At 37.4% G+C, this 72,089-nt stretch overlaps 2 protein-coding genes and 1 pseudogene across 3 annotated transcripts; 2 read left to right on the forward strand and 1 right to left on the reverse strand.

The window, feature by feature from the left end:
• Positions 1 to 24,575: 24,575 nt before the first annotated feature.
• On the forward strand, positions 24,576 to 26,812 carry LOC126603865 (uncharacterized). Its single transcript, XM_050270905.1, has 4 exons — positions 24,576 to 24,855; positions 25,265 to 25,525; positions 26,115 to 26,274; positions 26,375 to 26,812. Exons 1-4 carry the CDS (start codon positions 24,646 to 24,648, stop codon positions 26,551 to 26,553), a joined length of 810 nt encoding a protein of 269 aa, XP_050126862.1. The 5' UTR covers positions 24,576 to 24,645; the 3' UTR covers positions 26,554 to 26,812.
• A 3,054-nt stretch (positions 26,813 to 29,866) lies between these two features.
• LOC126603668 (vegetative cell wall protein gp1-like) lies at positions 29,867 to 31,918 on the forward strand. Of its 2 annotated transcripts, XM_050270693.1 has the most exons (2): positions 29,867 to 30,354; positions 30,409 to 31,918. In XM_050270693.1, the coding sequence occupies exons 1-2, from the start codon at positions 30,042 to 30,044 to the stop codon at positions 31,617 to 31,619; spliced, it is 1,524 nt and encodes a 507-aa protein (XP_050126650.1). In that variant the 5' UTR covers positions 29,867 to 30,041; the 3' UTR covers positions 31,620 to 31,918. The 2 variants fall into 2 exon arrangements, with proteins under 2 accessions (XP_050126650.1, XP_050126591.1); XM_050270634.1 differs by having other exon boundaries at positions 29,868 to 31,918.
• A 22,937-nt stretch (positions 31,919 to 54,855) lies between these two features.
• LOC126604016 (uncharacterized) lies at positions 54,856 to 61,637 on the reverse strand (annotated as a pseudogene).
• Between the last annotated feature and the right edge of the window lie 10,452 nt (positions 61,638 to 72,089).

A 72,089-nucleotide genomic window follows, 5' to 3' on the forward strand; every position in this document is an offset into this window, starting at 1 on the left:
CACACAAATTTGATTTAAAATTTTCATTTTTGTAATAATGTGCGGGTGTGGATCTCTCTCGTCTCTACCATGTATTTAGTACCAGCAATGAAACCACAATCTGTCTCTATTATAATAGCCTATTGCCACACACGTGTTTTTATATTGTTTTAATTTTATTAATTTTGGATTTTCTTGTTTTTTATTAAAATATATTTTAAAAATAATGCACTTACTAACCACCTTATATGTTTGTTTTTAATTTTATTTTTTTTGAAATTTTACTGGGAGATGGATAATTTGGGTATTATAAAAGCTTTATCTTTTGTACCTTCTTCCTTTATATATATAGATATAGAGAATAACTTTTATTAGTCCACAAATTTATTAAATTCCAACTCAGACTATGTACTGAATAATACAACATCTTATTCGGATTCGATTTGTAATTAAAAAAATGATTTGAGATGCTAATCACCCCTAAAGAAAAAGTCTTAATGATAATATAATGATTTTTCTCATCTTCTAGGAAAATTGATTGGATTAATTAGTCTTTATTTTTAATTTTGATTTGTGTATAATTGTCGCATATCTCTTTCTCACTTCTTTCCTTTCTTATCTCTCATTTCATACTCATCTTTACTTGAAAAGGAGAGACATTATTGCTGCTTACCCAAGTTTTCAACCAACAATGCATTCAATTAATAAATGGTAATTTTAGTAAATAACTATAAAAATCGAAACATTTCGGAATGTATTTTTATTGGAATAAGTTTCGAAAAATTTGAAACGGAAATTTGTAATCTATAAAGGCATGCCAGTTTCATTCTAAGTTTTCAAATGTATTTGGATTCAGAAATTCCCAGGTTTCGATTGAAAATTTTAATGGTGAAATCGAACTGCATTCCAATTTGCAGCCACAACCCTAAAGCCATGCGATGCAAACTCTTAGTGGGTAATAACAGGGCAATCCTCGTTGTTCAACATAAAACGACAAAAGAGATATTTTAGTACTCCATAGTAGCGAGCAATGTATCACGCTGCTTTTTATCTACATAAACAAAGAAATGGAAAATCAAAATCTAACGGCTAAAGATATTTTAGTAATACAAAGTTCACATTTTTTTTAAATTTTTTATATTTTTGTAAAAAATCAAATCTAACAGCTAAATCACATGTAGCTTTTAGTGTTACGTAGTATTGAAACCATGCCCCAAACCCAAAGTGCATTCAAATTTATGGTATATATATACATATATGTATATGTATATATATTCGTATATTCTTTTATTGTTCTTTTACCAGCTAACCACATTATCTAACATACTTATGCCACCTTTGAATTTTGTTTTTTTGGGTTAATCGATTCGTACTATGCAAAGCAACAGCCAAGTGTCCGTCGATAGCTACTTGTAATGTGTATGTGACGTACCAAGTCACCAACAAACAAACAAGTATCTAACTGCTAATGGTCGTCAACTGGCCCTAATTTTCTCTCCATATGGAAGGGCAAACCAATTAGCCGACTAGCTTGCCTTCACGAGTTTTTTTTCGATTTGATGGCTTTATTATTTTCAACGCCAAAAAATTCCATCAGCTTTGAAATTCTTACGTGTACGTTGTCTAAGTGACAGATTCAAACAAAACAATGACACACAAAAAGGTATCTTCTTTTAAGTTCTACGCACCTCCCTACTCTTGCAATTTCAACTTTCAGAGTCGAACGAGCGTCAGCACTTATACTTACCCACTTTGAAGCGTTCCAAAAGCCAACTTAGCCCAACTTTCCTGTTCATTTTGCCTAATTTTTCTTCTTCTTCTTCTTTTTCTTTTTCTTCTTCTTATATATATATATATATATATATATATATATATATATATATATATTGAGCTTCAGTTGAAGAATCTCATAATCTTATTTGAGAGGCACCTTTGCAGGGACTATGTCAATTGTATTTTAACGATCTATCAATCTCTCTTTTAAGTATTCTCTAAAATATTGTCTTTAAAAATCACCTAACTCAAAAACCAAAGAAATGATTTTTATAGAGTGATTTATATAATGATCCGGGACTTGGCTATTCAATGACGAGTAGGAGTTGGTACTACTCTTTGTGGCCGATTCACATCACTTTTTGCTTATGATCGGAACTAATCATTTTATCAGTACTATAAGGATAATCATTGCAAAACAATCAATTCAAACTAAAATTGTTTAGTTAATCAATTATAGTAAGTAGATAATGTAAAACTCATTGTGAATATCAATTGCTTACCTTTTAGATCTTGCTTCTCAAGTCAAGTTACTTTGCATGCATGTTATTGTTTAATCCTAATAGAGTAAGAATCTTAGAATCTTGGAATCCTAATTCAGTAAGACAAATATATTGTGTCATATTGTGTTAGAATCATAGAATCGTAAATATAAAGTTATGTGAATTGATGTGAAGAGTTTTGAGTAGAACGTCTTACTCATTCTTTTGAGTAGCAAAGTAGAGTATTGTTCCAGTATATTCTATTAGATATAGGTGGTGTTTGGCTTATTTTTTTTTTCTTAAGGGATACTTTAATTAACACAATTTTCCCATAATTTTATTTATATATTTGACCCCAACATGACCAAAATCAAAAGCCAGTGCAAGTTTTACGACTCGTGAAAATCATTATGACGGCAAACCCTAAAAGAACTCCTATTGGCGGGATGCTGTTGAAATACTTGCTGGTATGGTGTTCTCATTTCTCCTTACGTAAAGAAAAACTCCTCCTTGAGCTTTTTATGCGTGAAAATGTTCAAGGATTAATATTTTTAATTGAGTTTGATCACGGTCCCTCTTGTCATTTGACACTATAAGGAAAAACAAATCATTACGACAAAAATTTGACTCTACCTTGTTTGTTTTATGACGTTTGAGAACGAATTTTAAGCTGGTATTCCACACGGCACATCTTCGGTTAAATTCTTGATGCTCATGAATCACACGATGGTGCCCAGGAGGGGTTGATATGTCTCTGTGAGTCTTTTCAATCCAAAAAAAAATGGACTGTCGTGGCGAAACATCAATTTTTCTCTTCTGTTTTTTTTAAAGAAAAAAGAGAAATAAAAAACTATTTACATAACTCCACGAGCTCGACACCATATAGTAAAATAATTCTAACAGTGTATTACTTTTTTGGGTAAATTACACAAAACTACCTCAATTATGGGTCGAACCACAATCTCATATCTCATATTTTAAAAATTACAATGTCATACCTCATCTTACGAATTTGTTACAATGTCATACCTCCGTCAAATTTTTGGTCAATTTATCTGTTAAATGCTGACGTAGCTTGAGTCGGAGCCCACTCCCTAATCCAACTAGAATAAAAAATTAATTAAACATTTTTACAAAAGAAAAAGTGGAACCCACCCTTACAAACCCATTCCCCTCACCTTCTTCCCCAGCTTACATGTCCCCCAACCTCCCTCATTCACCACCAAAACTAGAACCATTTCCCCATCGGCGTCCTCTCCTCCATCTCCGCCACCAAGTTTTCATCAACCCGCCCAACTTAAAATATTAAAAAAGGGCACCTCCTTCTTCTCAAGCAAGTAGCCGCACACGTCAATTCCGTCAAGGACCTTCGTGAGCACCACCCCAAAAACCCTCGCTTGCAATCTGAAACCATTTGTCCCAAAAACCCTCGCTTGCAATCTGAAACCATTTGTAGGATTTGGGTATTTCAAGGACCTTCTTGAGGCTTGTGGAAGGTGAGGACGGGCAGAGGAAGAATATAAAATCTGACAACGGCAAGAAGAGGCAGAATTCGTGTCACATACCGGCCCGGGGTGCGCCATATCCCGGGCCCGCTCCACCACCGTAGCACGATATTGTCCGCTTTGGGCCCCGACCACACCCTCACGGTTTTGTTTCTGGGAACTCACATGAGAACTTCCCAGTGGGTCACCCATCATGGGATTGCTCTCTCGTGAACTCGCTTAACTTCGGAGTTCCGATGGAACCCGAAGCCAGTGAGCTCCCAAAAGGCCTCGTGCTAGGTAGGGATGAAAATATACATATAAGGATCACTCCTCTGGGTGATGTGGGATCTTACAATCCACCCCCTAGGGGCCCGACGACCTCGTCGGCACACCACGGCCAAGGTTAGGCTTTGATACCAAATTGTCACATCTCAAGCCCGCTCCACCACCGTAGCACGATATTGTCCGCTTTGGGCCCCGATCACATCCTCACGGTTTTGTTTCTGGGAACTCACACAAGAACTTCCCAGTGGGTCACCCATCATGGGATTGCTCTTGCACGAACTCGCTTAACTTCGGAGTTCCAATGGAACCCGAAGCCAATGAGCTCCCAAAAGGCCTCGTGCTAGGTAGGGATGAGAATATACATATAAGGATCACTCCCCTGAGTGATGTGGGATCTTACAATTTGAGTTAGGATCTCGGGCCCGAAAAACTGATTTCGTTCAAGAGAATCTAGGCAAAAATCCACATTGGAAATTCCCCAAATTGAAATGCATATTATTGCAAACAATGGTAAACCCCATTTAATGAAAAACCATTTTTTTTTTCAAAATCAGAAACCAATTTCCAAGCTATCCTTTTGAAAGCAGAAAACCTTGGGAATTGAGATGCCTATAAAAAGGACCATGTCGTGGTAGAGCAGCACCTGTTCTAAGATTGCTGGAGAAGTGAAGGAGCGCCATTGGGAGGGAGGTGGAGCTGAGTTATGGTTTTGGAGTAAAAGGAGGAAGGGTGGGGGGAGATGGGTAGGATAGGAAGAAGGTGAGGGTTTGTAGGGGTGGGTCCCACATTTTAAAAATAAAAATATTTAAATGATTGTATTTTTAATTTTTTTAATCCAGTTGGATTAGGGACTGGGCTCATCCTTAAGTTACGTTAGCATTTAACAGAGAAATTGACAAAAAAAATGACAGAGGTACGATATTATAACAAATTCGTAAGATGATATATAATATTATAATTTTTAAAACATGAAGTATGAGATTGTGGTTCGACCTATAGTTAAAGTAGTTTTGTGTAATTTAGACCGACATGGCATATGACTAAGGGGATATATTATTTAGACCGACATATGCTTAAACAACTAAGCATGAGCTCTATTTTTCAAAGCTAGGAGTAGGGCCCGACTTGATAGAGCGTTGATTAGTGCATCTCATTGATTATCTTAATTAGACGCGGATTAGACACGGGTTTAGGTTAAGCAGATATTTGTTTGGCTCTCCCTTAAGAAGAACAGTCAAGACGTTGTTCATGGGGTACAAACAAGGCACAAGCTTTCAGCGCAAAAAATTGCAAACAACTATATCTTTACGGCATTTGGTTTTGAATGTAATTTGAATATCAATACTCCTTGTTTGTCAACTTCCTATACTTTTAAAGTTCCCTTTTTTTTTTGGTGGTAAACTATACTTTTTGTTTTACCTTATTTTTCAAACACAACTGTTCTCCTACTTTAGTTGTCGAATTATTGACCTATTTTTTGTGATTGTAATACAGACAATAGTACTGTGCATGACACGTAAGTCACTTTCATGTGACGGTTTGTCCTATAATTTATCTAGAAAATTTACCTTATAAGGGAATATAGGTCCGCATGATAAGTTATGCAAATACAAAGAATTTTCTCCACCTTCATGTATATATAACTTCCAGTACACACCAATACAAAACTCTTACATACAATGTTGTATAAGAGATATATTCAAATAGCGGGTACTATAGATAGTGTGATTTAGTCTTGAGTATTAGGTTGGAGATGGACTTTCGAAGCGTCTTGAACACTTGCATTATTGGACGAATTCATGAAAATTAATTAATTGAGCCGATATTAGTGTAGTTAGTTAATCACATACTCCACGAAAAACAAATCATGTGTTCTGAACTTGGCATCTTGTTATAATATATGCTGAAAGGGAGTGAAAGGGTGCAGATGGAGGGAGTAAGCTTGTCGCTTTCCAGTGGTTGTGGCTGTGGAATGATCACCTACTATCTGACCATTAGAATTTAGGAACAAAGAAACAGAAACAAGAAAGAAACAACATATAAATACAAATCAAAGATGATTTTATTTCTTGTATATTAAGTTTTAGGTTGTATATATACCTACCACGTATATGTAACGAGGAACACACAATTTGGTGGCTTACACTATGTTTGGAGGACAGAAATAAACTTGGAAAATGGATAAAAGTCAGAATTTATAAATTGACATGCACCAATTCCCTTGTTTGGATTTATAACATAGAAATTTAGAATTTCCGCGTGGAAAAAAAAAAACTTGGAATTTGGGGCCTCCAATTTCCAAGTTTAAATTCCATGTAAATAGGTGTTATTTCCCAATTTCTATGATTGAGAGTTTAAAACTAACAAATTCCGTTTTCAATTCCATTGTTCTTTTAAGTTAACCAAACAACAAAATTCACAAATTCTAGAAAATAAAATCCCTTCATTTCAATTTCTGTCATTTTAAAATTGCTTAGTAATCTTAAATTTCTTCATCCGAACATAGTGTTAAGGTTTCGTGCTGCAGCAATCACATTGTAGGCTTCATGAACGAACAACCATACGTGTTTTCTATGAGAAAAAAAATTCTATCACTACTATAAAACCATTTATTAGTGTTGCTATGATAACCACCAAGAAACGTATATTACTGTAGGATTTTAAGCAAAATTCGATAGAAAATAGATGCAGTGGCGGATATAATAAGCGACAGAATTGCCAGCGTCAGGAAATGAATTTTCCGACAGACAATACTCTAAAACCGACAGAAATTGTGTTGGATATAACCAACAGAGAATATATTAATAATGAATAAATAAGAGCATTTCTGTCGGCTAAAACCAACAGAAAATACTAAATCCGACAGAAGTCCTATCGATTTTAACCGACAGAGAATTTATTAATAAAATAAATAAAAACATTCTTGTCGGTTAAAACCTACAGAAAATATATTAATAATAAATTAAAAAAAATATATAAACAACCACTTTCTCCATATTCACTCTGTTTGTACCATACTTGACCAATCCCGAAATTACTGAGCACTGGTCAACGTTATACCGTCAAGGACCCAGAAGAGTTTCCCTACAACCAGGATGCCAATCACAGCGCGACACGTGTCGACATCAGAAGCCAATCATAGCGCGACACGTGTCAACATTAGAAGCCAATCACAACACGACACGTGTCAATGTCAGAATGAAACTAGAAACTCTCTTCTATAAATAGAGATCATTCTCTCACAATATTTCCTAATGTCATTTGTACTAAATCATTCATTAGTGCTCACTAAAGGAGAGCTTGAACTTATGTACTTGTGTAAACCCTTCACAATTAATGAGAACTCATCCACTCCGTGGACGTAGTCAATCTGGGTGAACCACGTACATCTTGTGTTTGCTTCCCTGTTCCTATCAATTTACTTACTTATCCACACTAGTGACCGGAGCAATTTAGCGAAGGTCACAAACTTAACACTTTCTGTTGTACCAAAGTCCTCGCTGATTTTGTGCATCAACATTTGGCGCCATTTGTGGGAACGACACTTATTCCTAGTCTCTTCATCTTTGTCAAGCTGGTTTCCACCATTCGTACACTCTCTTTTGACTAGGCATCCCTCTCTAACATGGGGAGCGAAGGAAGCCACAGCACACAGAATGACACCCCTCTTGCACTTAGTGCGAAGCAACGAAAGAAGAAAGGAAAAAAGGTTGCTCTTCAAGCTAAAGTTGATGAGCTAGAAGCTCAGAACAACAAGATAGCAATGAAGAATGAAGTCCTCTATGAGCAGTATGAGAAACTATTTGAGACGTTCCACGAAACTAGGCGTACTCAAACATGTGAGCTCGTTGCCCCTGTGGATATTAACCATCATCTGGGTGCCCCCCAACACGGAGGGTCACCTTCCTTCGATATGGGTATCCCTGATGAGGAGCGAGCTAATCATCAAAACATTGATCAACGTGAGACTTCTCTCAACCTAGATGCTTCGACCCGAAGCAGGAGAAGTGGAGGAAGACACCTCATTGCAGAAGGGTTGGAAGGATCGAAAGTTGTTTATCGTGACTGCCGAGACTTTCTAAAGCAACGTCGAGAGAATCCCCTCCACATATGCTTGAAGATCAATGACCCAAGGGTTTCTAAAAGACTCGGTCCCCTTCCACGACCCAGGCCAGCTGCCAATTTAGGGAAGGAACGACAGGTCCCAGAGGAACATGAAGGTACATGGGACTCTGAGGTATTCCGATAGACTAGCCCTAAAAGTCAGTACGGCGAGTCCAAGGAAAAATCACACGCCCTTGCTCAAACTTTCCTGCTTCCAAGATGCGATGGAAACTTACGAAAGAAAATCCTAGTGGTACATGACTCCACTCAGGACCCTCTTGTCTTACGGCTCCTTGAGGAAGTAAACAAGTTGAAGGCTGAACGTCAAGCTGAGATACCTGACTGGAACCAACTCAGGCATGGCCCTCTCACAAGGAGGATCCTCGACACCCCCTTCAAGCAAAGACAAAACAAAAGCTTGGTTTACTACTCTATATTGAAAGGGAAGACCCAATTGAACACCTTAACCTCTTTGAGTCCACCATGGCATATCAGATGCATACCGACGAAGAGCGATGTCTTCTCTTCCCTTCCACCCTCTCTGACGGAGCTCTAAACTGGTATTGCCGTCTTCCACCTGAGACAGTAGACTCATTTGAGGAACTGAGGAAATTGTTTGTCTCTTAACACATCTTCCAGACCGATCGCTTGCATTTTACAGATGACTTGTACACTATTCGCCAGAAGCCAGACGAGTCACTACGAAAGTATGCCGGTCGTTTCAGCCATGAGTATTCTCGTTGCGCTGAGGCAGATGACAAGACCGCCCTCAAAGCCTTCACGACAGGCCTACGTGATTGTTTTTTCAAGTACATGATCAATGCCAACACTTGGAAGACTTACTCTGAGGTGATGGCACAGACTTACAAACATGCATCCGCCGAGGCAAGGACATATCAAGGGAAACCCCCCCACATCCACCCCTTATCAGCAAGTAGGGAGTAGAAGCCAGATCCAACCAAATGAGAATACCTCGACCTTCCAAACGGTAGCGGTGCCTCCCCCTGCCTTACTTAATACTTTGCCAAATCAACAGACATATCAATCTCAGGGTAAAAGGAAAGATTTTCATCCTCACCAGTCTCATTTTAGTAAAGGAGTAAGGGACACTACCGCGATAACCAAGGGTATCGCCATGATAATCCTCGACCTCAGGCAGTCAACACAGTAGGTCAAGCACGTGTCAGGACAGCCCTTACCCCAAGGTATGAGGCATTCACACCTTTGAACGCCATATGCGTGGCCATTTACCCCAACATATCACACCTGATACCGAAGCCAAAGCCAAGGCACCTGGATTACAAGCCCACGAAGAACACGGGCACGTTTTGCTGTTACCACGAGCATAACGGCCATGATGGCGAGAAGTGTATCACCCTTCGTGATCATATTGAAGCTTTGGCACGTGAAGGAAAAATTGATCAATTCCTCCTTCACTCTCCAAGGGGTAACTATAACCAACGACATGTGAATGTGATATATTCCATAAGTGGTGGCATAACCATATCTAAATCTTCCAACAAGGCCATGAAAAATAGTGAACGAGCTTTAAGGTCTAGCCACCAAGTGTTTCACATGGAAGACATCAGGGGAGGTAAGCATCAAAAGCCTAACTGGGATCCAATATGTTTCTACCCTGAGGAAGAAAGAGGTATCATCTACCCTCACAACGACCCACTGATCGTGGAAGCTCACATAGCCAACTTTGAAGTACGACGAATCCTGTTAGACACGGGGGCTTTGGTCAATATCATGTTTGCTGAAGCTTTCAGGGCACTTAATGAAGCTGAACACTTGCTCGATCGCTCGATTTCTCCTCAGATAAACTTCTCTGGTGATATCGTGCAACCTTTGGGGAGCATACACTTACCTTTCACCATTGGTACATACCCTTACACAGCTACCATTACCACTAACTTCTTGGTGGTTGATTACCCAACGACATACAATGTCATCTTCGGACGCACATGCATCAATGATCTCAAGGCCATGGTATCCACACATATGTTGTTGATGAAATTTCCAACCCCCTATGGCAATGGTTACATCAGAGGAGATCAACTTAGTGCACGATCATGTTACAACACTTCGGTCAAGCAACAACACCTACTTGTGCTCAAGGAAACCCATTCTATACATGACCAAGTCATAAAGACCAGCCCAGACGAAGCCCACTTGGATCTTCACGGTGGCAACAGTCAACCCGACGATCCTCGAGATGACTCTTTCATCCAGCAAGCACAACCTGCTGAAGAGTTGGAGAAGATCTCTATCTCAAAAGATTATCCGGATCGCATGGTGAAGATTGGCACCACTTTGTCACCACCCATTCGGTTGACATTGATCTCTTTTTTGTAAGATAACACTGAGGTCTTCGCCTGGTCATACGAGGATATGCCAGACATCTCTCCCGATATCATCAGTCATCGCTTAAGTATTGACCCCAAGACCAAGCCAGTGAGACAGAAGCAAAGATCTTATGATGCTGAACAGTACGAGGCAATGAAGGCAGACGTTGAAAAACTCAAAGGCATAGGCTTCGTCCGCGAAGTCAATTATCCAACGTGGATATCAAATGTTGTCTTTGTTAAGAAGAATCCGACCAAGGAAAGTCTCCTGTTCCAAAAGGTCTTGTTGAGAATGTGTGTCGATTACACCGACCTAAACAAAGGATGCCTGAAGGATAGTTTTCCTCTTCTTCTCATAGACAGACTTATAGACTCTACGGCAGGGTATGAACTTCTAAGCTTTATGGATGCTTACTCAGGATACAACCAAATCCTCATGAACCCTCCGGACCAAGAACACACAACCTTCAGTACTGACAGAGGACTAAATTGCTATAAAGTCATGCCTTTCGGCCTAAAGAATGTAGGATCGACTTATCAGAGACTGGTCAATTCAATATTCGCCGAACGGATTGGGAAGAGCATGGAAGTTTACGTTGATGATATGCTAGTCAAGAGCAAACATGCTGACTAACACATCACTAACCTATCTGAAACTTTCACCATTCTGAAGAGGTATCAAATGAGGTTGAACCTCTACAAATGTGCATTCGACGTAGGCTCTGACAAATTCTTAGGTTTCATGATAAGCTAACAAGGCATTGAGGCTAATCCCGAGAAGATCAAAGCAATCATCGACATGAAGGAACCGGTAACTTCAAAAGACATCAAGAGCCTTACTGGCAAGGTGACAGCCTTAACTAGGTTCATCTCTAAGGCCACAGACAGATGTGCTCCTTTCTTCAAAGCATTTAAGGGAAGTAAGAAGTACATTACATGGACTGATGAATGTGCTGAGGCATTCAAGAACCTCAAAGACTACATGAGTAAAGCCCCTCTGCTCTTCAAACCTGAGGTTGGTGACACTCTCATTATCTATCTGTCGGTATCGACTTCAGTACTAAGTTCCGTTCTCATTCGAAATGATGGTAATGTCGAACGGCCTGTTTACTACGTTAGCAAGGCCTTACAAGATGCAGAGACACGATACTCCAACATTGAGAAATTGGCTCTAGCATTGGTCATGTCTGCTCGAAAACTTCGCCTTACTTCCAAGCACACTCCATCATCGTTCTTACCAATCATCCTATTCGATAGATACTCCAAAGTCCTGACACTTCCGGGCGAATGATCAAATGGGCGATAGCATTGGGTGAGTTTGACATCTTTTACCAACCGAAGCCAGCCGAGAAGGGCAAAACAGTGGCAGACTTCATCGCCGACTTCATATATCCTGTTGACATTGTTTGTACGCCTAAAGAAGTGGTTTCATTACCCTCAGAAGCTCAAAAAATAGAACCAACAGCCCCATCATGGAGTCTATATGTTGATGGCTTGTCCAACCAACAGGGTTGTGGAGCAGGACTAATCCTTACGACCCCTGACAAAATGGTGATGGAATATGCTATTCATTTCAAATTCAAGGAGTCGAACAATGAGGCCGAATATGAAGCCCTCCTAGCAGGTTTACGTTTGGCCAAACACCTTGGGGTTAAATGAATTGATATCTTCAGTGACTCCCAATTGGTGGTTAATCAGGTCACCAACAACTTTGATGCTAAAGATAGCTCTATGGCAGCACATCTGGCACAAACACAATTGTTGCTCCAGCACTTCCACTACCAGATCACCCGAAGTCCTCGAGCGGCAAACAGTCATACAGATGCTTTGGCTCGCCTCGCCTCAGCGGTGGAAGACAAGATTGGGAGAAAAATTCAAGTCGAATTGTTGGCAGCACCAAGCACCATGGCTGCGGAAGTGTGCAACTTACAACAGGATGATAATTGGATTACCCCGATTTATAGATTCTTTACTCATGGCACCCTTCCAAATGACAAAGTCCAAGCTAAGCAGATTCGATACAAGGCTACCCGTTACTTGATCATTAATGACCAACTCTACAAACGAGGTTTTAACCTATCATACCTAAGATGCTTTACGCCCGCAGAGGCGGAAACTGTCCTTCAGGAAATACATGAAGGAGTCTGCAGAGATCATGTTGGATCTCGATCATTGGCACACAAGGCTTTTCGCTAAAGATATTACTGGCCAACACTCCACCAAGATGCCATCAGAATATCCCGCTTATGTGATAAGTGTCAACGCTATGCAACTATTCCTCACTCCCCTCCTGAGCCGCTCACTCCCATGATTAGCCATTGGCCCTTCGCCCAATGGGGACTTGATTTGATCGGCCCAATGCCTGCAGGGAAGGGCAATGTCTGCTATGCAATCGTTGCAGTTGACTACTTCACAAAATGGGCCGAAGTAGAACCCTTGGCAACCATTACGGAGGCAAAAATAGAAGACTTCGTATGGAAGAACATCCTTTGCAGATTCAGCATTCCCAATGTGATAGTCACTGACAACGGGCGACAGTTCGACGACAATAAGTTCAGGATGTTCTGCTCTAAGTTCAACATCAACTTATGTTTTGCCTCCCCAGCTCATCCCCAGTCTAATGGACAAGTTGAAGCCATCAACAAAATAATCAAGCGAACTTCGAAAACCAGCTTGGACAAGGCTAAAGGTTGTTGGCCAGAATTTGTACCCCAAGTTCTTTGGTCATACTGCATTTCGTATCGGACATCAATAGGAGAAACCGCATTCTCACTTGTCTTTGGTACAGAGGCAGTTGTCCCAGTTGAGCTTAAGCAAGTAACGTTCCGAGTCCAGAACTACGTGCAAAGTGAAAATGACAAACAACTTACCCTCAACTTAGATCTAGTCGAGGAACACAGAAACCAAGCTCACTTGAGGAATGTCACCTATAAGCAACGCATCTCCAACTACTATGACTTAAGGGTCAAGCTTTGTTCTTTCAAAGTGAGGGACTGGGTATTGAAGAAAAGATTACTCTACGACAGAGTCCCGAGTGAAGGAACACTTAGTCCAAACTGGGATGGACCGTTTGAAGTTGTTGGCATCAGTTGCCCTGGCTCCTACAAGCTTAGAAGCTCTGATTGCAAGACCTTTAGCCATCCATGGAACGCTGATCACTTGAAGTACTATTACAAGTAAACTCACATTGTACAAGTGTTAAGCTTCAGTCGTTCGGCATCCTATGTAACGAAGACTATTTGGCATGAATTCAATAAAGAGGTTATTTAGACAACTCGATCTTAATCCTCTTACATTCCTAGCAATGAAACACTCGGGTTCAAAGCTTCAACATGAATGCTTCCAACATGAAACAAAGTCTAAGTATATGTCAACAAGACTATACAAATAAACGAACAGCTTTACAGTATATTCGTTCAATCATACATTCCAACACATTCATACATAAGCCAACTGTGCTTTGAAAGGGTTCAACATATTTTGTGTCATTCGACACTTGTTACAATGTGCCTAGACACCTTGCCCTTATTCTCACCAACCAGGTGATGAAATGTGAAGAATGAACTTATCTTCATGCCACCAACCAGGTGATGAAATGTACAACCCGTACTCTCCTTCATGCCACCAACCAGGTGATGAAATGTACAACTCGTACTCTAATATCATTTGGCAACTTGCCACTCATGCCACCAACCAGGTGAAAAAGGAACTCATCTTCATGCGACCAACCAGGTGATGAAATGTACAACCCGTACTCTCCTTCATGCCACCAACCAGGTGATGAAATGTACAACTCGTACTCTAATATCATTTGGAAACTTGCCATTCATGCCATTAACCAGGTGATGAAATGTACAACCTATACTCTAATATCATTTGGCAACTTGCCACTCATGCCACCAACCAGGTGAAGAAGGAACTCATCTTCATGCCACCAACCAGGTGATGAAATGTACAACCCGTACTCTAATATCATTTGGCAACTTGCCATTCATGCCACCAACCAGGGGAATAAGGAACTTACCTTCGTACCACCAACCAAGTGATGAAAGCAACTCACCATTCATTCTACCTACCAGAAGACGAGTGGTACAACTTGTACATGTGAACTCCTAGCATTCACAAATAATCAAAAACCCTCAAGCTTGACAACTCAACTAGAGGAGCACTTATGCCCAATAAGAGTTATAGTCACCAACAAAGTCTTATTGCAAGCCAACAACAACTTCAGTGCATGGCATACGAAGATCAAGCTATTCAGCCCTCTTGCATCTGCTTCAAACATTTCCCCTCTATAACAATGTAAACACTACAAGTCGTAGAAAGCTTCACACATTCTTAATCAAGACATTGTGAAGCAAAACCAATTTATGGTGCCAACAAGAGCTTCATCAAAGGAGTTTAACCACAATTCTCAAAAGCTTCACACACTCTTGATCAAGACAGTGTGAAGCAAAACCAATTTATGGTACCAACAAGAGCTTCATCAATGGAGGGCAACCACAATTCTCAAAAGCTTCACACACTCTTGATCAATACAGTGTGAAGCAAAACCAATTTATGGTGCTAAGAAGAGTTTCATCAAAGGAGTTCAAACACAATTCTCAAAAGCTTCACACACTCTTTATCAAGACAGTGTGAAGCAAAACCAATTTATGGTGCCAACAAGAGCTTCATCAATGGAGGGCAACCACAATTCTCAAAAGCTTCACACACTCTTGATCAAGACAGTGTGAAGCAAAACAATTTATGGTGCCAACAAGAGCTTCATCAAAGGAGTTCAACCACAATTTTTAAAAGCTTTGCACACTTTTGATCAAGACAGTGTGAAGCAAAACCAATTTATGGTGCTAATAAGAGCTTCATCAATAGAGGGCAACCACAATTCTCAAAAGCTTCACACACTCTTGATCAAGACAGTATGAAGCAAAACCAATTTATGGTGCCAACAATAAGAGCTTCATCAATGGAGGGCAACCATAATTCTCAAAAGTTTCACACACTCTTGATTAAGACAGTGTGAAGCAAAACCAATTTATGGTGCCAACAAAAGCTTTATCAAAGGAGTTCAACCACAATTCTTAAAAGCTTCACACACTTTTGATCAAGACAGTGTGAATCAAAACCAATTTATGGTGCCAACAAGAGCTTTATCAATGGAGGGCAACCACAATTCTCAAAAGCTTCACACACTCTTGATCAAGACAGTGTAAAGCAAAACCAATTTATGGTGCCAACAAAAGCTTCATCAAAGAAGTTTAACCACAATTCTCAAAAGCTTCACACACTCTTGATCAAGACAATGTGAAGCAAAACCAATTTATTGTGCCAACAAAAGCTTCATCAATGGAGGGCAACTACAATTCTCAAACCTTCGAAGCAAATTCAATTTATATGGTTCATCCAAACCTTCGACTACTACAAGGTGTGGCTTGCATCACAATCTCTTGCTCAACAGTGTGGAAGAAAAATTTGTATATGTTGTCTCTCCCACATTTTCAAAAGTTTCACCCACAAAAGCTTCAACACAAAAGCTTGACCCACAAAAACTTGACCCACAAAAGCTTGACCTACAAAAGCTTGACCTACAAAAGCTTCACCCACAAAAGCTTCACCTGAAAAAGCTTCACCCGCAAAAGCTTGACCCACAAAAGCTTGACCTACAAAAACTTCACCCACAAAAGCTTCACCTACAAAAGTTTCACCCACAAAAGCTTGACCCACAAAAGCTTCACCTACAAAAGCTTGACCCATAAAAGCTTCATCTACAAAAGCTTCACCCACAAAAGATTCACCCACAAAAGCTTCACCCGCAAAAGCTTCACCTATAAAGCTTCAACACAAAAGCTTCACCTACAAAAGTTTCACACTATCTTGATCAAGATAGTGTGAAGCAAAATCAATTCATGGTGCCCAACAAAGCTTCACCTACAAAGCTTCAACACCAAAGCTTCACCTACAAAGCTTTTAATATATATATATATATATTATGTTTTTTTGGAAATTCGAAAATTAAAAAATTCGGAAATTTGAAAATTCAAAAATTTGGAAATTAAAAAATTCGAAAATTTGAAAAAAAAAAATTAAAAAAAAAATTTCGAAAAAAAAAAAATTGCCTAGGCCTCATCTTCTTTGGGCATAACAACTTTCATAACAAATATATATGAAGAAGGAGTTTTGGGCTACCACTTAGAAGGGAAATGCCTCATTCGTCAACTCCCTCGACCGGAGACTTTGGGGACTCCTACCATATGCTGCTGCACCTTGATACTCGGAAGTCTCACGACCACTCAGTGACTTGGATTTTTCAAGTCTCCAAACGAGAAGTTTTTCTCACTCGGGAAATTAAGGGAGCACTACCTCAACCTACATGCTTCACTCACAAAGCTTCAACATATAAGTTTCAACAAAAGGAAAAATTCAAAGAACTTAGTGAAGAAGGCCTTGGTGTATTTAACACAATATGTTGAAATGAAACAAAGCCTGTTTATTGATATCTCCGATAAGTTACAAATATGTACATATACATGAATCAAAATAAACAAACAAAAGGGAGTCTTCACAAGGGTTGCTCAGGAGAAGTTTCAGCAGTCGGCAGAGCCCCAAAAAGAGGTGGCACCAGAGGGTGATTATTCGGAGCCTCAGTACTAGGCAGAACCCCAGAAGGAGGAGGCACCGAAGGTTGATCATTTGGAGCTTCATTACGCGGTACAGCCCCAGAAGACGAAGGTAATAAATGCCTTTGGAACAAACCCATAAACCTCTGATGATCAAGTAAAATCTGACCATCAAATTTCTACAGCTGTTCGAGCTTCCTCTTCATGTTTGTAGCATAGTCATGTGCGAGCCTGTGCAACTGTTTATTCTCATGCTTGAGCCCTCTGATATCTTGTTTGAGACTTATCACTTCAGCTGCCAAAGATTCTACTTGGCGGGTTCGAGAAAATAGGTGTTGAGCCATATTAGACACATAACATGCACACTGAACACTGAGAGCCAGAGAATCCTTAACAGCTAACTCATCAGACCGTTTCGAAAGTAGTCTGTTATCTTTGGGAGTTTAAAAGTTCCTGGCCACCACCGCAGCGGTCATATCATTCTTCATCACAGAGTCCCCAACGGTAAAAGGACCAGTAGGGGATAAGAACAATGGACGCCATATGTTGTCTTGAGAAGGCATGACTGCCTTTTCACCAAAGTTCAAGTCAAAACGACGGTCGGATGGGCCAGACATTCTCAGAAATGATGAAGGAGAAATGAAGTGCAATAAATCTCTGAAGTAAGGGGAAAATTCCTACAAGCAATAACTCTCTGAATGTACTCCTTACACACAATTGGTGCCCTGATAAAAGAAAGGGCAACAAAGCCGTTGGTCTAAAAATCGAAGAGGCACCACTTTCCACACGCAACATCAGCTCTTCGGGTACCACAGATAACTTTGCCAAAGATCATCGACAAAGTTTAGACACATAAATTTTAAAGGTCCAGCTACCCTACTATTACCCACAAGGGTAAAAGAACAGCACCACTGCTTGATAACTAGAAAGTCCCAATGTGTGTCAACCTTCGTGCTCCGTGGCAAGGCAGACTGACAAAAATGTCCAACCTTTATTCACATTCGAGAAAACACTTCCAACAAGATTGCTTGCTCAAAAATTGAAGAGGAACCACTCTCCGAATCTCGAGAGCCAGACTCCCAACAGGATTACTTTCTCAAAAATCGAAGAGACACTGCTCTCCGAATCTCAAGAGTCAGACTCCCAATAGGATTGCTTTCTTAAAAATTGAAAAGGCACCGTTCTCTGAATCTCGAGAGCCAGATTCCCGACAGGATTTCTTGTTCGAAAACTGAAGAGGCACCGTTCTCCGAACTTCGAGAGCCAGATTTCCTTGGATAAAGCTTGTTTGCAATCTTCAGACGCAATATCAGCTTTCCAGATACCACAGACCACTTTTTCAAAGCGCTCTGACAAAGTTAAAACATGTGAAGCTTGCAGCTCCCACTACATTGCTATGGCCAAGAAGGGTAAATGAATAACATTATTACTTACTAAAAAATCGAAGAGGCACTGCCCTCCGAATCTCAAGAGCCAGACTCCCAACAGGATTGCTTTCTCAAAAATCGAAGAGGCACCGCTCTCCGAATCTCAAGAGTCAAATCCCCGACATGATTGCTTGTTCTAAAACCGAAGAGGCATCACTCTCCGAACTGCGAGAGCTAGATTTCCTTGGATAAAGCTTGTCTGCAATCTTCACACGCAACATCAGCATTCCAGATACCACATACCACTTTTTCAAAGTGTTCTGACAAAGTTAAAACACGTGAAACTTGCAGCTCCCACTACATTGTCACGACCAAGAAGGGTAAAGGAATAGCATTACTACTTGTTGTTAGGGAGACTCCTATATATGTCAACCTCCATCCTCCACGGACAGGCAGACCTGCAAAAATGCTCAACCCTTCTTCATATTTGAGAGGGCACTCCCAACGAAGCCTCTCGAAATACTCAACTTTCTTCCCCCCCCCCAATAATACCTATGCAAACCAGTCACACCAGAGCAAGAGTATCTCATATCATCAGGGTCAAAAGCAAGAGTATCCCATATCATGTTTTTTCCCTATCTTTTCCTTTGCCATTGTTCTTACTTGCAAGACAAGGAGAAAAAGAGCAATCAATCAGCACTTAGAATCAAGCTTCCAGTCAAGAATTTACTGCCTGGAACCCATTGCCTGATTACTTACCTGGCATTGCTCTCGAGTACTCATCTTCAACATCTTATGCTTCCAGAAAAGATACCACATCTGCTTGAGGAACAGATAGGGCAAGTGAGAAGGATACAAGGAAGCATGTGGAGACAAGCGTAACAGAACACATGCCGATTCATCTATTACTTCGTCAACAGCAAAAGTATCCCATATCATCAAGGTTGAACGCACTCTTGATTTGATGGACTTGTTTTGACTCTCAAATTCTTGAGTCAGCCTTATACTCTGGAGGAAACCAGAAAACCCTCCAGCCCAGTTCAAGAATAAGCTTGAGGAAAGTTACTTCTTCAAAAGCAAAAATGTCTCATATCATCTCTGCTCCATTTGCTTCTCCTTATCCTTGTTGCTGTTTACGACACAAGGAGCAGGAGAACAATCAACCGGAAGCCGAAGTCGAACCTCCGATCCAGGTTGCTTGCTTGGAAATCTGATTGCTTACCTTGTCTATTACCTATTTCGGCAAATCTCCTAACTCGGCGACTTGGGGGACTCCTACTATAAGGTTTTGTATCACACTTGACCAAGCCCGAAACTACAAGTAAGCTTCAAGTGAAATTCATACATTACCTTGTGCATTTTCATTGGTTAAAGATACCACCCCTGGATGGAGGAAAAGTACTTCTAAAGAAGATGCCACATCTATGTTTGAGACAGATAAGGCAAGTGAAAATGATGCCACACTTCGGTACTTAGAAGTTTTGTGATTACTCAATGGCTTGGATCTTGCAAGTCCCCAACCGAGGAGCTTCCCTCACTCGGGAACTTAGAGGAGCATTGTTTGTACCATACTTGACCAATCCTGAAACTACTGAGCACCAGTCAACGTTACACCGTCAGGGACCCAGAAGAGTTTCCCTACAACTAGGAGGCCAATCACAGCGCGACACGTGTCGACATCAGAAGCCAATCATAGCGCGACATGTGTCAACATCAGAAGCCAATCACAACACGACATGTGTCAATGTTAGAATGAAACTAGAAACTCTCTTCTATAAATAGAGATCATTCTCTCACAATATTTCCTAATGTCATTTGTACTAAATCATTCACTAGTACTCACTAAACGAGAGCTTGAACCTATGTACTTGTGTAAACCCTTCACAATTAATGAGAACTCCTCTACTCCGTGGACGTAGCCAATCTAGGTGAACCACGTACACCTTGTGTTTGCTTCCCTGTCCCTATCCATTTACTTACTTATCTACACTAGTGACCGGATCAATCTAGCGAAGGTCACAAACTTAACACTTTCTGTTGTACCAAAGTCCTCGCTGATTTTGTGCATCAACACACTGCACTTTCTGCATTTTCCATATCCCCTGCATTCACTACATTTTCCATATTTGTATTCTCAATGCTACCTGATGCGACATGGCTAGCACAGGTGTAAAGAAGCTGGATCAGGCATAAACCTTTCTCCTCATATTTTAGCCCCCTGAGCCATGGTGAGTATGGAGATCCTATCCCATGAGATAGCTAGGGAAAGAACTGCAGTGCTGATGAAATAATAGATCGTGTATCATTATCATCACTATCTTCAAAAGCATGGAGAGTACCTAAGAAACTAAATCTTGAGTCGAAAGCTGATCCAGTAGAGCTTTCTCCTACATTGCTGACAGTATGATTTGAATCAACTCCAGGTGAATAATTAATATTTTCCTTGTCTTCCCCATTACTGGGTGGTTCACTAGCGACGTAAGTAGCACCATTCTCTCGAGGGTGTTTGGGATTTTTAGGTTGTCAGAGGGAGAGATAGCATAAGAAAGGAGTCAAAGTGATAAAAAAAAAAAGAAAAAAAAAAGACTTAGTATAGAAATTGTGTGAGAGAGGGGATGGGGAAAGAGCACACCATTGTGATAATTCCATATGGTGGCACTAACAAAGAAGACGGAACTTGATCCTTGTTGAATGAAGCATCTTTTACTTCAGCAGACGGTGGAGAATAAGATTTATGCTCACCATTCCCTATTTTAACCTCTTCCGTAATTTCACCGGATACATTGTCAAGCTCTTCGGGGCACCTTGGTTTGGAACCAGGCCTTCGTCTGCCAAATATAGGATCATTTTTTCAATTAACAATGAAAACAATGAGGGGATGAAGAAGATCAGATTGCTAGAACTATTTCAAAACAGCAAGAATTAGACCAGGAAGAAAGCAGCTGAGGAAATAAACTAATTAGAATTTGATTTCAGTGTTTTATTCCCTAGGTTTGCTTTCCAAATAATGAATCACTTAGATTCGACCAGAAATTTTCAACCTGAAATTTCAAACTATCATACCTATAATACAAAGTATCATACCTTTAATTTCACACAGACCTGACTTTGGTATATCAGACATTCACATGCTTGTTTGGTTGCCGAGAAAATAAAATCAGACAAAAAGAGGATAAATCGAGGTAGCGCAAGAGCTTCAGCCTCCCAATTGAATTTGGCGGTGTGACAACTGTGCTTGAACTCATGTTGGGTTAAAAGTGTTGAACCCATCAGAAGGAGGGGAGGGGAGAAAATGGGGAAGAAAGGAGGAAAGAGGAAGTGAGAAGGAAATGAGGAGAGAAGAGAAGAGAAGGAAATGCGGAGAGGAGAAAATGGGGAAGGAAGGGGAAATGAAGAAGGCACCGGCACAAGGAAGAGATGGAGTGGTATTATGTTGAAAATTTTTCATTACTGCTGGTTAAAACCCATATAAACATTTTTTTAAAATATAAACCGACAGAAAAAAAATGGCTGAAAAATTCCCCCAAAATTCCCTCCCAAAATTTTAAATCCCCCCCCCCCCCCCCGAAATTTTTTGTTACAATTTTAAAAAATAAAATAATAATAATTTGGTTTAATAAATAAATAAATAATATGTATTTAAATAGAATAAGTTTTTAAAAAATAAATAAATATTAATTTTTTTGTCGAAAATAAATAATTGTTTGGTTTAATAGATAATAACCCATGTAAAATATGCAGTAAAGAAACAAAAAGATAATTGTACAATCAAAATGTCATCATACAAACTAAATATTGTCTAATCAATACTTAAAAAACATAAATAAAAATTTAGCACAAATTACTTTTCACACTTCAAAATTTAAGCAAATTTAATGGAGATATGCATTATACAAAACTAGTTTCAATGATCTAACCGTCAAACTTGTTTGTAGATACTACAAGATGGCATACGTAAAAAATCGCAAAAAGAACAACATTCAGAGATTAGGTAACATAACAAAATTTTTCGACCGTTATAAACGAAAAATCACAATTTAACGGTTATTTTAGCTCTGGTTTTGATGATTTTTTTACTACACTCCTCGACCCTATAAGAATGCAATGAAGGAATTCGATCTTCAATATAAAATATTTACACTAGTGGATACCACAAAATTTTATTTTATACTTGATGGGAAAGTATAACATTAACTCTAATTGTTGGTTTAATCTACTGTTTTGATGCGATACGCATTCTACGAAACGTTTTTCAACGATCAAACCGTCAAACATGTTTGTACACGCTCCAAGATCGCATACGTAAAAAATCGCAAAAAACAAACATTCAAAAATTAGTTAACGGAATAAAAGTTTTCGATGGTTATAAACGAAAAATCACTATTTAACGGTTATTTTAGCTCCGATTTTGATGATTTTTTGTAGCTACACTCCTTGATCCTATAAGAATGCAATGAATGAATTCGATCTTTAATTTAAAATATTTACACTAGTGGATAAATCTTATTTTATACTTAATGAAAGTATGACATAAACTCTTAGGTGTATGTTAAATCTATCAATTTGATAGGATATGCATTCTACGAAACTAGTTTCAACGATCAAACCGTCAAATATGTTTGTACATACTCCGAGATAGCATGTGTAAAAAATCGCAAAAAAAAAAAAACATTCAAAGATTATTCTGGAGGCCGTCCAAAATTTTGCTTTGTTCGTATCGGTTATATCCGACAGGGCCATGTGTGAAAAAAAATATATTTAAAACATGTGTTTATTTATTTATTTATAATCAATATAACATTTTTAAATAATAAAATCAGAACATGATAGAGTACACCAGATGTTCATGTGTGTTTATGTGCCAGACAATGTGCTTTGTGACGCATTGAAAAAAATTGTTTGAATTTCTTTGTATCTTGTTGCTTGCCAGTGAGGGAGCGTAATCCTTATTACAAAAATGATAGAGCTTCAGATTGTAGTATGTTGTTATTATTCTCTCAGAAAATTTATGGCTCGTGGGAATTGGGTTCATTAGACTTTAGGGTCAGGAGTGAAAAAAAAAATATTTAAAATATGTGTTTATTTATTTGTTTTTAATCAATATAAAATTTTAAAATAATAAAATTTTCATTTCTGTTGGTTATAACTGCCAGAATACTAAAATAATAATCACCAAAAAGTAAAATAATAAAATAGTTAATTTCTATCGGTTATAACGGTCACCATTAACTTAAAAACCGCCAAAATCAGTAAAAAATATTTAAAAAAAAGATTAAAAAATACTGTCGGTTATAACCACAAGATTTTTTTGATATCTGCCAGGAATTTATGTCGGATATAACCGACAAGATTTTTCTAATATCCGCTACTAATTAAATGATGTGTCGGATATAATTTATCCTACATGATTTTTCTAATATCCGCCACCATCATCCGTCACCTAAAGCTAATATTGTAGTAGTGTATTTCTAACATTCTCAGTTAGTATAATCTTGGATTTTCATTTTGTTTTTCTTTCTGGTGAAGAATTTTTGTTCGTCATTGCAGACCTAGAGTTGGAAAGTAAGAAGGGTTGGTCCTGCATTTTCAAGCCTCACACTGCTCGGTCCCTAGGCTTTTCAACCCATCAAGGTGGCCCAATATAGCCTTGTTCAATTTCATTGGGTTCTTGATTCTGTCCCTCTCACATATTTTGCGACCTATGAATATATAAGTATGATTTTATGAAAAAACAGTTGTCGATGTTATCAAATTGAAATATAATTACAATACTGTTACTGTTCCAAACCTCAAGTTACTCACAACAAACATATGTTGTAATGCTAGTCGAACTTGAAACTTTTTCTAACAGTTAAGACCAAATGCTGCTAGACCAACTAGTCATAGCTCAAAATTTGTAACCAAGAAGATGAAGATGAGAGTCGATTATAACCATACAAGTAAAAAGTAAACAAAATAGGAACTTGGGAGTTAATAATGCCAAGAACACATCCCAGTTAAATTTTTCTTCCGTAGGCCGTGGATCGATCATACTCGTTCCTTCTGTAAAAGTGAAAGAGGGCCCCATTCTACACAATCAGCAAAGCACAGCAAACCAAATGGACACAATCCCCATCTTGCAATCTCACTTCCTTATCTTCCCACCCCACAAGACACTTTAGAACCCTGGTGTCCTCACTCTGCCCAGTAATCAGAGAAGAAGCATGGCAGCCACACTCAGCCTCCTCAGACTCCCAACGCTTCCCCAAAAGCCCACTCATTGTCTCTCAAAAATCCAACGAAGTTCATCAATCCCAACAAAACCCAGCAATGGCAAGGACTCAACTAAAGTCCTCATAACCACCATCGACCGCCTTAAGCCAACTTCTCTCCCTCTCACAGCTCTCACATTGCCATTTTTGCTGGACACCAAGGCAAGTACAATTTAGCAATTAATTTCATTAATCTCACTCTCTATTTTCTGCAGCATTCATATCAAGAATCATTACTTTACCAATGTTTGATCATATATAAGGTATAGATTTTGGGTTTTTCTTTTCCACTGTTTCACATGTAAGTGGATGATAACATTGTATTTAAAAGAAAAACGCTTCAAACCTAATACTAGATAACTTTAGATGTACACCAAAATATTTCCAACTAAGAATCAATTAGAGCATGTCACGTGGATAGATGAAAGAGCTTTTTGCCATAGTGAACTCTTGCCGCTTTTGTATAACATAGTGAACTCTTGCCGTGCTTTTGTATAAAACTTATAGTTGTTGGAATGATTTTTTCCAATTTACTATTCTTTTTTCTTCTGATTTTATGTGTGTGGATTAGGATGCACTTGCTGCAGGTGGGGAGTTTGGGATATTAGAGGGAAGGACATTTGCTCTGATACACCCAATTGTGATGGGAGGGCTGTTTGTGTACACATTGTGGGCAGGTTACTTGGGTTGGCAGTGGAGGAGAGTGAGGACAATCCAGGAAGAAATTAATGAGCTCAAGAAGCAGGTGAAGCCTACCCCTGTCACACCTGAGGGGACTCCAGTGGAAGCTCCCCCATCCCCTTTTGCACTCAAAATTCAGCAGCTTACTGAGGTTGTCTTCTAACCCAAAATATGTGCTGAATGCAATGTATGCTTCCTTTAAGTATTCCATGAATGAAATTGGCCTCCTTCTTGTGGATTGGAAAAGATACACTATTGTTATACTTGTTTAGGTCAGGCATAAGTTCTTTGTGTAGGACGTCTTATCTTTTTTATAATTGGGACACTTTGAGAAAATCTCACTTCCGCTCATTTTTCTTGAACTTTGCTCCCATTTAGTGTCATAGTTTGATAATTTAGTGTACAAAATGCACCCATAGGGCTTCAATTTTAGATTTGAAAGTATCAAATTAGGGCGGTTTAACCTAAATCTAAGCAATGAACCAGCTAGAGACAAGAACATATAGGATAAGCTCTAAGTGATTGTTTTACCCTAAAAGAATCAACCAGTCAACAAATGAGATCAAAGTTGAAGAAAACTGAGTATAATACTTAATATATAATTTTAAATTAACTTCAACTATTATGTGTGTGGCATTCATTTTTGTGTAAAGCCTCTCCCAGACCCTGCGTAAAGCGGGAGCCTTGTGCACTGGGTACGACCTTTTAAAGTTTCTGATGTATCAGTGTTTCCTTATCAGGAAAGGAAGGAGTTGGTGAAAGGATCTTACCGGGATAAACATTACAATGCAGGATCAATATTGTTAGCTTTCGGGGTTTTTGAGTCAGTTGGTGGAGGACTTAACACATGGTTGAGGACAGGAAAGCTATTTCCAGGTCCCCATTTGTTTGCCGGGGCAGGTAAAGTTTGGATTTCAGTTTGAAATTAAAACAAAATAACATAAAATAGATGCTAGTGAAGCCTTAATTGAATTGAGTTGATTTTTCTTATTCTGAGCAGCTATCACGGTGCTATGGGCAGCAGCGGCAGCTCTTACGCCTGCAATGCAAAAGGGAAGTGAGACAGCCAGAAACCTGCACATTGCGCTGAATGTGATAAACGTTCTTCTTTTCGTGTGGCAAATACCTACTGGATGGGAGATAGTTCTGAAGGTGTTCGAGTTCACTAAATGGCCTTGAATTGCAGACATTCCAAAGGGTGAGGATATTAGTTTAGCTACCATCTGCAATTTCAAACCTATGTTCTTTCCCTTTTTTCCTCTGCTAATTTTGATAGCCTTGTACCCAAAATTATCTTCATTAAGCGCTAAGAATTACTTTTAAGCATCGGATGCTTTGTCCATTCCAGTTAAATATTTGTATATGTTAAAGAGAATTTAATTCTATGCTGTACAGTGCCAGAAAATACATACTAAGATATATTTCCTTTGCCTAGTAACGATTTATGTTGGAGAGCATTGGCTGACTACCGTAACAACATTATTCTTCTTTTCGATTTATTTATGTTCAACCCTCATTTGAAATCATCAACGATCAAATGAACGTGCAGTGTGTTTCCTTTAATATCTGCAGCATTGGGAATGGCTTAAAGACTTAAAGTTGGTCTTTGTCATGCAATTGTTTACGTTCTTGTTTCTTCCTAGTATCCAAAGAAATTCCGGAACCAATGTAATTTTCTGCATTGATGTTCATAGTTCACTTCATTTCCACCGGACACGCTTCTTGTTCTGAATCTGCTATCAATCGAGTCCAAACTGATTCCGTAGTAGCACATTGGTAATCAGTTTTACTCTTATTGCTTGATATATAGATTTCAATTATGAGCATATTTACATCTTTTTTTCTACCTTCAATAACTAGGCTATGAATGTTTATGAACGAGAGTTTATAATCTTGCAATGTAAGAGCAACAAATAGCTAGAGATATGGAAAGGGGTGTGATATCCACACACCCCTTTTTACTTCTCACACACCCTTCTAATTTTCGGCCATCGAATCGGATGAAATGAAAAAGATCTAACGGATAGAAATTAACAAGGGTGTGTGAGAAGTAAAAAGGGGTGTGTGGATAGCACACCCCTATTGAAATATGACATCTGAACTTCGGCGTTTCTTCAAGTAGGTTTACCGGATACATAAATGAGTAGGCTAAAGGTATTGGGGTATAACGTACAAGGTATTCCTAGCATGCACATGAAGTTTGTGCTTTCCCTCAGATCCAAGGCAAGGATATGATGTCATATTTCGAATTTCCAAAACAATGCAGTATCTGAGAAGTTCCTAACGAATATTGGCTTAAAATACTCTTATTAATTGATCAAACTTTAGCCACAGTATCAGTTCGAATTTGTAGGTCTTATATTCCATTTCTATGAAGGGCAGGGTGCATTGCATTGTGACTGTCTCATATGAAGAGCATGGTGCATTGCATTGTGACTGTCTCACTAAGTGTTTTCCTCATCTAATTAGACAATGGAGCTTGATAGAATTGTCTTCCAAAGTACCAGTTAAAAGAAAAAGGAAGGAAAAGGCAGATATTCTTAGGGCCACATCTCAACCTTTATTTGTTGCTCCCTACTTTTTCGATATTGGGAATCGAGTAATACTAGGGAGACTAAATTTAAAGACTGAAATTACAAACTAAATAATGTGTCACAAATAAAAATGAGTATGTCTATCAACGCTTAAGTAATAAACCAATCATTAACATCCATGTCCTTTAGTTTCCAAAATTTAGTTTCCCTAGCATTACTCTCGAGAATCAGTCACTCGTTGATTTTTGCTTTTGGAACAACAAGATTGCTGCCTTCCTTCATCTTCCCCCATGCTCCATAGTCTATAGTTAAAAAAGAAAATTGTGGAGGTCCTTACAGTTAATGAGTCAATTTCGTTTATATCCAAATAACAGTCTAACATGTGTGTAAAAATGACTAAATAAAGATACGAAACTAAAAGTTCAACACACGTGTTAAACTATGATTTGTAGGTAACAAAAATGACTCTAAACAAGAAAATAAGATGCCTCATACTTTCCGCTCAAGGAAATTAACCAAAGCGGTCATCCATACAGTGATGAAGGCCCCTTGATGAGTTGAAGAATCTGATGGACCTGAAGATAGATGAAAAGTGAAAGTAAAAGCAGCTAACAATAGCATCACAAGCAAGGTCAAGAGCAAGCCGCAGACGTAGGTTAATTAGTGCATGGGACATTAAATCCTCAGACGATTTGAAGAATCGAATTACAGTGAGAGGTGAGAATAGTAGTAATGTTTTAGTTTGTTTTGTGATCGTTAAGAATGTGGAAGAATCCCAACAACTAGCACCTAGTGTTTCTTTATACTGTTAGCTAACATAGTAAACTCAGAAGAACCGCATCATATGCTACTTCAATTGCTAGCCAGCCAATTTTACAGTATAAGCAACAAAGTGAGCCGCCAATTTGTAAATTCGACAAGCTACGTCTATGAAAATGACAATTAAGGTTGACATTAGAAGGCCAGATTTAAATTGTCAGAATACGTATCTGATAATAAATTTAGGATACAGATCAACATGATAAATATATTAGATTCTATTGATGTTATACAGATTAAGAAGCTACTTTTATTTTATTTAGAAAATGATATAATCATGTTCAAAATTAGATTCACTTTTTTATTCTTTAACAGGAGTGTGTGATAGTTTTTTTAAAAGTGAAAATAAGAGTTTTTCATGAGCATTGCTAATATTTAAACAGAAGAGCGCTTGAACTCCACGTAATATTGTTATTTGCATTCTCCTAGAGAAATGCACAAGGTGTTTGAGGAATGCAATTATAGCACTTTATTGAACAATATTGCATGTTAGAACATCTCCAATGAGAAAACCTGAATTTGATGAACTAAAACTAGTTTTAATCCCCTATGCGTCTCTAGATAGAAAAATGGGGAAGGTCGGGAAAAAAAAAAAGACAAAAGAAAAAAATAACTAGCATTCCTCTTTGTATTCCAAATTAAAAATGAAAATGTATGTGACCTTAGACAAACAAATAATTAAAAAATAAAACGGTTGGACTGAAAGAGACTCAAGCACTGAAGACATGTATCCCAAGAAGAGAAGAACATAATAGAAATTGATGGGGTAATTTATGTTTCCAATTAGCTGTCTATTAATATTGTTATCAAGTAGTGTATCAATAGTTTCTCTATTAAAATTGTCTACTAACATTGTTGCAGATATTGCCTTTAGTTCAAAGAATCCCCCAATAACAAAGAAGGAGGTCATCCACACAAAAAAATATCACTCTTCTAATTTACACCATTTGATACCAATCTTGCATCGTCAAATTTAATTTTTGGTACTTTGTCCCTCCCCCAAATAGCTCAACTTCAAGTGCTTTTCTGCATCTGATGCTTTTCTTTCTTCTCTCAGCATGTTTCTCACGACTTCCTTCTTTTTTTATTTCAGACTTCTCCCCTAACATTTTGTGTCAAACCCTAAAGTTTCTTGTACTTAAAACTTGTCCAAACTATAAATAGCAACACACCTATGAACCTATGTCTCATCGTTTCCAATTCCTATGTTTCTTCCTTTGTTCTAAGTTCAATTTTCTTTGTGTTATATATTACTAAACTAGAACTACAATTACAAATACAACTCCCTCCAATTGATTTTCCTTGTCATCACCTATGGCATCCCAGCCTTCTCGTCCATGGTTCCGGCTAGGCTCCATTGTCCGACCAGCCCCAGCCCCAGCCCCAACCCCCGCCCCTGCTCCTGCCCCCGCCCTAATGGTTATACCTACAATGAGGCCAATTGTTTCTCCTCCTGAGCCTACTCCCCCACCACCTCCACCGCTCACCACCACTGCTCTGCCATCACCACCTCCTCCTCCCGCGGTGGCACCACCACCGTCTCCTCCTGCTGCAGTGACACCACCAACACCTCCTCCTTCCGTGGTGGCACCACCACCGCCTCCTCCTGCTGCAGTGGCACCACCACCTCGTCCTGCCACGGTGGCAGCACCACCTCGTCTTGCCACAGTGGCACCACCACCTCGTCCTGCCACGGTGGCACCACCACCTGTCACCACTGCTCCACCACCACCACCTGCAGCCACAAAATCACCTCCTCCTCCTGTGACTACTGCATCAGTTCCATCATCACCAGTTAAGAACGCTGCATCTTCTTCCGTACCATCATCTCCTGCATCCAGAGTTTCTGCAGCCCCATCATATTCAGGGGCACCTTCTCCCAGTAGAACCAAGGCCACTACTTCTTCTACTACTGATTCAGTGTCACATTCTCCAGCCTACAAACCACAAACTACCACCACCTCTCCGCCAAAACCCGTCATCTCAGCCGCTGCAATTTCTCCTTCATCATCTAAACCACTGCCACCACAAACTTATTCTCCACCAAAACCCACCAGCATTTCATCCACTGCTAGGGAGGCTAATAATTACAACCACCAATCTCCCAAAACCATCAGGCCCGCCGTGACTCAAACCCCACCTCAGTCACCAAAACTCAAACCAACCGCCCCACCGCCCTCTCCTCTCACTCTTCCACCATCTCAGCTAAGGCCAAACACTTCAGATAATCAAACTGACCAACCCAAGTTTCCCATTGAGGCAGAGCAGAAGACAGTGCTGGTCCAACAGAAAACCATTGATCAACAAAAACCCAATTCATGGTTTGGCAGCTTCACCTCCGGAAACTCAAAAGGTGCGGACTTTCACGAGTCCCCAAAGCCTATCAGCAACTCCCACAACGCAAAGCATGAAGGAGAAACAAAAGAGAGACTCATATCTCGGAAGAAGTCGCCACCTAGTTCCGATCATGAGGCAGCTGGTATGAGGGTTATCACCATTGCAGGGGAAAATAGAGGAGCTTTCATGGAACTCATAAAATCCCCAAAGAAACATGGAAGTGAGGAGCATTCTCATTACCTTCATAAGACAGAAAATGGAAAAACCTTAATGGGGACTCAATCTGATCAGGGCAGCCACAGCAGCAGCAGCGACAGTGGCGGCGAGGAAGGCAAGCACAAAAGCAAGGATAAAAGTCACAGAGCTTGGAAAGCTGCAGCATCAAAGCCTACTAGTACTTTCACGAACAGCAATGTTCAAGGAATCAACAACTCGATTGTGTACAACGGTTCTCTCACTCAGCATGATCCTGGGGTCCACCTAACTTTCTCCAGGAAGCCCACTGAAGAAGGGTTTGAGGCAAAGAGCCACCATGCTAATGGCCGTCACAGTTAGAGACACAGAGCGAGAAAATGGTGAGAGGTGATAAAAAATATTATTAAATTCAAGCGTCAAACACTATGCTTTTGTGTTTTGAATATATTAGGGTTATATGGATATAATTTATAGTGATATAAGAATAAAAATGGAGGCCGTGAATCATGATGTGAGTGTTGGAAAAAAGAGGGAATGGGTTCTGATTCTTCTTCATGGTCAGCCTTCCACTCTTTGGTGGTGGGTGCATGTGTGTGACTGAAGGATGTTGATCAATGCCTTTGCTTTGATAATAAAACGGGCTGTTACCCTTTTATGAATACCACAACGCTATCAATTCCTATCAGTTGTGTTAGTGTTCGTATTCCTATCAATTCCAATTACCTTAACACGGATCTTTTGATATAGGCGCGTCAGTTTTGAATTTTCTAGATTAAACATCCATACCTTTTTAGTGATTCAATTAAACTTTTTTTGTCATAATTTTGATGCTATATGTATCAGAATAATAATTTTCTTTACCAAAATTACATGACATGCCATCATATTGAAACAAATTTCCTATAATCTAGCCTTATGATTATACTCTATTGCGTTAGAGATAATTGCAAAAAAAAAAAAAAAAAAAAGAAAAAAAAAAGTTGGTTAGTTTCAATTTACTTTGACAATAATGCTACAATTTAGCAATGATTATGTACAATTTAAGATTTTTTTACTTTTCAAAATAGTTTAAAATAATTTTTAAATCCCACAAAATCAAACGTAACAAAATAGAATTTTGTTTTAGAACATTGAGAGAAAATAGGATTGATAACAACATAAACATACCAATACACAAAGGGAACGAAATCAAACGTACCAAAATAAAAATAATGTACTAATGTCAACAATATATACCAACTCAAACGTACTAAAATTGTATATAAACGTACCAATAAATGATTTTTACAAATTCAAACGTACCTGCAAATAATATATACATTACGTATTGTACCTAATAATCAGTGGCCAACCCATAGAGGGACCTGGGAGGTCCCAAGACCCCTTGGCAACCCTGAATCGTTGCTTGAAATTTTGTAGGGACCCCTCACACTCAAGGACGAAGGCCTGTGTGTGCAAACTGCAACAGCATCTTCGAAGAAGACGACCGTGTGAAGAAGTTTTCTTTTTTAAGTGTTGGCCCAAAATGCTCATTTTGGCCAACTGTTTTAATTTTTTTTAATTAAAAAAATATACAAAACGCAGTCGTTAGTGTATATTTTGTTTTAAATTCCCAGCTAGCATGTCCCCCAAGTCCATTCCCTCATCCCATTGCCCTAAATTTCACATATTCACGCAATCCCCAATTCCCTAATTTTCACAACCCTAAAATTCTAAATCCTACCCGATCCCATATTTAAATTTTACTCCAATATCATACCTCAATTTGTTTCAAATCTCCACACCACCACCATTTGGTTCAAAATTCATGCAAGTTTTTTGGTATTCTAATCTAATCTCAATTAAATTATATTAGATATTGATGGAGGTGTATAGTCAATTATTTGATATGATTATTGATATGTTTTATGTTTGTATACTCATGTGATTATTGGAATTTAGATGAAATTTTTGTTTATTGGTTAATTGGTATATATTTTGTGTTTTTTTTTTTATCAATTGTGTAATGTAGAAATAAGAAACATGGAAAGATTTTTCAAACCAAAACCAATAGCACCCTTTATTTATTCAGATAATTCAAGTTCAAGACAAAATCAGTGTTACATTGATTTGAATAATCTTGAAAGAGACCCAAGAATAAAACTCCAATGTTATAATTAAACTTTTCAAAGTTATTTTTGTCTATTAATTTTTTGACCCTTATTATTGGGACCCCCCGAGTTTAAAATCCTGAACCCTTATTACACGAAACTTTTATGTTAAATCACCAACTATTTGAAGAAAAAAAAACCAATAAAAAAAACATTTGGAAAAATAAATAATATTAAATGTTTTCAAAACCAAAAAAAAAAAAAAAAAAAAAAACTGTGATTGAAAAAACATATCTGTAAGAAGAGAAAATGTAGTTTATATTGCAGTCCTATTAGATTAGGAATGTGACTGTGTAAATCCTAGTGTATCTAGGAGTATCTTTGTATATTCCCTTTAGTAGTTAAATTCTTATTAGAGTTGTAATCCTATTAGGGTAAGGATTTAACCTATCCTACTATTATAAATAAGGGCACAATGGGGTGATATAACACACACCTCAGAATTACATCTCTCTCTTCTATCTCTCTTGCCGCTGGCCCTCTCCCTCTTTTGTCATAAATACAGTTCAATAAATTAGGCTTACAACACGTTATCAACATACTCTTGCCAGAAGCTACGGAATTGAAGGATCGTGGATGAGGCTTTCTTCTACAACATTAAAGCTTTCAATTATTTTCTGCCAATCAGGTTCTTTTAAAATAAATTAAGATATTTGAAACAACCTTGAAGCATGAAAACATTCCCTATGATGCATGAACCCTCTATATTTATATTTTCCTTTCAATTATATACATATATATATATATATATATATATATATATATTTGTTCATGCAATACGCAATTATGCTATGTGGAATTTGTGAGTCAAAGCATCGAAATTAATAGAAGCAATTAGGGGTTTTAACCCTAGAATTCGATTCTTTTTTTGTTTGGAATTGAGTTGTAGCTCCACGCTACGCTGTCGAGCCAACATGGCTAACTTCCAGCCACGCCATCACCAGGACGGCGTTGTTTCGACGCTAGTGCATAGCACGACCTGGGTTGGTCTCCATACGGGCTTGAAGCCTTGAGTCCACCAGCAGACCCTCAAAGCCTTGCTGGGCTTCACATGACCTGGCCAGCCTACAACTAGGCTTTGTCCTAGCCTCGGCCTGCGATCCAAAGCCAAGCTTTTGGCTTTTGGCACCTAAGCCCAAACTGAAGCTAGTCTGCGGCTAGGCTTCGCGTGCACACCTCTGGCTAGTTTCTGAGCTGGGCCCGTGTTCCCCGGCGCTGCTAGGCCTATCCTAAAACCTCGGCCCGTGGCTTGCAACCATGATTGGGTTGCTCCGTAGCCAACCCATGGCCCACTAAGCGCTTTTAGGGCCTAGCCTTGCACACGGCACCCAAGCCCACCGATATTGGGCTATGGTTTTTCAAATCCAATGTTATTTTTTGGCATTCTCTATAATTTTAATTCGAATGTTATTATTATTTTTGCTTCTTCAATTAAACCTGAATGGTTACGATCTATTGAATTAATTAAAGTGACCAGCAGTCCATTAATCTAACAATTAATCCAAAATTATTGGCCTAAATTTCACTTTTTGGCAATTAACAATTCAATAAATTATTTTGTTTCTTTGAACCGTTGACAATCTTTCGTAGTCCCGATGCACTCACACTTGGGTGCCTGAAGCAATCCACAAATTCACTACACTTTATTGTATATTGTCTTCTGTGTTCTTGCAGGTACCCCTATATATGAATTGAACGTTCATAACTAAATCGAACATGTAATTTCAAATTTAGTGCCTTTGAAACTCGCAGTTTTCATTCAAAACTTACCACATGAAACTCGTAGCTTTCATGCTTAAATTAAACTAGCACATGTTTATAGAACCTGCATGTTCTACGATATATGTCCATGGCTTTCCATACCACTAACCACGTTTTGTTGTACCCTCCGTTTTAGGGATATGTCAAACTTGAACAAGCTCAATTTCATCGCTTTGGAAGTCTCTGGAAAAAAACTACCTAAAGTGGGTTCAAGATGTGAAGCTCCATATTACTGCAAAGAGTCTTAGAGTTACTATCGAGGGAACTTATTGACGATGAACCCGTCAACGAAGCTTAGAAAGCTACTGTTATGATCTTCATCCACAGACACATCCATGATGCACTGCAAACCGAGTACCTCGCAGAAGAGGATCCACGCACCTTCTGGCTCACTCTGGCCGACCGCTTCAATTACCAAAAAGGCATTTACTTACCTGAAGTAAGACACGACTGGCAGTATTTACGCTTCCAAGACTTTAAGTCTTTGAATTAATATAACTCTAAAGTTTATAGAATCCGACCACTACTTAAGTTCTGTAAAGATGACTTAATTGAACAAGATCTTCTGGAGACTTATTAGACTTTCAATGCCACCAATATTGTCCTGCAGCAACAATAAAGGGCATATAAGTTCACCAAATTTTTGGATTTGATATCTGTTTTACTTTTCGTAAAAAAGAAAAACCAGCTTTTGATGATGAATTATCAAGCTCGACCCACTAGCTCGAACGCTCTGCCTAAAGTGCATGTGACTAATTTTAGCAGCCATAACCGACGGAAACCCCATCGTGGCTGTGGAAATGGGCAGCAAGCCCCACCATAGGTCTAAGGTCAACAAAGCAGAGGCCCACCCAAGGGAGAAAATTTGACCTAGAAGCACCAACCCTTTGCCCCTAAAGCCCCAAACTTCAAGAACAAGGAAAAAACTACCGTTCAATTAGCTTCCACTAAACTAGACATGTGTTATCACTGTGGATCAAAGGATCATTGATCACGCGTATGCCGAGCTATCCCCGAGGCTATTGCCAAGTATCATTCCTGTTGTGGGTCTAACTTTACCCATGTAGAACATCCCAAAGATATTACTACAACTCTGGAGGTTTTAGATTTTCAAGAAACATTCGCTCCCATGGAAGAATAAAGTTTTATTTTCTAAGACATGTTAGGGCATTTTACACCTCTAGTGGCTGAACCCCTGCCCTAAATTTTCGGTTTATGGTTTAATTTTTGGACAATTTTTCTATGTTTTTGGAATTATTTGTTTGGTTTTGGTTTGTTTTGAATTATGGATAATTATTTATGGATATTATTTCTCGAATTGGTTAATTGAATGAATAGAATTATATTTATGCACTTGGACAATTACTATTTAATAATATTTTAACACGAATTGACTAGACTTTGGGCCAGTGCATTTTTAAGGGGTGGAGATGCATTTGGCCAATTACTATTCATTAGGGTCAATTACTATTTATTTGAGTGGATTAAATGGGCTGGGTGCTTGCATTTTTTAGGGGTGGAATTGCTCTCAGGCCTATCCAAGGATACGGAAAGGCTAATATAATGTTGTCCAATGGTACTAAATTAACCATTAAAGAGGCACTCTATTCTCCACGTTCTGGCAAAACGTTGTTGAGTTTTAGAGATAGTCGAGATAATCAATATCATGTTGAAACCACTGAAGAGAATGGTTCTGAATTTCTTTGTATCATTTCTTACGAATATGGCTAGAAGTGTATTCACGAAAAGCTGGAACGTCTCCTGAATGGGTTGTACATAACAACCATTCGATCCGTGGAGAACCATCACGTGGCCGGCCCTATGATTGGGTTCTAGAGCACTCTTCTGCTTTGGCATGATCAAATGGGACACCCTGGATGAGATATAATGCTCTGTATCCTCAAAGTATCACATAGGCTTCACTTGAAATCTTATCTCAGCCATCCACTTTGCAAAGCATGCTCTCTAAGGAAGTTGAACATTCAACCCTCCCTTATAACGATTATTCACGACCTTCCTAAGTTTCTTCAGAGGATTCAAGGGGATATTTGTGGACCTATCCAACCAACATGTAGACCATTTAAATACTTCATGGTGTTGGTTGATGCATCGATATGATGGTCACATGTTTACTTATTGTCCACACACAATGCTGCATTTGCGAAACTCCTAGCATAAATTATTAAGCTTAGGGCTCACCACCCTGATTATTCGATCAAGTCGATTTGACTGGATAATGTTGGAGAATTTACGTCACAGACCTTTGATGATTATTGCATGTTTGTTAGGATTGAAGTTAAACATTATGTACCCTATGTTCACACCCAAAATGGCTTGGCATAAGATTTCATAAAGCACATTCAAACGATAGCTCATACGTTGATTATGCGAACAAACTTGCCGGTATCTGTCTGAGGCTATGCAATATTGCATGCAACTATGTTGGTCCGCCTGAGGCCCACCACTACCCAACCTCATACACTGTTACAGTTGGTTACTAGATATGAGCCTGATGTCTCGCATTTAGTGTGTTTGGGTGCATAATTTATGTGCCAATAGCGTCGTCACTACGTACCAAAATAGATCATCAGAGAAAAATGAGAATCTTTGTCGGTTATGATTCGTCATCCATTATTCGCTACTTGGAGCCCTTGACAGGAGATCTTTTTATTGCACATTTTGCGGATTGTCACTTTGATGAGACAGTATTCCCATCATTAGGAGGAGATAAGATCACTAACGTTTATGTAGAACATCACAAATTGTGATGGATTATTACCACTATGTTTCATTTCGCACCTTTCAGTCTGAAACTAAAGTGTGACGTATTCTAGATCTTCAGAACATTGCTCAAAGCATGCCTGATACTTTTACTGATCTAGCAAAGGTGACGAGATCTCATATACCCGTTGCAAATGCACCTGCAAAGGATGGACGTACTCAACATACATCGTATCTCCACCTCTGAAGGCCAAACCATCCCCGAAAGTGGGGCGACAACACCTTCCACTCGGCTTGGTACACTGGCGGATAACCAATCATCTGCTCCTACCCTAAAGCATGGCAGACCCCCTGGTTCAAAGGATTCACAACCCCGGAAAAGGAAACTAGCACAAACTAGTAATCCTAGTCTGAATCCTACCATTGCTTACCCATCTATTCCAACACATGAGGTTATTCTAGATTACGGTGATGTCTTAGATAAGACATACCGGCCTTCCAAGAATCGTTAGATTTCAGTCCATTACACAGTATTGGATAAGGTTTGGAATCAGAATGAGATGATTATCGATGATGCATTCACGTATACAGTTGCTTCCGACATCATGCTTAGCGATGACATTGAATCATGTTCTGTTAATGAATGTCAACGTAGAACAGATTGGCCAAACTAGAAACAAGAAATCCAGGTCAAACTCGATTCGCTTACGAAATGTAAGGTGTTTGGGCCTGTAACTCTTACTCCACCACATGTGAAGCCCATGGGCTACAAGTTGGTTTTCGTGAGGAAGCGTAATGGGAAGAATGAAATAGTGCAATACAAAGCACGCCTTGTAGCATAAGGCTTTTCTCAACATCCTGGGATTGATTACGAGGAGATGTATTCCCCCGTAATGGACGTCATAACATTTCGCTACCTGGTAGTTTCCGAAAAACAAAATATGTAGCTTAAGGATATGGTAACCACGTATCTTTATGAGGATCTAGATACAGAAATTTACATAAAAGTTCCAAAAGGACTTCCATTGACTGGTTTAAATAGTTCTAGATCACAGAACACTTTCTCTATTAGATTGAGGAGATCACTCTACGAATTGAAACAATCCGGGCGGATGTGGTATAATCATCTGAATGAATATTTGACAAGTCACGGTTATGTGCAACGAACTATGCCTATGCATGTTCATCAATAAGGCACATTTCGGATTTTCGATCGTTGCAGTTTATGTCGACGACATGAACCTCATCGGAACTGCCGTAGAGCTTAAGAAAATTGTCGTTCACTTGAAATTGGAATATCAAATGAAGGATTTTGGGAAAACTCTTGGCCTGAAGATTAAGCATTGTTCGGATGGAATCCTAGTACATCAATCTAACTACACCTAAAAGGTGTTGTGATGTTTTGATAAGGATAAAGCGAAGCCTTCAAGTACTTCTATGGTTGTTTGGACTCTAAATGCTAAACGAGATCCTTTTCATCCCAATTAGGATGAGGAAGAGATTTTGGAGCCTTAAGTTTCATACCTAAGTGCAATCGGTGCTTTATTGTACGTGGCTCAATGCACTACACCCATCATCTTTTTTGCTGTTAATCTTTTAGCTAGATACAACAATGCGCCTACACGCAGACACTGGAATAGTGTTACAGACATTTTCTGCTACCTCAAGGGTTTGACAGATTTGGGCTTGTTCTACAACCATGAATCCTCGAGAAGAGCCGCCGCCTCTCTCGGTCATTGGGTTGATTCTCGCCTCATTGGTTACATAGATGCTGGTTATCTGTCTGACCCGTATATGGCATGTTTTCAAATGAGCTATGTCTTTACCGTTAGAGACACTGTTATATTTTGAAAGTCTACCAAGCAAACGCTAGTTGCGACTTCTTTGAACCAAGCTGAGATTATCGTTCTGCATGAAGCATTGCGTGAGTGCTTGTGGTTGAGAGCAATCGTGGAACATATTCGAAGCACTAGTGGTTTTACTTTTGTCGTTGACCTTCTTATGATGATCTTTGAAGACAATATAGCATGTATCGAACAGTTAAAAAAGGGATACATCAAATGAGACAACACCAAGCACATAGCGCCAGAGTTCTTTTATTCTTACCAGTAACAACAACATCAGAACATTGCAGTCAAGCAAATCCATTCCCAGGACAACCTAGCCGATCTCTTCCCCAAGTCATTACTCAAGTTTACTTTTCAGAAGCTCATCCAAGGAATCAGTATGTGTAAATTATCTGAGTTGAATTGCTTGTAGTTCTTTTATTTGGAAGTTATGTCTAACTCAGGCGGAGTATCGTGAAACATACACTTGATCTTAATGTATTCTTTTTCCTACGATTATAAGCATTTTTTCCCACTGGGTTTTTGCTACCTAACAAGGTTTTGATAAGGCACCCATCATAGGATGATCATACTCCGTTGAGTTCAATACTTTCATCCTATTTGACGTGTATTTTAGACATTATGTATACTTCTCACTTTTCTCTTTAGTCTATGGGTTTTCACCTACCTCAGGTTTTACTGTAGCGAGGTTTTATGAGTTTTACAGCCTATGCATACTTTAAATTTGAGACTCGCATTCACTCGTTGTGCCGATGACTTCATCAACTGTTCTACCTTATTTGCTGAAGATCTGATGCGATGTTTTGTTTAAGTATTTACACACTCAAGGGGGAGTGTTGCAACCTTATTATATTATGAATGTGATTGTGTAAATCCTAGTGTATCTATGTGTATATTTGTATATTCCCTTTAGTAGTTAAATTCCTATTAGAGTTGTAATCATATTAGGGTAAAGATTTAACATATCCTACTACTATAAATAAAGACACAATGAGGTGATACAACACACACCTCATAAGTACATCTCTCTCTCTTATTGCCGGCCCTCTCCCTTTCTTATTCTAAATACAATTAAGCAAATTAGGCCTACAACAGTTTAATGATAGGAGCATATTTATGCGACTTAGTTAACTTGTTTCTTGGCATTTATGTTGTTAGTTCGTAGTTATTTTAGTATTTTAAGTTATTTTCGTGTGTTTGTAGGTCCAAAGGGTTAATATGGTAAAGAAGTGCATTTTGGAGCATTTTTGGGCATGGAATGGATGGCATATGCTTGGAGCAAAAGGAATGGACGAAATTTGAAGTTTGTGCATCATCCTCTCCCTATAAATAACCATTTTAGCACACTCATTTCACCCAACACATCCATTCACCTACCATTACATCCACTCATTACCAAACACTCATCCACTACACCCATTACATCCACTCATTACCAAACATCCACCCACTACATCCATTACATCTACTCATTACCAAACACTCATCCACTACACCCATTACATCCACTCATTACCAAACATCCACCCACTACATCCATTACATCTACTCATTACCAAACACTACTCATTACCAAACATTCATCCACTACACCCATTACATCCACTTATTACCAAACATCCATCCACTACACCCATTACATCCACCCACTACACCCATTACATCCACTCATTACCAAATACTACTCATTATCAAACACTCATCCACTACACTCATTACATCTACTTATTACCAAACATCCACCCACTACACCCATTACATCCACTCATTACCACAACACTCACCCACTACACCCATTACATCCACTCATTACAACTCCATACACTCCTCTCCCTAGCCTATAAATACATCCAAAAATCCCAAAACACAAATCCATTCATCTAGCCATACTACATCTCACCAATCCATACACTTTCATCTCTTAGCCGTGTAAATCCATTCCATCCATATATCCATTTAGCCACTCCCCTTTCTTGTGCCGCAACAAGGTGGTGAAAAAAGAAGGTCATTGGCGTTTCAAGCTTGAAGATTGGAGCGTTTTAGGTGTACTTCGTTCTTGCTTTCAATGTCTACTTTGTTATTTTCTGATTTTGTTGCAACTATGAGTGGCTAAACCCCTATTTAGTTAGGGGGAAGTTTGAAGCCATGAACATGCTTGAGAAATGAATTGATTTCTTCCAATTGTGATTTGATAAGTTGTGATTGCAATTCAATTATCTATTTTATTCATAACTGATTCTTGTATGTTTATTAAGGATGCATACTTAGTTTTAATGCATGAATTAGATGCTAGAATATAAATGAGTTTCACCTAATCGTTACAAGTTTATATTCATGAGTAGTGAAGGTTGTTTATCACAATCGTGTTAATTGAATTCTTGGCAAATGTATCATGCATTCATAGTTATAATTGCCTCGTCAACACTTATGATTTTCATTGAACGTAATGATATCTGATTGTATCTCTATTATGCATTCATATAGGGGACTTTTAGAGAATGATTTGGGTTGTCACATGCATTCATCCAATTCAATAAGTAAAGGAAAATCTGAGGGTTAATTTGTGCATCACGGTTAATCTGGGATGTTGAATATCATAGTTTATTGAAAAGCAATTGGAAATCGATTCATGTACAAGTGTGTCATGTGTGAAGAACGGACCTCTAACTAATCCATCCATCATTTTATTTCTCAAATTCATTTTATAATCTGCCTAGTTTTATAACTTGCTTGTTTATTTCAAATTCATCCAAATCAAAACCCCCATTTTACTTTCTTGTTCCAAAGTGTTTAAAATCTGTTTTGTTTGTGTTTTAGAGTGTTTTGATTTAAGTCAAAACACTAAATTCGTCCAAAGCTGTGTTAGAATCAAATCTGCCCAGTTTGTGTTTTTAGGCAGTTTTGAGTGTTTTTAAGTTGTTTTGAGTCTTTAGAATCTGTTTTGAGTCCATTGAGTCTATTCAAACGTTTTTAACTTTGTTTTTATGTTTTTGAGTAAGTTTAGAGGTTTTAGCAAGCCCTCCTAATCCCCGGTTTAGAATGATCCCTACTTGCATTTATACTACAATTTGACAACAAGAGGGTTTAATTTGTGTGTTAAGTTAATTTTCGCACCAAATTTTTGGCGCCATTGCCGGGGATTAGCAACTTTGCTAATCCCCCGTTGTTTCTTTTTCATGTTTTTTGTTTTAGTTACTGACTTTGTTTCTATTTGTGTCTTTTATTTGTACTTATGATATTTGATTTAGTTTTGTTTTCTTGATTTCAAGTACTAGAGAAGTAAGACATGGATTTTGCTACCATTCAAGCTCAATTGGCGAAACTTACTTCTCAATTGTCACAATATGCCGAAAGGACCACAATGCAAAGTGTCCCTACAGATGGTGTGTCCTATGGGCAAGGATATCCAACTCATTAATGTTCTCAATTCGCTGCGAATGAAGATGCTTGGGGTTATCAAGGCCATAGCCAATCAGGGGACAACATGTTTTCCAACGCTTACCATTCGAATTGGAGAGATTATTCAGATTACATGTGTGCAGAACCACAACAATTTCAACAAGATGGATATTGGTCGCAAGAAGAGGAGTTCTATCACTGGCCATATGAACCATCACAGCCACCACAACAATCTGCCCAATTCAATTCAGGTACATCTTTGGATAATGATATGTTTAATAAGTTACTCACCTCTTTGAACCAGGATGTAGAAAACCGAAACAAAGAGGTGAAAAATCAAGCCAAGAAGACGGGCGAATTGGAAAAGCAATTTGGGCAAATTATGGAGTTCACGGCACAAATTCAAGAGTAAAGTGAATTCTCCAACTCAACTGTTGAAAATTTGAAGGAAGATTTTGAAATCCATGATGCTATCACTTTGGGAAGTGCTATGGAGGTTGGAGGTGAACCCAAGACATCTAAACCAAGCCAAAACATGGATGAACAACTGCTGCTCGAAGAAGAGGAGAATAACAAGGCCACGGCAAGGGAAGAACCACCCTTTCCGCAGCTCCATATGCCTTCTATGCCGTCCACTACAACCAAGGTAAGCCTAAATTCAATTTGTCCTGACCCCGTTTCACCAAATGTCCTTATTCCTTGCAGGATCATGCAATCCAAGGAAGAAGCGGGTGAGAAAGGCATATTCGAAACCTTTCCAAAGAATCAAGAGAAAGAAGTGGATGGGGAATGTCTAGAATTCATCAAAGAAGATACACTTGAGACAAAAATTCCCAAAGAAGTTAGATTTTATGACACGGGACAAGTCATAACTCTCAAAACACCAAATCTGGTCAAGTCCCATATCCCTGCAACCTTCAAAGATGTGGTGTTCGTAATTGAGTTTGTGTTGGAGCAAGCAAGTAAGCCATCTTCTCCAACTTCAATTTTATTATATACTAACTTGCTGATTTTGATGATTCAGGCACCTACACTAGAATTTAAACCATTGCCGGATCATGTCAAGTATCACCGTCCATTCAAGGATCAATTCCATGCTATGGGCCCTATTCAAGCTTAGAAGCAAGTTTCATCCGGCTAGAAGATGTTAAAGCAAGCGCTTCTTGGAAGGCAACCCATGTATTCAAATAAGGAATTTTTTGAATCGCTCCACAAGCAGTTTTGCATTTATAAAAACCTTCCCTTTTCTGCAGTTTTTTTTTGCCATGATTATCATTTTTATTTGTTGCTTGTTTAATTGTTTTTGGTGTGGGTTTATTTTTGAAACACTGAAAGATATGCAAGGTATTTTTACATTCATTTTCATGAAAAAAAAAGGAACATTAAGCAGAAAAATACAAGAGGGAGCCTTCACAAAGGCTGCTTAGGAGAAGTCTCAGTAGTCGATGGAGCCCCAGAAGGAGGAGGCATCAGAGGTTGATCATTTGAAGCTTCATTACGCGGTATAGCCCCAGAAAACGAAGGCAAATGCTGTTGGAACAAACCCACAAACCTTTGATGATCAAGTAAAATCTGACCATCAGATTCCTGCATCTGGTCAATCTTCCTCTTCATGTTTGTAGCATAGTTATGTGCAAGCTTGTGCAACTGTTTATTCTCATGCTTGAGCCCTCTAATCTCCTGTTTGAGACTCATCACTTCAGCCGCCAACGATTCAACTTGACGGGTTCGAACAAATAGGCGTTGGGCCATATTAGACACAGAACCTGCACACTGCACACTGAGAGCCAGAGAATCCTTAACAGCCAACTTATCAGACCGTTTGGCAAGCAGTCTGTTATCTTTGGGAGTGACAAGGTTCCTGGCCACCACCGCAGTTGTCATATCATTCTTCATCACCGAATCCCCAACAGTAAGGGGACCAGTAGGGGATATGAAGGATGGGCGCCATATGTTGTCTGAAGAAGGCGGGACTGCCTCTTCACCAAGGTTCAAGTTAAAACGACGGTCGGAGGGGCCAGACATTTTCAAAGGTGTTAAAGAAAGAAGAGGTCGGACAAGTCAAGATCGTAGAAGTGCAAGAAGGGAGTTTCTACAGGCAGAAATTCAAGTATGCTTTGAATGTCTTGCGTACCTCTATAAAAATTAGCACTCGACGGGATTTTAGATATCGAAGAGGCGAGCTCAGAAATCGAAGAGGCCAACTCAAAAATCGAAGAGGCGCTAGCTTTCTCAAAAGCTGGGCTTGCTTAGAAACCATGGGCCAATCTTCTTTTCCAGATTTGTCCGCATTTGTCACATACAACCTCTGCACTCGACGGGATTTTAGAGATCGAATAGGCGAGCTCAAAACTCAAAGAGGTAAGCTCAGAAATTGGAGAGGCATCTTCTTTTCTAGATGTGTCAGCACCTGTCACATACATACTCAGCTTTGCGAAAATCACGGGCAGTTTGTCAAAGCGCCGATTCCAGATATCGAAGAGGCATCAGCTTTATCCAGACGTGTCAGCATCTGTCACATACACACTCAGCCTTGCAGAAATTACGGGCAATCTGTTGAAGATTTCTGGCAAAGTAGAAAGCACGTGAAGTTTACTGTTCAATCATCCAACGGTTGCTGATAAGAGTGAAAGAATAGTACCGGTTATTATTTCCTATAAATGTCGACCTTCACCCTCCATAGCAAGGCAGACATACATAACCTTCCGTCATCTCCGAGAATGCCTTCCCAACGAAGCCTCTTGAGTCACTCAGTGTTCCTTATTCCTTGGGGTACCTCTGCAAACAACTCATCCAAAGCAAAAGTATTTCATATCATGAATGTTGAAAGCAAGATTATCTCATATCATGCTTTCTCCCTGTCCTTCTCCTTGTCATTGTTTTCATCTGCGGGACAAGGAGAAAGAGAGTAATCAACCAGCACTTGGTATCAATCTTCCGATCTGGAACCGACTGCCTAGAACCCCTTCCTGATTGCTTACCTAGCCCTGCTCTCGAGTACTCATCTTTAACATCTTATGCTTCCTCTTCGTCTACCACATCTGTCTGGGGAACAGATAAGGGAAGTGAAAATGATACCTCAAAGCATATGGAGACAATGTGCTAATTCATCATCAGCTAGGGACAAGGAGAAAGAAAGCAAGAGGTGGGCACTTGGAAAGATTGAAGAAAGAAATAGACCAACACCTCTACCTCGTGCCTACCTACCATGCAGAAGAAACAAGCAGAGAAGAATGCAAACTGCACAATCAAATCAACCTAGCAGAAGGAGTCTGATTTGAAACCAAGGAACTCTCATAGTCCTCGCTCAGAATTCCAAACCAGTTCGAGATCAAAGCTGTGGAAAGTCAACAAGATCATCTATCTCCAAAACCAGATTTGCGTTCTTAAACTCTACTCTGTCTGGTTTTTACTTTGCCATACTTGTCATGTTTATTCGTTGTTTGTTTGTTTGCTTGTTTTTGTGTGAGTTTATGCTTGAAACATTGAGGACAATGTTTGATTTAAGTGTGGGGGGTAACCAAGTTGTTTTGCATGAAATTCGTAGGAGTTTATCACCCATTACTTCTAGTGTTGTTCCTTGCTGTTTTAAGTGTTTTTTAAGCTGTTTTGGAGTGTTTTAGTGTGTTTTGATATAAAAATCCGAAAATCTCATAAAAATTTGAAAAATTGTTTTGAAAAACCCAAAAAGAGTTGTTTTTGTATTTTTATTTGTGTCTTAGGGTACCTTCCAACACAATGATGAGGATTTGGTTTTTAATTACATGACTGTTAAAGAGAGTTATAAACTTGGATAAAAATTTGATTTACTCTTTGATGTATGCTTGGTTGTAGTTTTAATTTATGAATTCACATGCAATCATAAAGAAAAAAAAATAATCAGTTTTTGTACCATGCTTGAAAGAATGAACTCAAATGAACGCTACAACCTTGTGAGACTTGAGCCTAAACGTTTATTTGGAGAGTTAATAATCAGTGCATCGTTGTTTTCTAAAGTCGTTGCATGATCTCATTATTCTTTGCTTGGTTGCTATTTAGAATGCGTTTCATCATTTAGTTTCAAATACTAGAACTCATGCCTATTTCATTCAAAGCATGTTATTGATTTGCATAACACATATTCAAGATGAAGTTGTTTAGTGAGCCAAGAGCCAAAAAGCCTATCCCGTTCATTATGTGTTTAAGTTTAACCCCGTTGAGCCTTGTGTAGCCTATGTTCTTTGTTACCCACACTATCCTCACCTAGCCTAGAATAGGACCATCCATACCCTTGTTCTTGAAGCATAGTAAAGCATAATTTAGAAGGATTTCCTTTTGTTGAACTCTTGCAGAAAAACAAGTGTGGGGGAAGTGATTATTGTGTGTGTGTGCGCCAAAGTCCTTAATAAGGCACGGGTAGAAAAGAAAAAGAAAAAAAGAAACATTCGTGGAAAATAGAATGAAAAGAAGAAAAGTTGTGAAAAGAGTGAAAAAGAGTTGAAAAATATGTGAAAAAAGAGCTCTAAAGTGTTGTTTGTTGAAGAAATGGTCCAAAACATTGAATTCGGCCCTAAGTGTTGCTTGAATCTTCCCTTTGTGTTTAAAAGTTAATTTCTGCATTATTAAGTGAATTCCGAGTGTCTATTTCATTACTTTGCTTGCTATTGCTTTCAGAACGTTTGTTATCCTTATCCTTTCTTTGTTAGCCATTACCCTTAAACCCCGTTACAACCCTTAACTTTATCTTGAGTGTTATGCGTTTCAATATGTGGAGTTTGGAATTGGTTTGAGCATATGGTGTCACTGGTTCTTACATCCAAGTAGTAGCATTCCATTCATGAGATCATATCTAAACATGCTGAATAACTCCAGAAAATTGCCCTATTTGTTATACATATATGTGAGTGTTTGTTTTCATGTTTACATCAATCTTCTCACATATAACTAGTGTAGGGTGTGTAGTCAGAAAATGTGTGTGAAAATAGAGAGTATCTTGTAAGGAATTAAGTAAATTCTCTAAGGCATGTTACTACATTCAAAACATCGTTTTAATTGGTTAATTGTGAACTAGTAAGCGGTGACTATAAGTATGTGCTCAAGTGTAAGGATGACCAAAATCTGTGGGAATGATGATTTTTAACATGTCATGTTTCATTAAAAATCCCTGAGGCAATTGTTGGAAGGTCTAGGTTGTGTTTTGTTTTGTTTTGTTTTGTTTGTTTTGTTTTGCTCGAGGACTAGCAAAAGCTAAGTGTGGGGGAATTTGATAGGAGCATATTTATGCGACTTAGTTAGCTTGTTTCTTGGCATTTATGTTGTTAGTTCATAGTTATTTTAGTATTTTACGCTATTTTCATGTGTTTGTAGGTCCAAAGGGTTAATATGGCAAAGAAGTGCATTTTGGAGCATTTTGGAGCATTTTTTGGCATGGAATGGATGACATATGCTTGGAGCAAAAGGAATGGACGAAATTTGAAGTTTGTGCATCATCCTCTCCCTATAAATAATCATTTTAGCACACTCATTTCACCCAACACATCCATTCACCTACCATTACATCCACTCATTACCAAACACTCATCCACTACACCCATTACATCCACTCATTACCAAACATCCATCCACTACACCCATTACATCCACTCATTACCACAACCCACTACACCTATTACATCCACTCATTACCAAACATCCACCCACTACACCCATTACATCCACTCATTACCAAACACTACTCATTACCAAACACTACTCATTACCAAACATTCATCCACTACACCCATTACATCCACTCATTACCAAACATCCATCCACTACACCCATTACATCCACTCATTACCAAACACTACTCATTACCAAACATTCATCCACTACACCCATTACATCCACTCATTACCAAACATCCATCCACTACACCCATTCATTACCAAACATCCATCCACTACACCCATTACATCCACTCATTACCAAACATCCATCCACTACACCCATTACATCCACTCATTACCAAACACTCATCCACTACACCCATTACATCCACTCATTACCAAACATCCACCCACTACACCTATTACATCCACTCATTACCACAACACTCACCCACTACACCCATTACATCCACTCATTACAACTCCATACACTCCTCTCCCTAGCCTATAAATACATCCAAAAATCCCAAAACACAAATCCATTCATCTAGCCATACTACATCTCACCAATCCATACACTTTCATCTCTTAGCCGTGCAAATCCATTCCATCCATATATCCATTTAGCCACTCCCCTTTCTTGTGCCGCAACAAGGTGGTGAAAAAAGAAGGTCCTTGGCGTTTCAAGCTTGAAGATTGGAGCGTTTTAGGTGTAATTCGTTCTTGCTTTCAATGTCTACTTTGTTATTTTCTGATTTTGCAACTATGAGTGGCTAAACCCCTATTTAGTTAGGGGGAAGTTTGAAGCCATGAACATGCTTGAGAAATGAATTGATTTCTTCCAATTGTGATTTGATAAGTTGTGATTGCAATTCAATTATATATTTTATTCATAACTAATTCTTGTATGTTTATTAAGGATGCATACTTAGTTTTAATGCATGAATTAGATGCTAAAATATAAATGAGTTTCACCTAATCGTTACAAGTTTATATTCATGAGTAGTGAAGGTTGTTTATCACAATCGTGTTAATTGAATTTTTGGCAAATGTATCATGCATTCATAGTTATAATTGCCTCATCAACACTTATGATTTTCATTGAATGTAATGATGTCTGATTGTATCTCTATTATGCATTCATATAGGGGACTTTTAGAGAATGATTTGGGTTGTCACATGCATTCATCCAATTCAATGAGTAAAGGAAAATCCGACGGTTAATTTGTGCATCACGGTTAATCTGGGGTGTTAAGTATCATAGTTTATTGAAAAACAATTGGAAATCGATTCATGTACAAGTGTGTCATGTGTGAAGAACGGACCTCTAACTAATCCATCCATCATTTTATTTCTCAAATTCATTTTATAATTTGCCTAGTTTAATAACATGCTTGTTTATTTCAAATTCATCCAAATCAAAACCCCAATTTTACTTTCTTGTTCCAAAGTGTTTAAAATCTGTTTTGTTTGTGTTTTAGAGTGTTTTGATTTAAGTCAAAACACTAAATTCGTCCAAAGTTATGTTAGAGTCAAATCTGCCCAGTTTGTGTTTTTAGGCAGTTTTGAGTGTTTTTAAGTTGTTTTGAGTCTTTAGAATCTATTTTGAGTCCCTTGAGTCTATTCAAACGTTTTTAACTTTGTTTTTATGTTTTTGAGTAAGTTTAGAGGTTTTAGCAAGCCCTCTTAATCCCCGGTTTAGAACGATCCCTACTTGCATTTATACTACAATTTGACAACAAGAGGGTTTAATTTAAGTGCTTAACTTTCATCGCATCATTTAATCACTAATATCTCCACTAAATGAGGAAAAGTACATCAAGTACGTAAAAGGAAAAATTCAAAAATTATTTTAATTTAAAGAAAATACACCAATGACATGTAATTTAACTTAAGAGAGAATGTTATGGTGATTATTGGTCAAAGCACTTTAATCAAATCTGAAAAAGTCACAGATGTTTAATTTAAATGATATACAAAAATTGCAAGGGATTCTAATTTTATTTATGTAAAATTACGTATATTTATTTTATCCCCCAACCCATTCCTCCCCATTGGAGCCAAGCCCTTCTTCCCCAACCTTCCCAGACCTGTCCCACCCACCATTCCAACCCTGCCACATTGTCCATCCCCCATCCTAATATTTTCAATCCCCTTCCCCGTAAAAATTCATATATATATATATATATATATATATATATATATATCACAATACTTCACAAATAAATCACAAATTCACAAATTTAAATGTATAAGTCACAAATAAATCACAAATTCACAAATTTAAATGTATAAGTCACAAATAAATCACAAATTCACAAATTTAAACATGAAAAAAATTTATAAAACAAATTTTAATTCAAAATAAGTGGGGAAATCATACCTTTGTGAGAGTTTGGGAGTTGAAGAGAGGTCGAAATAGATGGTGAGTGTGAGAGCTAAGGGGAGAGACGAGTTTGCAGTAAGGGATTTTGGAGAGAGAGATAGAATGAAAGCTATTGTAGGAAGAAGAAAGACTTGACCTGATATAAAGCAGCAGGCCTTTGCCCAACAAACCATTTCGTCGGACAAGGGTTTTTAATTTTTACACGTTGATAGTAAAGGTTTGCCTGATGAACCAGTTAGTTAGGCAAGTCTTTGATTAAAAAATCCTGCAAATGAAAATAGGGTTCCCTAATCCCTTAAAGTTTGCTTTTGGTGGTTTTTGGCGTATGCAATGTCGTTCTATATTCAAATAAGTTTGACTGCTTGACTATGGAACTTAGTTTCATAAACTGCGTATCCTGTTAAAACAATATATTTAACAAACACTTGTAGTTTATTTTATACTTCTATTAAGTATAATGTATCATTTTGTGGTAACCACAATTGTAAATGTTGTAAATTGATGATCGGGTCCGTTCATTGTATTCTTCTAGGGTCAAGGAGTGTAGTTGTAAAAAATAATCAAATCAAAGCTAAAATAATCGTTAAATCGTGATTATACTATTTTAACAGTCGAAAGATTTCTTCTCGTTACCTACTTCATGAAAGTTTGTTTTGTTGATTTTTAGCGTACACAATCTCGTAGTATATACACAATACATTGATGGTTAGATTGTTCAAATTAATTTTGGCGGCTGCAAAAATTCTCGAAGGAATTGAATGTGTGAAAATGTCCTAAACCCTTGCCCGACGAATTTATAAACTTTGCCGAACAAACCCTAAACCCTAAACTTCAAATAATAAAATAAAGATTTGCTCAATGAATATTTCGCACAGATCCATAAGACAATGAAGATTAACCTGACGAAACTATCGCTGTTCTATGAGACGAAACGTTAAAAATTTTCATTTTAAAACATGAAGATGAATGAACCATTGTGAACTTAAATAAAATTATTAGAATTCTTTATTCAACACACAATTTTCATCACAATGGATTACACATAATGTTATAACAGTGAACCTTCAATCACTATTGGTATACTCTTCCTTTTCCTATCCTCTTTGATATCGCTTTCAAAATTTGAGTCATTGGTGTTATCATCAAGTAAGGAATTCAACTGAATTGGTGGTAGGGGCCCGATGTCAATAGATATTGTATATATTTCAAATGGGGAACAATTGACATCTTGAATTTTCTCGGTAAACATTTTGGTCATCGTCATCCTATTATGGGTTTGGCAAGTCCCAACTATTTTTATATTGTATAAATTGAACTACTTTCAAACCACCCCTCGCCTTTGGATCATTGAGGTAGAATACTTGTTTCGCAGTATTGGCCAGGATGTAAGGATTGTCCTCAAAACAACGGGTGTTTGTGTTGACAAATAACAAGTACATATCTCAAATGACACTGCATGTTGTCTAAGTTTGTATCATACCAATGACACTTCCTTGCAGTTTATGTATAACAATTGAACCACACTTATAAGTTTGTCGAAGAAAAAACTATTTGCATTTACCCCTGGGAAACACCACTATTTTGAGTGCACAATTTAGTCTTATTAAGCTGTCAAAATTTTAACTCCGTTCACTTGACAACCAGAGTTCATTTCGGCTATAACTGGACAACATGCCATTTGCAATAATTCTTCTTCAACCAAGGAGCACAATTTGTCTTCTCTTAACTATCGCATCTAGTAATTTCCAAATACCAATGTATATGTAAGTTTTTCAATAGACAAAATCAAATTAATTTAAAAAAAAATACATGATGGGCAAACTAATGTGGAAATAATTGTCTGTCCATTTCAACCCAATTTGAAGGATATTGGAACTTTATCAATGCCTTATGTTGTTCGTGGAATGGCTACTTTCATCATAGTTGTTTAATATGGACCTATAAGTCACCTCCAAGTCGTCTTCTTTGAATGGTTCAGACAAAGACCCTTTGATGAATGAACATGCAAGTTGAGCAAAGACGTATAGTTTTTTGACCCGTTCACCCCCCAAAAATTTTGCGGCTGCTTGTTGAAGAAAGTTTCAACATTCTGGACGTACCTTGCACAAAAAGTAAACGATTCTTGTAATCGATCGCCTCTGTTATGGATCCTTAGGGTTGCGCCTTGTGGACGAACCACTTGTAGCCGCCCAGTAGCCTGAAAAATACTAACATTAGGACAAATTTTAATTTCAATAGCTAGATAAAGAATATTAACAAACGTATTGACAAGATTACCTCTCAATTGGATACATTCAATGATTATGCATCGGCTCAACAACCTTTGCCTCATATGATGGATGCATCATTACGTGAACCATACTCATGACAAAACCTAAATGTTAACCAGATTTGCCCTACAAATGTCTTTTTTTATTGGGTAAAGTCACTTGACCCGACAAAATGTGATTTATTGGGCAAATGGAATTTTTCCGGTGGTGTATTTTCATTCAAATAAATAATTTAATTATAATAATGAAATTTTTTAAACAAAGACAAAACCTCATCACATATGAGGATGCGCATGCATCGAGTGACATGCATATAGACATAGGTACTTTATTTGATCTTCGATGTTGAGTTAGAGAGATTTTCTTGAAAGTAAAAAAGGAGGACAAATTGTTTTTGATTCCAAACACAAATTTATTATCCTTTTCGATCATGTAAACAACATTACCTTAAGATAGTACAGCTCGCATTATGGTTTATCATTTCTCATTTAGCTTCTTGCATTATGAAATGGATGACTTGTAATTTTCTTATGCTTACATTACACTAGCCTCTCTAACGTGCGTGCGAAATGCATTTTTGCATCACGGGCACTATGTGCCCCAAAGATGTGTTGTTTTAGATATTCTAATATTTCTTAAGTGATTATTTTAAAAATTGTGGGGGTGTGTCCATCACAACAATATCTTAATATTTTCAATCATCTAACTTAGTATTTTTTGCACCCACCCATTGTACATGAAATATGAAATTTATGAATTGCACACTAACCATTCCACATTTTTTTTGCTTGCTGATTATTATGGTGTCATTTTTTTGTTTGGTTGATAGAATTTGGTTTCACGAACTAAACTATGCTTGGTCATTATTATCACTTTGGTAATTATTGATTAACAAAAAAAAATTAAGTTAATCAGTGTAGTTAGAATGCTCTTATATCTATCAGCATCGTTTTACCCCTATATATTACACATGAAGAAATTCAAGAGTTAGGTTACTTAAAATCAAGAGTTGAGTTCCTTAGTCAATAAGGGATTAAAAATGGTGGACTTCATTTTTGTTTACTATGATAATGGTGTTATTGTTATGCATGCCATATTGTCATATTGCCACGTTCGTTGAAGAATTTAGCAGTATATATTCCTTCCAATTTGCACATATGTGAGTAATCTCTCATACAATTTTTACTATTTTTCCTTTAAAACAACAACGAAGATAAAATGGGAAAACATAAACTATTAAAAAAAATGAAAATATGACATGTAATTTCATTTCTAAATACATGCTGATAACATTTAATGTCCTTAAATCAAAATTTTCAGATTCATAAGTTTTCAATAAAAGTTATAGGCTAGTTAGGGATGAACTCCTAATATATGAAGCAACACAAAATATGGACAACATGTACATATGTAAACATAGCGTCTACGTGTGAAATCATAGCCATGCTTGTCATCCATTAGCTTGGACTTGATGTTTTAGATTTTCATGGTTAATCTGCAAACAATGAGGATAAAATAAGAAGTCTAACTATAATGCGCAATCCCAAATATAAAGGTTGTAAGTAATTTAACCTAAATACCTTTAACCTTGACAATTTTCTCATGGCAATACTTTCACTCCAGTTACTTTTACACTATGTTTAGATGGAGAATTTCTAAATTTTCAGAGAATTTTAAATGATGGGAATTACAATTCCCAGTAATTGAAATCCTGTTAATTGAAATTTCATTGTTTGAATGTTAGATACATAGAAATTGCAAAATGAAGGGAAATACAAATTTCATTGTTTGGATATTCCCTAGAATTTGTATTCCATAGAAGAATACAAATTTGAAAAAAAAAGAAAAATATTCAAATGTTAACAAAGTCATCAAACCCCCAAGATTGGGGCTGCCAAACTCGCACTAAAGGGTAACAAAGTCATCAATGTTCACTTGCAAATGTCAACCAACATTTGTGACATGCAAGACTTTTATTCTAACTAATGTCTTACTAAAAAACAGTAAAATGAGAAACATAATGAAAACAATCTTATGCGCCTCGTGAAGTAAGCAATAATACCATATTCTTTTTCTTCTCACTTGGGAGAGTCTTCAACATGAGAAATTGCTTGTCATTTTCAATCAACCAAGCACATGCTTTGATTTGTTCTTCTTCGTTGAGATCTGGAATTGCATTTACTTCATCATATACCTCTTTTGGATCAAGTTTCTTTGTGTATGTGGAAATATAGTCTTGAAAGGATGATGCCATCTTGGCAAGTGAATCTGCAATCACATCTTTAGGGGTGGTTGATTTTCTTTTTGTATAAGGCACATCAACAAAACTTGCTGCCTTTATCTTGCTTTGAGTTTTTTGACCATTGGCTGAAGTAGGTGAAATCTCATTAATAATTTCAGTATCTTCTAAACCTTGTGCATCACCAAACAAAACTATATGATCAGGTTCATTATGTGGAGGAGTCATAATCTCAACGGCTTCTACCCCTGTTTCAGCACCCTCACCCGTGGCTCTATCTTTGCCACATAAATCCATTATATGATCCCAGTTTGGAATGACCTTCCAACGAAAGCTTTTAGCACCAGCATGTGACTACCAATCAAAACATAAAAAATCAAAAAGCAAAACATAAGTATAAGAACAATTAAAAGAATTTCACATACAGAAAAGAAAAATAATGAATTTGTTACCTTCACATACTCTTGCTAGGCAGGGTCTTCATCTACACTTATCATCTTTTTGGTTGCATCCCAATTAAATCCACTTTGACTTAGTATATCACTCACTATTGCATAAAACTTTTTCCAAGACTTCACACGATTTTGAATGTTATCAACAGTTATATGAATATCATATTGAGCAGATAATATGGCTGCAGCAGAATTATAAGCAGCTGTCTTCCAACCACCATCTCATTTGGTTCACAATCTTCGTTCTTCGTGAAGAATGTCAGCCAAAGCACGTTCCATATCTACATTCCATCTAAAATAATTATTTTCCTCTCCTTCATTTTCAATTTCTTGGTCCTCTTTCTTTCTCCTTGGTTTTTGTTTGCACACTAGTTTTCTATCAGATCCTTCCATTGCTCCTAACACAAAAAATATATTATTCAGACGTTAAGTCACTCATAGACATATTCATAGTAACAATCCGAGTATCAACTCATATTTATACATTCATATAATTCACATAGAGCAAGCTAAATCTGAGATTTACATGTAAAATGCAGAAACAGGAAATTATGTGTTACTTATAGGGTACTAAAAACTGAGATTTACATGTAAAATGCAAAAACATATCTCAGTATTTTCCAAATAACAAGGAATTATCCTGCATTCTTATAATTCACATAGAACAAGCTAAATCTGCACCCGAAAATCGACTCTTTCTAATAACCTGCAGTTCATGATTTCACAAATAAATAGAATTGGCAATTTGGCAAACCTCCACACGCAACTTAGCACGACAGAAACATAAAAATTACATTTTTTTTTTCTTGAAGAACATGGGTTAAAAACACAGATTCTGAAAAAAGCCATCAGGCAGAAGCTATTTCCAGCTATTATAGAAACACCTATTTCTCAAATTCGAACCTTTTTCTTTTTCAAAATTTAGAATCTCTTACAGGTTCTCAACAAAGCTGTTTCCAGCTATTACAGAAACGGTCCACAAGTCCCAAAGGGGGATAAAAGAAAATGATTGCCTTGACTGAAGAAAACAGAAAAGTTAAAGAAATCTTTTAAACTCAAAATGCTACAACATACAATCTACACTGGTATCATTATCACTTCACAAATCATACAAGTAAAAGATTAAGATATCACTACCAACCACAAAATTACCAAAAAAGAAAAAGGAATCCAGGTGAATGGAGCTAATCCACTAAGCAGCAATTTATAAACTCTACTAGAGAAGAGGGGGAAGAAAAACAATACCGTTGACAGAGATCCACGCTGAGACTCCGGAAGAATCTCAAAATCCAATTCGGGAATATGTGGACATAAATGAAAGAGAATGCACAACTCAATACATTTTTGTTACCTTACAGAAAGAGATATTATAGACAATCCCACAAGCAATAAGAACAGACAAATTAATTTTAGTTTGACTAATTTTTTAGCTTTTTATTATCGCTCTTCTTGAACAAACAGAAACTGTAGCTCTTAAAAGTAATTCAAAATAGCATTATAAATCAAACATAACATGTTCAAGAAACACATAAAGCCATAGTATTCATATGAAATCCAAATTCACTATGACAATACAAAGTAAAAGCAACTAATTTTCCATTAGGAATTATTGGCAGCTCTCTGAGCTTGATAATCTAGGAACATCTGCAATGCCAATGTATCACGAAACGCTGTCCATTCGACTATAGCTTGAACAGATGTAAAGCCTTCCCATCCAGGTAACACATAAAAAATCTTAAAATTGGACTACAAACTCCTAACATATTAATGGATATATCACCCTTTCTATCTCGATATCTTGGTCTTTCCTCGGCCGTTATTGTTACTAGTATGAGAGTTCCATCAAGTGCTCCAAGACAATTCTAAATATACATGTCATACAAATGAAAAAAAAAAAGAAGCTAAGTCTAAAAAGCTAATGAAGATATCAAACGAAGACATTTTTTTGGTATAGTTGTTGATTGATTACCTCAAATCACCGCCACTTCTCTCTTTCAGAATTGCCAATAACACATGGCTGATATTTCACATATTCTTGACTTATTTTCATCATTGCATGCAACACATTGTGAAATTGCTGACTAATTGTTTCCTTGGAACGATAATAATGAAAACCGATGACTCTAAACTTTAAGTTGTGGACAAGTATATTAAAAAAAATTGCAACATATTCTTCAATGGACACATTTCTCGTGCGAACTAATCCACCAATCCCTTGTAAAATTTCACATAACTGCTTAAATGCACTCTTGCTAACTCGTAATTGTTCAATGCAAGTTGAATCTTTTCCATCGAACAATCGACCGAGGAAAGATTGTCTTTCTTGATCCCAATCTTTTGAAGGTTCTTTGAGAAGAACACTCGTACTACACCAATGCATGACCATGACAATAATATATAGAATTGTACTAACAATAATTTTCCTTTTTTTCCTATTTTCCTCTTCATTTATAGCACGCTTTCGCTTTAACCTCGTTAGCATGTCTACAACATCAGTATTTTCCATACCTGTTTGAATATATGAACAAAGATATATTGTGACATGCAACAATAGTTATGAGATATGCAAAAAAAAAAAAAAAAAAAAAAAAAAAAAAAAAAAAAAAAGAAAAGTAGCCATACAAGTCACATTCAAATCAAGGAATTTTCTAAATTAACACCAAAGGCCATCAAAATCATCATTTTCAATCTTTCAATTACAGCTTCTATAAATCAAGGAACTTTCTAAATTAACACCAAATCATCAAAATCAAGGAAATTGCAGTTTGATATCACAATTCAATCGGATAAATTTCATAGAATTAGCGTTCACTACTCTTTGGCTTGTGTTATACTTGTAGATTGAACATGTATACTTTACTTAACCATACCTATGATTTGCTATTAAAGGAGGATGAGGAGGCTACAAACAGGGCGGATGATTGGCTAACTTCAACTATTCAAGCGCTAAAGAAGGCATCACCAATGAGTTTGAAGATTTCTTTGAGATCAGTATGTCTACTGTAGACCTTAAAATTGCAGTTAGTTAATTCTAGCATATCGAAATTATATATGATTAGTTTGTGTATGGTTTGACAAGACGATTACACTATGATTCTTGATTTGAGTTGTTTCCCAGATAAGGTTACAGACCTAATACATAATTCAATCGGATAAAAAAATTAATAAGCACACCAAGCATATGACTATCAGCAAAATTCACAATTACTATAAAGAGTATACCCAAATAGCTTAAAATAATTCAAGAAAGAAGAGAGAAGAGGTTGACCTAGAATGAAGGAAGAAGATGAAGCACGACTGAGAATCCCTTCAAAGATTGGTGACAGAGTGAACCATTTTTATTGTGAATTTTGGCACTAATCATCCCAATTTGGTGCCCTAATCATGAAATTTGGCGTGCAAGATTTCCATCCGATGGATTTAGGATTCTCTCCGTTGTTGGAATTGTGAAATTCCACCTATTTAGACAGAAATTAAAGCCGGTATTCTTCATCCCCAATTTCCCCTTTTTCCCCTTAGAAGTTGGCATTTCTCGCGCTGCAAGGTTCCCAAACGAGGGAAAACTGCTTTCCCATCCCAAATTCCCTAGTTTAAGTGAAATTTTGTTTTATTTTACCGTATCCAAACAGAGTGTTAGAATACTGAAAGATAAATAATTTGTCAAGTTTGAGGTAACAAATTGTTATCATGTTTACAAAATTAAATAGTAAGAAATGTTACCTTAATCTTGTACTTCAACCTTTGTACTTTGAGACCGGTGTGATGCTTGTAAAACTGACAAAAAATGCAATTTTATTTCTATTTGAAAATTGAATGCAATTTGTGTCACATCCCGACCCGGGTCCCCATCACATCTTGGGTTCAACTCCATCGTAGCACTGGCCTGGGTCCCCATCACATCTCGGGTTCAACTCCACCGTAGCATGACATTGTCCGATTTGGGCCCCGACCGCCCTCACGGTTTTGTTTCTGGGAACTCACATGAGAACTTCCTAATGGGTCACCCATCTTGGGATTGCTCTCATGCGAACTCACTTAACTTTGGAGTTCCGATGGAACCAGAAGCCAGTGAGCTTCCAAAAGGCCTCGTGTTAGGTAGAGATGTGAATATACATATAAGGCTTACAGGATCCTCTCCCCTAGACGATGTGGGATGTTACAATCCACTCCCCTCAGGGGCCCGACATCCTCGTCAACACACTTCCGGCCAGAGATTGGCTCTGATACCAAATTGTCACATCCCGGCCTGGGCCCCCACCATATCCCTAGCTCGACTTCGTCGTAGCACGATATTGTCCGCTTTGGGCCTCGACCACGCCCTCACGATTTTGTTTCTGGGAACTCATAAGAGAACTTCCCAGTGGGTCACCCATCATGGGATTGCTCTCGCGTGAACTCGCTTAACTTCAAAGTTCCGATAGAACCCAAAGCCAGTGAGCTCCCAAAAGGCCTCGTGCTAGGTAAAGATGGGAATATACATATAAGGCTTAGAAAATCCACTCCCCTGAGCGATGTGGGATGTTACAATTTGAATTTATAGTATACATCCGTATGAAAATAAGAGAAGACTTACTGTATTTGTAAAAGTTGTTTGGTCACTATTAATCTTTTTCCTACACTCATAATTTTATTTTTTTTATAATTTGAGATAATTAATTTGTAGATACTCACTAATGAGTTTCTTTTAATGAAAAAATAAAATAAAATTCATCTATACAAAATAGAAATTTTCAAGCAGAGAAAAGCGAAGTACTTCTCATTATAATGAATTTTAAACACAGTAGCAAAATTAAACAAAGTAGCAAAACCTGTGAAATAAAAAAACAATTCATACGCAAATAAAATGAAGTATTTACCTATTTTTTTAACAAATTTTATTTTATTAGCCCCCCTCTCTCTGTTCAATCACAAAACAGAAACTTAAAATTCGTTTTCTATGTCAGAGGTTAATTTACCTATTTATTTTGCTACTTTCATTATAATAAGGTATCTTTAATTTTATTTGCGTATGAATTGTTTTTTTATCACAGATTTTGCTACTTTGTTTAAAATTCATTATAATGAGAAGCACTTTGCTTTTCTCTGCTTGAAAATTTCTATATTTTCTTCTGTATAGATGAAATTTATTTTATTTTTTCATTATAATTGAGATAATTAATTTGTGGAATGATATAGAGAATGCTATTAAAAATAAATATGTAAGAAATGATGTTGTACCTAATTTGTTGGATTTTATTCCAAATACGTATGATGTGAGGAGTTGAGGAGTTGTTGAAGGTTTTAATTCTTCTACAGCATTTTTCATGCGCCACCTATATATTGAAGGTATATATAATGTTAGAATTTCTTGTAACAAATTTAATAAAGAATTTATAATACATACTGCTCATGCTTCTTCTTTTTCCACTCTTTGAGAATCAGTTGGTTTAGATCAGTAGTGTTTACTCCAATAGATATCTCCCAACCAGGTGTAAAAATAGTGACACGTCTATATGGGATCTTATCAATAGGTAGTTCATTCTTCATTTTTTGTGTGGGTATTCTTGTAAATATCTTGAGAATGAAAACAAATAATTTTTTTTAATTACCATAGCACATGAATGACACATTAAGATAATCAAAATTGAAACTAATAATCTGACCAAATTCAAAATAGTAAAAAATTACTTCAATTTCCTCTAAATTTCCTCTTTCTGTACTTCCGAAGTTACCCAAAAAACTTCACAGTAAAAAAGGGAAAATCAAAGACCCAAATTTTAAGTCCGCAAACTGATAAAATCTTACTTATACAACAAAACCCACCCCAAATGCTAAAAACGAAGACTTGGGTCACCATCTCGAGTACAAAGTCGGGAATTTTCGAGACTCCAAAGGGTGAAATCGGCATTTTATTGCCATGAAAAAAAAAACCCAAAAAATTATGGCGGCAGACAAGGGTGGAGTAACAGTGAAGAAAAATTTCAAAGAGAGAAAAGGATAAAAATTTTAAAAACGCGCAATGAAGATTTCAAAGGAAGAAATTAAAAAAACTAAAATTGACTTAGAAATGCTAAATACAAACTCATATATACATTCTCAAAGCTTCAAAGCTGCAGTAGAATGTATCAAATTTATCACCTAAACCTAGAAACTGAAAAGGCAAATTTAGATTGAGATTTACCCAAATTTACTCAAACCTTTGAACTTTGGAGCCTAATAGAATCGTCTTGACCCTATAACAAAAAGGAGAGAGAAATAATAAGAAAATTGAAATAAAAAGCACCAAGATTTCATAGAAGATGGATATGAATGGTTGGCAAAAGCCTTTTGAGTCAAGAATCTCACCAAATTAATTCAAATAGCATTGCATGCGAAGAAGGCAGAGCCAAAAAATGGGGAGTATAAGATTCGGCCACATAAGCGGAGGAGATGGGGAGTACATATAATAATACTGTAGCCAAAATGGAAAAAATGGGAATGTATGTGGGAACTGAGAAGTTACAACTTGGTAGTGGGAGAACTTCACCGTTTTTTTAAAACTGACGACAACTTCTACCCTTTTTCTCCCATGTTGTTTCATATATATATTTTAAATATAATTTTGTTAGATATTAATATCTCCTCCTAAAATGGAGGAGATGCGTTCATGTTTTAACAAATTTTAATATACCCTTGGGATTTTTATATGTATTTTTTCTGTCAGTTTTGATTTTTTTTTTGTTTGGAGGACTTTTTAGTCTAAATTTTTTTGGTGAAGCCTTGAGACACCAAACTCTCTGCCTTTCTAATATGCTTACATTACATGCATGATAGATTACATAAAACTTTCCTTTTAATTGAGCTACAGTGTCAATGACGTTAATATTTTTTTTCTTTACCTTATTGATAAACGGGTGATGCACATTTTGAACTAAAACTTTTCTAACGTTGAATTGAAAAGAAAAGTAATACTTTACTAAACTTATAAACCATTAGGAAATAAGCCTCATTTTGAGGTATATGATTTTTTTATATTTTTAACAAACGATATTATTTGAACGAAAGAGGTGGGGGAGTGGGCTTAATCTCACAATGAGCTAGCAATAAAGTGGTTCAAATTCCCCTTTGATAAATATCGAACTTAAGACCTCTCACGTACAAGTGAAAATGAATATAACTAAACTGTAATACTAAGTAATTGACGTATATGATTTGATTGAATTATTAATTTAGATTGGATTAAACTTGTAAAAAATGTGAATTGGGCTTGAACATCTGTGCTAGTGATTTGGGATTCAGAAAGTGTCGTTTTTTGGGGTGCATGTGAAGCCAAGGCCGAAAACAACGAACTTAACCCTACATCATTGGGGTTTAGCTGAAATTGGGCATTGCACAGCCTAGTTAGTTGGCAAAACAGTTCGACTTCATTTTGGGCATGTCTTGGTGTGCTTGTATTTGAGTAATATCTGAATCTGGGTTAAGATTTTGGGCCGTATATTTATGTCTGTCTCCATTCAAGAGAAATCTGAAATTCCACAATAGGTAGATACTTTTTAAATTTCTTTATCATTAAAAATGGGAGTAGATAGTGACCACCGCCGAAGCACCACATACATGTACAAGGTATAATTGTACAGAATATTGTTCCTAAAAATATCTCATTGTTTTCTTTCCGTTTATTGACTTGCATGGATCCCACTAAATTCTCCAGGCATAAGTAATCCAATAGAAATAGGTCAAAACATGTTATATACTAGCTCCCTTATACATTCATGTATTTAGCCTGCGCATCATCCATTAACTTGCTCATGATATGGCATGTTTGCAGTGGGTCTGTGTACTGCGTAAAGTCTTTGCATACTTGCATGTGGCACTGCTTGACAGTATGATGCATCCTATGGTCCTAGTTAGCTTATCACAATCTCTGGTAGTGCTCAAACAATTTTCCATTTTCTTTTTTGGTAAAGCAAAAATCCATGGAAAACAGAAAAAAGAAGGGATAGGGTTTGCCAAGTAACCCCCACCCAAAACCCTAAACTCCAATAATGAACAATATGATCTACAAATATATTTTACCATTCATACTTCAACTTAAATTTAATCGTGGAAATTATAACTTTTTTGATAGCACCATGGAAATATTGCTTTGCTCTCAATTTTTTCTTAAAATGTAATAAGTAAGCTCTCATTTTTTTTTCAAAACTTTAGTTTCAACTTTAATTGTTCTAGTGATCAGAAAAGGACTTTGTAATTAAGAGGTAGTGTGCCAAAAAAGGGATGCTCATATGTTGTCCCAATAAAAGTTAAATAGTTAAATAGTGGGTGGTTTGGCCACTCATACATGGATTTGCATGGTTGTACGAATTAACCAATTTGACGTGAAGAGCCTTGGGTGCTAAATTAATCAATCATCGGAATCCCCCAACATCACATTTATGAGTTGTTAAATAAAGCATATCATTAACTTTATTGGATGTCTACATTCCAGTTAATCTCACTTCTACCAGAATGATTGGATATGTATTACGTGACGAGTGTTGTACAAATTGTTCTGCACCCTCCGAACTATACGTAAAATTTTCTCCAATGAGAATAGTTATGTTGTCTTGAATCTTTAGCAAATAGTAGGTAGAATTAGTAACCTTTTTTTTATCAGAAAGGTAGCATTAGTAACCATATATGTATATCTGCCACTGGACATTTTGGTTTCCTTTCACCAATCTTTCCTTCTCCGGACCCCACATTCGAAAGATATAAACATGATGGAGGTTGCTTTAAGAAGAATCCGAGGCATTATTCAGATTCAAGGAGCACTCAGCGACTAAGAAAGCCTATTATTTCTCTTAATTAGCAAGCATCCGAAATTTGTTTTAGGCTTCTAGCTAGCTAGCCTTTGGAACAAGCAAACAATTTGTAAAATGGCCAATTAAGAATATCAACAGAACTCATATAATTCTATGTCATTGTTTCCCTTTGGCCAGACCCTTTTGGGAAGCCTCTTCTAGCTAAGCTTTTCAATCCCGTAGAACATTCCATTTTTTTTTTTTTTGGGTGAAGAGAACATTCCAATTTTGAATGTCTGATTTGTCCCAAGAAATATACTGTTAGCTGGCCAACTTGTATTTCCTTCCACATACCAAAGAAAACATAAAGCAGAATTCCAAACTGAATATGGTGGAGATTATACGGCACCTTATTAAAAACAATAAGGTATCTGGTTCAAAATTACACTCCAAAGTTACATAATTATGATAAGGTTCAAGTTAATCACAAAGAATGACGTGATTATTACAATAACAAGGTTGGTAGTTACATTGTGGAGGTTCTAATACATTATAAAGGTAAGTTTTTGTACTTCATCATGTTACAACATGACGTCACCATACAAGGCACTACAAAAAAGAACCATTGTAGCGACAAAGAATTTTCGTCGCCTAACAGTTTAAGCAACGAAAACGTTCATCGGCACCTTCATTGTGAAAAGTGGTGAGTTCTAAGATAAGGTTATTACACCCTAGTCATTCAAAGTTACACTCCAAAGTTACATAATTATCTTAACGTTATGTTTAATTCCAAATGATGTTGGCGTTACTACAACAAATCATTTGTCTAATTCTCATTGCTCATGAGCTCGGGACCTACTCGTAACTTGAGCCCACCTCAAAGAACACCTCAATTCCATCTCGAGTTCTTGTTGAGTCATCTTTATTTTCTCGAGTGTCATATTTTTTTCTTGCCACCATATTACTAGGGCTGGGCAAACAAGTACAGGACCTGTAGGTCAAGGTGGGTATTGTCGATTCCAGGTAGGTTCGGGGCGAGGCCAAATTTGGTAGAGACAAAATAGGGCGGGGATATGGTATTTTCAGGGTGGGGCGATTTCATAATTTGAGAATCCCGGGGCCCCAAAACGATCCGTTCTACCATAACAATTGCTTTACTTTTTCAGTCCCCTTCCCCTACTCCCAGATTATCCCACTTTCTTTCACTGTTCTCGTTCTCTTCTCCTTCCCACCCCTCGATTGCGTCAACATCACAGCATCCACCAGGCATACCAAACGAGTCACGACTCACGAAATCACTTCACCATCAGAGAAGACGAAAATTGTGAAGCTTCAGATCGGAGAAGACGATGGGCTTAACTCGGCTGCTGACCACCCAATCTGGTCTGACTCTGCCGATTCCGCGTCGCTCTTGACTCGATCGACGACCTCATCACCACGATCTAAAACTAGACTGCCATGGCCGATGACAAGTCCATCAGCGTCGCGAATCTTTAGGTTATTCAGCTGGTCATATTACGGCTCAAGGACAAGTTCTTATACAGTAAGCCAGGTTCTGAAATTCTGTATGCAATTTCTAATTTTTGAGGAATATTAATCGGTATTTGAATCTAGTTGTTTGGTTGCAACGACGGTCTTGTCACTGGGGAAGATAACTTTGGTATTTTCCTTTCTATGCCAAGGAACACGACCATCAGTTTGTCCCTTCTGTGTTAACCTAAAAAAATTGTAATTGGACCCCCGTGGACCTGGTCCGAATTGGCCCATTTGAAACAGGTCAGGTTAGGTCTGATTCCAAAATTTGAAATCTCATTACTCACCTCGACCCGCCCCATTGCATTTTCATACAGGTCTAATCTGGTCCCTCCAAATTTTTGCCTGACCCGTCCCGTGCCCAACCCTACATATTACTTGAGAGATGTCTAGACTAGCTTAAGAGGGTCTCGGCCTATGAGATATAGACAAAAGGTTTGAATGCAATTAAAATCATAAGGTTAGTTAAAGTCATTCACAATGTTACTTAGTATTACGATCTAGTGGTATCCTTTTCATTTATGAGGGAGAGGTCTTAGGTTTGATTCTTGCCAAATGGCGAATTTGAATTAAATCATTATGGCTAGCCCATTATGATGCTTAGCATACTCTCTCACCCTCTTAGTGTAGATAGCCTTGGTAAGCGGGTCGTGTTTGTCGTGTTCGTGTCTTTTCATGTTGTATCAAACATGTTATCTTAACGGATTTAAAAACTTAAACTCAAACTCAAACCTGACCTGCTAAAACTAATGGGTTACCAGACTCGAACTAATTCAGCCAATAAGAATAATATATTTTTTCAATAATCAAATGAAAAAAATTATATTAAATTAATAAAAAAAAAACATTAGCATTTCTGTAAGTACTAGATTTGCAGTTGGGTTGTTTAGTGAATTTTTAAGTCTCAATTTAACCCTAAGTTTGTTTCTTTTGAGTTGTAAAATCTCCTACCTGACTAGTTGTTATGTATATATTTTTGAAGTTTCAGTTTTTCCCTTGTAAAATAAACAAAAGGGAAACTTTTGCAGTGTAGTACTACAGCTGAAGTTTCTAGTCATGCAGGTTTATATGAATATCATGAGTTAGGTTAAATGCATATATGTGTTTAGAAGGGTTTTGTTATTTTTGGGATGTGACAAGCTAAAGTGACGAGAGTATATACCAGCTACAAACATGCCTACAAGGATAAACGTGCCTAACAGACGTCAAGTTAACATCCCTAAAGGGTGTACCACTAGAATTGCAACTGATCACTTGATTTATAAGATTCACTTCCAGAGAAGATGGAGAACACGGCGCAAATGAACCATGCTCGATCATTGTCTCAATCGTTTCCATCTCATAGGATTAGTCCATATTATTCCTGAGACGTGAAGTTCTTGGTCAAGTATGCTAGTTTGAGTGGGATATGGAATTGAAATAAGATTATTATCAATGATGTTTCAATTATATGGCAACTATAAGGCAATTATAAGGCAACTACTGACATAAATAAAGCAACGATATCGAACTATGCTTTGTTGATTAGTGACAACATATAATTGATTGGCCAACTCAAATTACAATCCATGTTGAATTAGATTCCTTATCAAATTGGTGTTATGAACTATTGTTCCTACACTGCCTAAGGTAACGACCTTGAAAAATGAAAATATATAAATTAGTTATTTATGTTTATGATTATGGGGAGGAAATCGAAAATAAAATCGAATTAGGGTTATGAAATTCAAATGGGGAAAATTGTGAAATCTGTTTTCGAAATTTATCATAATTTACGTCGTATAACTTTATGATAAGTTGAAAAGACAAAAATGCCTTTAGTTGACCAAATGAAATTATACAGAGATGTATTTTAATCCTTATATGTTTCGTTGTATTTCTTGACATAATTGGATAGAGGACTATCCCATTAGTGTATAGGCGAAAGCCATTCGCCAAACGGAGTTTTAACGAAAGAGATATAAGTGATTAAAAGCAATGGCAAATTGGTCATTTGACCACAAATCTGGAATGCTCCAGATTTGTTGAAGAAATAATTTGGTTGCCATATGTGCGGCTGAGATGCGAAGAAGATAAAGGAAATGAGGGGGAGAGGGGCCAATGAGGGAGGAGGAAAGAGGGAGGAAACCAATGAGAGGAGAGGAATCTGAGAAAATGGGAGAGCACCAGATCCTCTCGACCTGGTTCCCGGTCAAAATTCTAATGGTTCCACACCAATTTTTCTCACCAATTTCATCGGATCTTCACCTAGAAATGTATCCTCGACCTTCCTTCCTCCAATTATACAAAAAATCTAAGTCAAATTGGCTCCAATTCGTGGAAAACGAACCCGAAAGTCTGATGGGTGCACGACGACAATCCGCCCATTTCAAAAGGATTTTTTTGTCAACCATCACCACCCTCATTTGTATTTGGAGTCCAGGAACAAATCCCAATCAACATTGGAGGTGGCGGAGTTGGATTTGACGTCGAATTGAACTACACATATTTTAAGGTTTTCCAGCGGATTGAAGGAATTTCAGAGGGTTTTCGGCCAAATTAGCCTTCGGTCCAGGTATGAAAATTTCTCCCTGCCCTGAAATCTACATACTTGTAAAATTTGGTAACTTTTGGAGTTTATCGGAAAAACTGGATTTCCGTTTGTCGAAAACCACCACTTGCGGCGGCACGTGGCCAGAGGGCCGATGCTGTCTTTTTAAGCTAATTTTGATATTCTGAATTCATATTTGATATGCAATTGGTGTAATTCATTTGTTTGAACCTAGTTTTGTGATTGTTAGTCGCTTGAATGATTTAGAAAATGGATTAGAAATGGATTGTGAACTATGATTGGCTTGATCCCTCCGAAGGGTACGTAGGTAGTCTAATGAGAAGTTAGATGCAGCCATAAAATAAACAAGATTAAATTTTAGTGAGAAATCGTCAAAGAAATAAATGTTAGAATGGTTATTAACATAAAGGGTAACTAGGACATTTTTGGCATACCACTAAATGTAAATTCTAAAATAAATTGGCGGGGTGTTATAGTAACCCTGCCGTGTTACAAATGGAAAAGGAAGCGTACTGAGATGAATGAAATAGTGCAATGTAATACACGTCTTATGGCACAAGGTTTCTCTTAAACGCATTGTGATTGTTTGCAACATACGAATGTGGTTATAGAATTTCTCCATGGGGATATTGACACGGAGATTTACATGTGAGTTCCCGAAGAATTACATGGACTGGTTCAAATAGTTCTATACTACATGACACCATTTCAATTCAAACGCTTTACGGATCGAAGCAATCTAGAAAGATGTGGTATACTCGACTAAGTGAATATTTAACTAGTCAGGGATATTAATAAACTATGCCCTTGCATGTTAAATTAAGAAGTCATATTCTGAAATGCTAGAGTTGCAGTTTATGTTTATAACATGAATCTCATTAAGACTCTGGAAGAGCTTGAGAAAAATGCCTCGTATGTGAAGACAGAATTAGAGATGAGGATCTTGGGAAAACTCGTTTATATCTTGACCTGAAGTTCGATCATTATTCTGACGGTATTCTGATCCACCAGTCGAACTACACCCTTAAGGTGTTACCTTTTAAGTATACCTATGATCATCCATACGCTAGATGCAATTGAGACCCTTGAAGCAGTTGTGGAACCCGAAGTTCCATTAGACATGACATTTCTTTCGTTATTAATCTATTGGTAAAACTGCAGCACGACGCCTACACATCGCCACTTAATTGGCATTAAAGATGTTTTTCCGCTATACTGTAGGTACTACAGATTTGAGCTTATCCCTGGTCCCGAGTAGATCCAATCCTTTGATCCTCTGAATGATGCTTACCTTATTTGTTATGTTGACGCAGGTTACTTGTCAAATCAGCACAAGCACGTTTCCCAAATGGTTATGTCTTTATTGTTAGGGATACCACAATATCTTGGAGGTCCACAAAATAGGCTTTAGTTGCAAATCTTCGAATCGTTCCAAGAATCATCGCACCCCACTACGCCACATGTGAAAAACATGGTTGAGAGCACTTGTTGAGCATATTCAAAGTACTTGTGGTTTTTCATTTATCGTGGAGTCCCAACGAAAATCTTTATAGAAAATCCTGCATGTATCGAAGACCAAGACATGATACATGAACTAAGTTAACGCCAAACATATTGCGTCTACATCACATCAGTAAAACATCAGAAGGTTGAAGTCACGCAAATCCAATCCCAAGACAAACTTGTCGATCTCTTCACCAAGGCACAACCAAAGTCTACCTTCCAGAAACCTATTCGAAGAATTGGTACGCGAAACTTTCTCAATTGCAATGCTTATAGTTCTCATTTGAAAGTTATGTCAAACTCAGGGAGAGTACCTAGAAGTATACTCAATTGACCTTAAGGTATTATTTTTCTCTACGACTAGGAGCATTTTTCCTACTGGATTTTTGCTGCTTGACTAGATTTTAATGAGGTACCTATCTTGGGCTGACCATACCCTTGTGTGCATTCTACTTGCGTCCTGAAGGCGTTTAGTTTTGACTTAATGCAACTTCTCACTTTTTTCCTTAGACTATGAGTTTTATCCTACCTAGGGTTTTTACTATAGAGATATTTTGTGAGTTTTACTACCTATGCATTCTTCCATTTATTTTTAGACTCGCATTCACTTATTGTGCCAACTAGATGAGATGACTTTATCAACTGTTTTTACATTTTCTTGAAGATCTGATGCGTCATCTACTTGAGTATTTACACACTCAAGGTGGAGTGTTGTGAATATATTTTATATTATATGTTTGTGTAAATCCGTAGTGGATTTAATTTGTATAATGTTTAATAAGATCTAAAAGATATTTCGTTGTACAAGTTGTATTACTTGAAGAGTAAGTTCTCTCTCCTTATTTTTTTTAGTATAAATAAAGGCACACGACATGAAGAACAACACACAGAATTTCTCAAAGTATTATGCATCTCTTTTGCGTACTCTCTTTTTCTTCAGTAAAGTAGGCATCAAATATCTAATATAAGTCCTAATTTTTTTAGTTTGGAAAATGAAAGGTCATAAAAAGAAAAAACAATCGAATAATAATGCATGGTAGGAGGGCATCCCCACTTATAGATTGTCACATGGGAGAAGGAGATTTTTATACTCCATACCTTATTATCATAGTCTCCTATGAATTATGGTGACATGATCGATCATAAGAACTGAAAAAGAGTCTTGGAGAGCTTAACCTTTCTATTCTAATTCCGGTCATGCATATGTTAGTTCATTATCGTATCAATCAACCTGCTATATTTGTTGGTACATTTAACTTGAATTCTTGAATTATACACATTATTCAATTCAACATTGGAGTTTGTTGTCGTCGAGTGCAGACATTGGAAATTTTTCTGACGTTTTGCCGTGCTTTTTTTTTTAATTAATACAATAATATTACATCCACTCCAGTATTGCAATTATGGAAAGAAAAAAAAACATTGTTGTGAAATATATTAAAGAAAAAAGTAAGGATACAATAAGTTAGAGGGCATGAAGCCATACCCTAACAAGAAGAAGAAAATTATTAGAAACAAAAAATCAATTAACAAACTTTTAAGAGAAACAAAAATTTGGAAACCCTAAAAGATTATAAGCAAAAGCCGCAGCTGCACACGGCGGACAAGGATCCCACCAATGAACCCCAACATGATCAACACCATAGTTTG

The sequence above is a fragment of the Malus sylvestris genome, chromosome 1 (assembly GCF_916048215.2).
Source record: "Malus sylvestris chromosome 1, drMalSylv7.2, whole genome shotgun sequence".
NCBI classification, from domain to species: Eukaryota; Viridiplantae; Streptophyta; class Magnoliopsida; order Rosales; family Rosaceae; genus Malus; species Malus sylvestris.

Bases quoted from the DNA above. Each gene is read 5' to 3' on its own strand.
- LOC126603668 (XM_050270634.1), top strand. From the start codon at position 30,042: ATGGCATCCCAGCCTTCTCGTCCATGGTTCCGGCTAGGCTCCATTGTC.
- LOC126603865 (XM_050270905.1), top strand. From the start codon at position 24,646: ATGGCAGCCACACTCAGCCTCCTCAGACTCCCAACGCTTCCCCAAAAG. The intron at 24,856-25,264 runs GCAAGTACAATT...TGTGTGGATTAG, and splicing joins CATTTTTGCTGGACACCAAG to GATGCACTTGCTGCAGGTGG. The intron at 26,275-26,374 runs GTAAAGTTTGGA...TATTCTGAGCAG, and splicing joins CCATTTGTTTGCCGGGGCAG to CTATCACGGTGCTATGGGCA.